At 38.4% G+C, this 72,089-nt stretch overlaps 1 protein-coding gene across 2 annotated transcripts; it reads left to right on the forward strand.

The window, feature by feature from the left end:
• The first annotated feature begins 4,164 nt into the window (after positions 1 to 4,164).
• Positions 4,165 to 53,354, forward strand: slc39a13 (solute carrier family 39 member 13). Of its 2 annotated transcripts, none has more exons than XM_039754178.1 (10): positions 4,165 to 4,293; positions 9,004 to 9,365; positions 14,490 to 14,606; positions 17,481 to 17,626; positions 40,515 to 40,649; positions 40,907 to 40,996; positions 45,297 to 45,347; positions 48,917 to 49,049; positions 49,534 to 49,633; positions 50,116 to 53,354. In XM_039754178.1, the coding sequence occupies exons 2-10, from the start codon at positions 9,047 to 9,049 to the stop codon at positions 50,189 to 50,191; spliced, it is 1,167 nt and encodes a 388-aa protein (XP_039610112.1). In that variant the 5' UTR covers positions 4,165 to 4,293; positions 9,004 to 9,046; the 3' UTR covers positions 50,192 to 53,354. The 2 variants fall into 2 exon arrangements, with proteins under 2 accessions (XP_039610112.1, XP_039610116.1); XM_039754182.1 differs by having other exon boundaries at positions 4,288 to 4,372.
• The last annotated feature ends 18,735 nt before the right edge of the window (positions 53,355 to 72,089 follow it).

A 72,089-nucleotide genomic window follows, 5' to 3' on the forward strand; every position in this document is an offset into this window, starting at 1 on the left:
AAAATGAGTGAATAGGTGAGTGTAGTTCAAAGGAAATACAGAGAGAATCTGTACCGAGGTGCTGATGTATCTTTTGGATTTTCTCATTAAAAAAGGACATAAGAGAATTACAAAAAGCAGTCAAGTAAAGGTGAGATGGTAAGGAGTCTGGAGGTTGTGCAATATTATTAAGTAATGAAAACAATGACTTGGTGTTACCTTTATTACAAGAAATTAACTTAGTATAATACATTAAGAGATGGGCTCCACTGTCCTATTTCCTTCCATAACTTTAAACACTTGAAGCATGTCATCTCTTAATAACCTGTTTTCTTAAAATAAAAAGGTTAAACTCCTTCAGTCGCTCCTCATAATTCATACTTCTCCATCCCAGAATCAACCATGTTACTCATCTATGGACTTTTTTTAGTGTTGCTATGCATTTTTTGTAATATGGAGACCAAATCTGTATGCAGTATTCCAGGTGAGGCTGTTATGTTATATAACTAGTGGTAGTGTGTTATATAACTTACATATAACCTCCTTTGACATGTACTCCACACTTCAGGATATTTAACCTAATATCCTGTTAGCGTTCTTGATCTTTTCTATAAATTGTCGTGATGTAGACAGTAAAAAGTCCACTTTAACTCCTACATACTTCTCAAAGGTGCATGTTCATTTCAGACTTCCCATTGTGTATTTAAATCTAAAATATATAATTTATAATTGTAATACCTTACATTTACATTCATTAAATTTCTTCTACTACAAATCTGCCAAATCTTGTATGCTGTTTAGGTCCCAAATGTAAAAATTTAGCAAATTGTTCATTGTCTGCTCTTCCATCTAGTTTAGTATCATATTATATTTTTGTCCAGTTTATATATGCAGTGGGTACAGAAAGTATTCAGACCCCCTTCAGTTTTTCACTCTTTGTTATATTGCAGCCATTTGCTAAAATCATTTAAATTATTTTTCCCTCATTAATGTACACACAGCACCCCATATTGACAGACAAAAAAAATAATTTTTGAAATTGTTGCAGATTTATTAAAAAAGAAAATCTGAAATATCACATGGTCCTAAGTATTCAGACCCTTTGCTCAGTATTTAGTAGAAGCACCCTTTTGAGCTAATACAGCCACGAGTCTTCTTGGGAAAGATGCAACAAGTTTTTCACACCTGGATTTGGGGATCCTCTGCCATTCCTCCTTGCAGATCCTCTCCAGTTCTGTCAGGTTGGATGATAAACGTTGGTGGACAGCCATTTTTAGGTCTCTCCAGAGATGCTCAATTGGGTTTAAGTCAGGGCTCTGGCTGGGCCATTCAAGAACAGTCACAGAGTTGTTGTGAAGCCACTCCTTCGTTATTTTAGCTGTGTGCTTAGGGTCATTGTCTTGTTGGAAGGTAAACCTTTGGCCCAGTCTGAGGTCCTTAGCACTCTGGAGAAGGTTTTTGTCCAGGATATCCCTGTACTTGGCCGCATTCGTCTTTCCCTCGATTGCAACCAGTCGTTCTGACCCTGCAGCTGACCTGACTTAAACCCAATTGAGCATCTCCGGAGAGACCTAAAAATGGCTGTCCACCAACGTTTACCATCCAACCTGACAGAACTGGAGAGGATCTGCAAGGAGGAATGGCAGAGGATCCCCAAATCCAGGTGTGAAAAACTTGTTGCATCTTTCCCAAGAAGACTCATGGCTGTATTAGCTCAAAAGGGTGCTTCTACTAAATACTGAGCAAAGGGTCTGAATACTTAGGACCATGTGATATTTCAGTTTTTATTTTTAAATAAATCTGCAACAATTTCAAAAATTTTTTTTTGTCTGTCAATATGGGGTGCTGTGTGTACATTAATGAGGGAAAAAATTAATTTAAATGATTTTAGCAAATGGCTGCAATATAACAAAGAGTGAAAAATTGAAGGGGATTTGAATACTTTCCGTACCCACTGTATATATATATATATATATATATATATATATATATATATATATATATATATATAGTGGCAGGCAGTCAGGTTCCATGCCGGGATGCCCATTCTGCTGCATATGTTCAGGGGGAGCAACCATGGGCAACTCAATACCTCCCCGGTATTGACGCTTGGTGGCAGCCCCCCTGGCTGGCAGTGATGCCAGCAGTGATGCCTCAACCTCCTGCAGGGCTCCATGGGAGATGGAATCCTCAACAGACCGGTTGGGAGTTGGGGTGGCCGCCGGGGGGGTGCTGCATGGATTCCACAGCCCGGCTGGACAACTCTACAGCCCTGCTTGGACAATTCAACAGCCCCGCGCAGAGGTTCAATCAGATGCATGTGATCAAGCACCTGGAGCACTTCCAGGTGGGCTATAAAAAGGGCCAGCAACCACCACTCAGGGCCAGAATTGGGAGGAAGAGGACGAGGTTGCCTGGGAAGAGTGGTGGTGCCAGAAGAAGGGTTGGTTGTTTGGATTAAGTGCTTGAGACTGTGTTATGCCTGTGGGGTTCACGGGGAAGATGTGCCCCACAGGTGAAGAAAAATAAAAGTCTTGTGTGTTTGACACGTGCCTCAGTGTGAATCTGTGCCAGGTTGGATGCCTATATAGCACCTTAATTCACAATATGTACAGTATACAGTATATATTAAGAAGAGCAGTGGCCCCAGCACTAATACCAGGAATTCCACTTTCACCATCACTGAATTATAAAAACGTTGCCCTCACCGTAACCTTTTGCTTCCTGTGTTCAAGTCATTTTTGCACCCACCTACATTTCATGCCTTGAATTTCCACTTCCTTTAGTTTGATCATGAATGTTTCATGTGGTACCTTTTCAAAGGCTTTCTGAAAATCATGATAAAAATATCACCTTTTTAATTGTATGCTTTTGTTGTTTCCTCATAGAATTGTTGCGTATTAGTGAAAAACCACCTTCCCCATGTGAACCCATGTTGATTATTTGCTAATACACCTGTTCTAGACATGTGCTGCTGGATAATTGCTTCTATTAATTTACCTGTGATGTATGTGAAGTTTACTGGCCTAAAATTACTTTTACCAGCCAGATTGCCCTTTTAATACAAAGGAATAATATTTGCTGGACTCTAGTCTTTAGAAATGCCCCCAGTGTACAGAGATTTTCAAAAAATATATGCCAAGGGTCTATATATGTAATTACTAACTTCTTTAGGCACTCAAGATAAAATATTACCTCATCCTAGTAATTTGTTAGGTTTTAGGGTATTTAATCCAAGCAGCACTTGACCCTCTGCAACTTGCAAATCACTCAGTACTCACTTTGTAGTCCTTGTTACTTGTGGGAGGCTACCAACTTCTTCACATATATAAACTTCAATAAAGTGCAAGTTGAAAGGATTTGCTTTTTCACTTTCTGTACTGTATATTCTAGCTCACCTTTGCTGCCTTTTAGTCTCCTTGATATCCTTTTTAATCATAGCTCTTATGTTATCATATGCCCAATAGGTAGTGATAAAGGTATTAGCCTTATATACTTTATGCAGCTGTTTTTTTTTTGTATTTGTAACTTCTTTTTGACTTCCTTAATTTTGTAATTTGTCTTTAATTTCTTACTGCCTCTAAATTTTGATATGATCTTGTCCTGCAACCAACCAACCAACCATTCTCCAACCCGCTGAATCCGAACACAGGGTCACGGGGGTCTGCTGGAGCCAATCCCAGCCAACACAGGGCACAAGGCAGGAACCAATCCCGGGCAGGGTGCCAACCCACCGCAGGTGCTTTAATATACTATGTTAAAAAAACAGTCACATCTACATCTAAAAAATCCTATTCTTTAGCCCGCTTTATATTTGGGTAATTAAACTCCCCAATGACTATAATATCTCCCTATAAACTGCGTTTTTTTTAATGCTGCTAAAGAAATGCAAATAAAAATATTGTCTTCGTTAAGAGGTGCCTAAACACACTAATATGAGGACTCGATCCCTGATGATTTCTAGTCGAATCCAAGCCTCCTTATTAACTTGTGGCTCACCATCTAAATAAAGAAGATTTGCACTCAAAAATTCAACTAGAATTGCACGGAGTGTGTTCTGTTCGCCTATTGAGATGTTGCGTCTCCGTTTCAGGCTCAGTTCGAAACATTACCGGCGGCAGGACCTTGAGCAGACCGCTAACTCGTGGGCGGAAGCGTGGCACGGTCGTGCTGTACGTGACACCGTATGCCACGCAGCGCTCCACTCCGGAATGTAGTTCGGGGAGGAGCGCGGTTCCGAAGCATCATGCGTTCCTGGAGTGTGCCGGCGACGTGGCTGCGTGAGGCTGGATGGAAGGGGCAGATCGAGGCAGGGTAACGTCTTTTTTCTTCTTGCAACAACTTTCCGTGAGAGGTAGTCCGTTGCCGGAACAGGATTTATAACTCCGATCAGGTTGTAGCTCTATTCTGTACTATTAATATGAAGTAGTGCGGGACCCCGCTTGAAGTGGGATACTGCCCAGGGACCATGCACGGTGGGCGGTGGATGACTATGAAAGGAGGTCGGTGGTGTGTACTTTCAGTGAGGCCAGGGTAGCGGTTTCTTTTCTGTGAGGATAAAATGCAAAGGAAACTTTGGGGCAAGAGCTGTTTGGTGCTTTGGCTGTCTTGTCTGCTAGTTGTCGGTGGTTGCTTGTATAACTTTTTTCCATAGTTTCGATGTAACTTTTGTGGCGAGTGTAGTGAAACGTCAAAGAGCTCAGTGTGCAGTAAGACACGAAATATTGGTAGCAAATATGAGAAACATTGAAGTACTCGATCATAACAAGATGATAAATCTCTAGAAATTAGTTTCAATTTCCAATGTATTTGTAGTCGTCTGCAGGATGAAAATAGCTCCTTTCTATTTTAAGTCCCGCTGTGCGGTTGTTTGATTGGTTTGCCTCGACGATGATCTTCTCTGGTCCTTCTCCTTCCGATTGATCTTCTTTAAGGTCGTTGTACCCCGGACTAATTAGGGAACATTTTCTGCAAGTGTTTGACATTTTTCGGTCCTGTATTTTTTTTATTTTTCCTGTCGCATTTAACTAAACCTCAGGTGGGCATACATTCCTGTTGTAATGTGTGTTATGGAAAAGTTGATGTAATGTGGCTTTGTTTGGGATGGAAAATAGACATTCCAGTTTGCTGAATTTTGTTGATTTGAGGCAGACATTTAAGTAATGTCAACGGGCACAGATCTTGAACCATTTTTTTCTGCTCCACGTTTGTCCGGAGGCAGAGCAACTCTGGCAGCATTAGATGCAAAGCAGCAGCCAGGCTGTAGTCCATCACAGGAAACACCCTTACTCGCTGCTGGCCAACTTAAAGTAATCCGTTATGTTACATGTATATCTTTGAGATGTTGATGGAAGCCAGAGTACTATGAAAAAAATCCATGCAGGCGCCACACAATTACTGAGCCAGAAATACTTACAGTACAAAGTTTTTGAAGTTGTGAGGCAGAAACACTGGTCACTAAACATTGTTAATAATTTCAAAACTCCTGTATTTTCATCAGTTATCTAGAAGTATACAGTTTCTGAGCTAATGACACAACATCATGTACTGCATATTTGTTTCTTATGGGGCTTTGCATGCATCAGTAATACTATCATGTTTCTAAAAGTTAGATAAGCATCCTACAGAGGCTGGCTGTCCACCTGAATTAAACCAGATCATCAATGCTTCCAGTGAGGACAAGTGGTTCCTAGCCAGTGATTTCTGTGTGTGGATGCTACCGTAAGTCACCAAATGCATCATGTTTGTACCTGCAAAGGCTATGGTTGCCTCCCCCTTAATTCTTTTGCTAGGTGTTGTCTCTACATGGGAAGCCTTGTCAAACAGATTCTTAAAATAATTTATTTTGCAAACATACCATGCGAGTCCATTTAAACATCATTAAAGACTACGAAAGTCAGAAATCGATTTCTGTTCACATTAAAAAGCACACAGCCTAATTACACCTTCAAATGTGTGTACCCTTAAAGCAGCTAAGGAAATAACTCGGTTCATATTTTAGATTATTCAGTGTAGGCTTTTTGTATAATATGCTTGGATATTCGCTTACAGTGCATTTACACACACATATATTGCATACCACCCTATCCTTATTTTTTAAATTTTTTGATTTATATTTGGACAGCTGTTCTCTGATTTTTTTTATGGGGCTAATTAAATTATTTTTCTTTTACTGTCCCCCTAAGTTCTTCTCTAAGGGAGTTGCTGTATTCCTTTCTGTTCTCATTTTTGAGAAGCAGGAGTGCTGATGTTTTAAGCCCTCTGTTCTGCTGACTTCTTTTTTTCATTTTCATTCCATTTCATTTCATTACTTGCCTGGTCTTTAAATGTTTTGGGTTTAACTTTTTCCCCCCACTGTATTCATGTGGATTTTCTCTGAATATTCAATTTTGCTCACACATACTTCAGAGATGGGCAGCTACATTAACTAAACACTGAACATGCATTATGGGAGCGTTTGTATTTGTCTCAATGTGCAAATTGTTGAACTAGAGTTTATTCCTGACTTGAATCCAATTTTATCATTAAGTGATTTTTTTTTTGTACTACTGTGCAGCTCGCTGATTTCTTCTTTGTTTGGAACTGGCATTATACTGATTTTGTTTTTGGGGCGAAGGATTTAGTGTCTTTTTTTCTTTTTGGAGATGATATCTCAATAATAGACTAATTAAGAAATGACATTTCATTTTGCATACATGTATAAAATAACATTCTGCAACCTACTTCATGTAATTTAGGGTGACAGAGTGGCCAGAGATAGTAACAGCAGCAACTCTGAATGAGATATAGTCCACTCCAGGGTCCAGTGGAACCCACATTCACATTGGGATAGTTTAGCATCGCCAATTATTCAATATTTTTGGGGATCTGGGAGAAAAACTGGAGTGCCTAAGGGGGAAAAAAAAACCTCGCACATTCACAAAGAGAACATTCAGACTCCACAAATGCATTGAGAAGGTACATCATTCAGGTTTAGGATTCTGGATACCACTGCTTCACCACACCCACTCTACGTATTATGTGTATGTGTGATAAAGTACAGTTGTATGATATAACTTGACCGCTGATGGCTGTTAACAGATCATAGTAATCAATAATCAATTTCTTAAACAAGAAAAGCATTTTTGCAGAAATCCTTTAGTTCACCATGTTGTTACATATGCCATTTGACAAGAAAATACATCTTCACAAAGTATAAACTGCGCCATGAAGTAGCTGACTGGCATGTTGAAAATTCACAAAAAAGTTGATTAATTGAAAATGTTCAATTTCTTGCTCTTGCTAGTATGGAATTGGCTGTTGTCATCAGTTTTTTTGGTTTTATAGATACTTACTTATGCACTAAATCTGAAAGTTGCTTGGACTCAAATATGAATGCACTTGCTTGAACTAACTGAACAGATAAAATCTTTCATTAAGCAATGTCAGTTAATTGTCAGCTTTTTATATAGTAAATGTGCAGTACGGTCCACATCATCTGCTGCTGGAACTGCCCCTAAATCGACCATACGTGTATATGTTGGGAAATCATTGTGACCCAGTCAGAGTTTTTAGCATCTCATGGATTAGTCGGTTTAGACACCCTCTGTATACAATTTGACCTCTTTTGGAGTGGGGTGTGTGTGTGAAGGTTTAGAATGTGAGTCTGTAGTCATCCAATTAAAACAGAAAATACTCAATTCAAATGAAATTTAGCGCTATTAACAGCACCGTAAAATACCAGAAGCTTATTGATTGTGAATAAGTTTGCGCCAATAGATATCTTATACATTGACCTGCAATATTTTACTGCTAAATTTATTCTTTATTAAGAAGTGAATATCATTTGCTGGACAAATAATTTTTAGTATACAACATTAAACAATCCCCTCAGTATTCTGTTTGCTTAATTTAAACAAAATAATTGTTTTTTAAGCATGGAGAATAATGTGTTCATAGTCATAGTTGTTAATGTGTGACTCATTTTTTCAAAGATTTTATTGAGCCTCCAAGCTGCTGCATTTGTGCCATTAGTTCATATTTTCCAAATGGCTGTTATGGAATATTTAGACACGTGAAGAATTTTTTTGATGATAAATAGTATTATGGTTTAGTTTTCTGGAAATATCAGTAGATTTTACAGTGGAATGTGGGTTTGTGCTAATTTTCTTTTTGTTTATGTTGAAGTGCTAAACCTCACATGAACAAGAGACCTGAAAACATGATATGCCTCATTCATTTGCAAAGGAAGAGAAGAAAAAAAAAATAGATAGATAAATACTTTATTAATCCCAAGAGGGGCCTGGGACTCCTAAAATCCACCACCAGTTCCTTGGTTTTGCTGGTGTTAAGATGTAAGTGGTTTGAGTCGCACCATTTAGTTAAGTTGATTTGAATAAACAAAGTTTGAAAGTGGATTCTTATGAAGAAGTACATTATAAGATTAGCTTGGAAAGATTTCCTTACAAGCATTCTAGACAGGACTATGTTTTCTGCTTACTGCTTTGTTTTCTGATTACACTGATCAGCCTTGTATAGATGTACAATGCGGGTGGAAAGCACATTCACCAGGGCCATGTGCGGCTTTTCTCTGAAGCTGCAGACCTAGAGGCGATGCATTTTTATGGTGAGACAGAGCTGACTTTCAAGTCATGGCTTGCTTCACCCTGACTTCTGCTTGGATTCCTGCATTACCTGGGCATAAAACTGTTGCAGGTTTCATTACTGGTTATGGGGATGTTGAGGGAAGGGAGTTGATATTATGCATCATGTTGGGAAATTTAATGCGTCACGATCAGACATAATAGTTTATGGTTGTAGTTAGTGAGACCCATGTAATGGAAGTAGATACAGTACCTGTTGTATTTACTTACTTGATATAGTCCTCCTGTGTATATTTTCCTTTTGTAACTTTAATGCAGATGCACTATTGCCAGTGTTTGCTAGCTGGCATGCCATGATTGGCTTATGATTTAATCTGTAAGCAGTGTTTGGTTATTGATGTTCCTTAGCAGTCTTAACTCTTGCCCTTTGATTTTTTTGTAGCTTTCTGGTTCTTGTCAGAATCCACGAGGCTTGAAAGGACAGAATGAGAGAACAGAAGTCATCTTTTTACCTAGTGTTGCTCCTCAGTTCCTTTATCTTCCTATTGACATTCTGGCCCACTGCTAGTCACAGATCCAGTGCCAAGAGGATGTCCCACTCCACGATGCTGCCAGCTGCTGCCAGCTCCCGCTGGTGGAGTACAGAGGAAGTCTTGAGCTTCAGAGCGCTTACTGACCTGTTTGTTTGGGAAAGAGTAGAGATCTGGATCTGCTCTCTTATGGGATCAGCAATAGTGGGTCTCAGTGGTGTGTTTCCCCTGCTAGTTATCCCCATTGAAGCTGGGGCTACCCTGAAAACAGAAGGTGAGTTGCCACTTATTTTGTTTTGTTATCTGCCTACCTCTTGAATTCTTGTCATCTCACCTTTCGATTGATCACCGGCTTCAGTCATTACAAAATATTTCTAGCCCTTTAAGATTAGATACACTGGCTTTAAAAATATTCTGGGAAATAATTTCCCGAAAACAGTGTTTGTCCATGAGTAATATGTTTCAGTACAGATGGACTAGCTTATCTTTGGAGAGAAGTAAGTAGTATGTCATTCTTCATCATTGCCATAGATTACAACCAAATCAGACCAGCTGTGTAGTAACATGGAACTTCTTTAAATTCCATCTTTTAATATTACCTGAATGGAATCTAATAACACATTTCTGAGATAACTGCAGATGTTCTATTGGAATGCAGAGTGAAACCAAAGTAGAATAGAAGAAGAGGATATCATTCATGGCTGCATTTACAGTTCAGCCTCATGTTTCATTTACTGGTAGCAATAATTGCCTATCCGTTTAACTTTCTAGTTATCATATTGCTCCTTCTGTACAAGTGTGTATGCTTGAGTATGGTCTGCACCTGGCTGTATATGGTCTTGTTGGTATTAAGTTGGGATAAATAAATAGTTTAAATAAATAGTCCAAAGTTTTAGAACACCTCCGTTTTTCCAGTTTCTCTTCAATTTTAATCCGTTGAAGTTCAGTGAATGACCTAAAATAGTGAAAAGGTAAGTGGTAAACTACCAGAGGTTTAAGTGTAAAGTTTTGGTCAGTAAAAACTGTAAAAGGAAATTTCAGAATGTTTCAAATGGGCCTTCTTTAGGGAACAACTAATAGGTTACAACTTACAGATGTTGTCTAGCAATTAAAGTAAATTAAATCTTGGAAGTTGAAGCAAACAATTTGCTCAGGTGTCCCAACCTCTGTTGATTACTTACAAACCCTCTGTCTGTCTTAAAGCAGAGTTGGAACAGACTGTGATTTTGTGCTGCAAGTTTGACAGGGCAAGTGGCAGTAAGAAAGACATTTCTTAAAGAGCAAAATAGAGCCTGGAAATACCAGTTGTGGGTTACTGCCGACTGAGAGAAAGTCTTATGGATCAACGAATCAAAATTTGAAATCTTCAGTTCGTCACGCAGGGTGTTTATACACCAACAAGTTAGAGAAAATGATGGCTCCTTAGTGTCTGCCACCAGCTGTCAAAGATGAACAAGGAATTGTGATGGTCTGGGGTTCTTTTACTGGAGGCGGAGTTGGTGACTTGCACAGAGTGACTGGCATTTTGAATCAAATGGGTTACCACAGTTTGGCTGTTGTGTCAGCAAAAGGTGGCTACTTTGATGAATCAAAAATTTGAATAAAATTTTGTACACAAGGATTAATTGATTTATTTTATTTGCCATTGTTTATTTATTCTAGGTCTTGATTTTATGAGACATTGACATTAAACTGTGTGCATTTCCATAAAAACTGAGGTGTTCAAAAACTTTTGACCAATAGTGTATACATGCAGCTGATGTGCATTTACTAGAGGACATCAAGGCGCATTTAGTATGCTTATAGAGTATAACCAAATTTTACAATCTAATAAACAATTTAATAGATCTTCATGCTTCTTAATAGCCTGTCAGTTCTGAATAGTATATAATAACTTGAGAAATCTCACTTTTTGTTCTCCTGCTACATCTGCCCTCTCTTTGCATCAAACACCATTTAAGCATTCCTGTTTGACTTCTCTGCAGGAATCTTTGTTGTTCTTACTTGCGTTTTTAATAGTATAATTCCTCCAGACAGTTTTAATCAACATTGTTCTTTGTTGTCTAATTTTGTTAATTCGTTTAATATGCATTGAATGCAGTAAGCTTTCAATGCTGCTATAACTCCCTGATCCATTGATTGGATCGTAGAATATTACTTTAATAGTTAAGCAGGTTTTTTAATGATACAAGATCTGGAGGATGACCTGGCACATTGTCCAACAATAAAAAAGCGTTATCCTCAGAATAGGTTGTTTTACAGTAATGTTTCACCAATGGGCAAAAATTATTTACAAACCAATCCACACACAACTCTTTGGTTACAGAAACTGAAGGGTTATGGCAGGAAAACCAGTTTTTGAAAACTGCTTAAGTGCTCAAGAATTTTCTGAGTGCTACACTAGTATTGGTTTCAGTTTGTAATATCTGGAAGTATTTGCTTCAAACAGCAAAATCAAGCAGTCTTTTTCAGCTTTAAATCCTGAAATCCTTTTTTCTTCATGAAATATAAACATAATGGCAGTGCCTTGTCAAAACATCACACTTTTGGACCTTATCATCACAGATTTTAATGAAACTTGGCATGCTGATTTGGTCATATGAGTAATCCATAGAACTAAAATTGCACTTTTTGGAACAACAATAAGGGAGATTTAAGCTAACAAAGTTTGAACTTATTGGTTGAGGGGGCGTAGGATTATGACTTTGAATGGCTATATTTCCCTAAATTTAAGTTGCACTGAAAAGTGTGATGATTTGACTCTTGCAAACAACCCAAAAACCTTGACGATAAAGACTAAATTTGGCAGATGTTTTTCTTGTTCAATAATTTTGAGTAATTTTGCATGAAATTCCATTGTAGTTTGGACTTTGACACATTACTCTAGCATCCTTAATTTTTCAAACCAACCACATACCGTATCAACAGTAATGGAAATAATACATCAGACATGAAATGATGAGATTGCACTGCTATTCAGACACTTTATATATCAGACCTTCCTGCTTAACTGAGCAACTGAATAAGAAAGATCCTATTAAGAGAAATAAACAACAACCTCCTCCATCCACCAGCATAACTGTAGATTTTAATGACTAAGATGAAAGAATTTTACCTGAGGGCAGGATTTTTACACCATTTTACAGATCAGCCTTATTGAACAAATGGCAGCCTGCCTTGAATTTTAGCAAGTTATTTGGCAGACTCATTAGGTGATCCCACCACAGAATTTTTGTTTCCAGAAACCAATGAGGTCCTTTATGATGTAGGTCACTTGTGGTCCATGGCCACTTTTGTGTGCTGTTTTCCCACTGTACAACAGAAACTGTAACCTTTTTGGAACATATGTAATGTGTAAAGGAGAGTGTTGCAGTGTGAATTGAGACACGTTCAAAAGGTTAATGGTAGAACGCCCAATATTGCTTAAATGTGCTGTTTGGCATAGCACTCCAGGTAAGTAGGTATGAAGAGTTACATGGTGCGCAGTGTGTCACGATTAGGAGTTTATTTTGCTTCAGTGTGATCAGAACGTCACACTGGAGATTGTTGCTTTGAGTGGTGCATAGCACAGTGCACCAGAGAGACATCTATGAAGAGTGATGTGATGCAATGTGCACCAATAATTCTCTAAAGTGAAAAAAGTAATAACAACAACAACAACATTTATTTATATAGCACATTTTCATACAAACAGTAGCTCAAAGTGCTTTACATAATAAAGAATAGAAAAATAAAAGACACAGTAAGAAAATAAAATAAGTCAACATTAATTAACATAGAATAAGTAAGGTCCAATGGCCAGAAACAAACTCCAGACGGCTTTAGAAAAAAATAAAATCTGGGCATTCTGCCTAACATAAATGAAACAGTCCTCTTTGGATTTAGGCTTCTCATGGAAGGAATTGAAAATAATGGTCACGTAGACTTCTGCCTTTTAATCCATCCATCATTGTTGGAGCATCATGATGCTTTGAGTAGGTGGTGGTGGCACAGGCCACCACCACAAAGAAACCGGAAAAAGAAACAGAAGAGAGAGTAGGGGTCAGTACGGATTTTAGAGCCACCATGAATAGTTATTATGATGAATTGAACATACAGAGTACAGTATCAGGATTAAGTTAAAGTGAAGTTATGAGAAGGCCATGTTAAAGTAATGTGTTTTCAGCAGTGTTTTAAAGTGCTCTACTGTATTAGCCTGGCAAATTCCTATTGGCAGGCTATTCCAGATTTTAGGTGCATAGTAGCAGAAGGCCACCTCACCACTTCTTTTAAGTTTTCTTCTTGGAATTCTAAGGAGACACTCATTTGAGGATCTAAGATTACAATTTGGAATATAAGGTGTCAGACATTCTGATATATAAGATGGGGTGAGATTATTTAAGGCTTTATAAACCATAAGCAGTATTTTAAAGTCAATCCTGAATGACACAGGTAACCAGTGTAGTGACATCAAAACTGGAGAGATGTGCTCAGATTTTCTTTTCCTAGTTAGGATTCTAGCAGCTGCATTCTGCACTCGTTGTCAAACGATTTATGTCTTTTTTGGGTAGTCCTGAGAGGAGTGCGTTATAGTAATCTAGTCGACTGAAAACAAACGCGTGAACTAGTTTCTCAGCATCTTTCAATGATATAAGAGGTCTAACTTTAGCTATATTTCTTAAGTGAAAAAATGGTGTCCTAGTGATTTGATTAATATGCGATTTAAAATTCAGATTACAGTCAACAGTTACCCCTAAGCTTTTTACCTCCATCTTGACTTTTAATCCTAATGTATCCAGTTTATTTCTAATAGCCTCATTGTATCCATTATTGCCAGTCACTAAGATTTCAGTTTTCTCTTTATTTAACTTGAGAAAGTTACTACTATTCATCCATTCTGAGATACAAGTCAGACATTGTGTTAGTGAATCATAACGGAACAGTGAATAACGGATTGGTAAGATCGGGCCAGTGTTTGAGGAAGACTGGTGACTGGTGCATGGTAAAGTAAAAGCAGCATTTGTTAATGAGTAAAGATTTAAGAAGGCTGGAGTTCTGATCCTCAGCCACCCCTTCCTCCCTCAATGTCTACCACCTACCCTGTGAATGATGGCATATTATCATTAAATCATATGTGTTGAAAGCATTAAATGAATGGTTTGTTGGAGTTGCAGAAACTGTTACAAAAATAAAATATTGCCTTTTTAAATCGTTGAATACATTTATAGAGTGAAAGAGGAAAGTCCATTTTGTTAAAAATTCAGGTAGCAGCACAATAGAATCCATGTTTGTTCATGCTGTTGGGTTAACAGAATTTCTGAAAACTTTGTAAAACACTTATTTAACCAGACAAAGAGACCAATGCAATAACTGTGTTTATAAAAGCTACAAGTAACCATTTATGTCTTTCTATTGATAGCTGGCTCACAGAAGCTTAAGAGACTGCTTAGTTTTGCAATTGGTGGACTTCTTGGAGACGTATTTTTGCATCTTCTGCCTGAGGCATGGGCATACTCGTGTAGTGGAATTGACAAAGGTAAGGATAAGAAAAGGGTATGTGTATTGTTGGAGTGGATACTGAGTTTCATAGCAGAAGTGAATGGAGAAATGGGTGGAAAAGTGTGAATACTTGAACTTTCTAGCATATATAACACAGTGACATTCTGGTAAGAATACAGTGTAACATGACAGAGTAAGTTCAGCCAAGGAGCAATATTGTTTGGAAAGTGCATAAATGTCTTCTCAGGTTAAGTATACTGCATATGGCTTATCCTGTATTGTAGTGGTCGGTGCATTGAAAGAACTGGTGAATTACCTGATCGCCATTAAATTTTTTTGCCAAATCAATTTTTTATAGATTTCCAGACAGACTCTAAATACTAAGAGTTGGTTTCCAGCTTGTGCTTTCAATTTTGTATGAGTCTCAGCTACAGATAATGGTGTAGCATTCCTCCATAACATATTTAAATAGCTATGATCATTTTACGGTGAATGTGATATTATAAATTTGGCAAAATGCTCTTTTCATAGATTTGGCAATATTGGATCAGTGGATAAAATTTTGGGCTTTTCTAAGGAAAATTAAAGGTTCAGTTCTCCAACAGACAAATGCACATTTCCAGTACTTCACACCTGTTAGACTTTCTGAAATATGAAATGAATATAAACGAATGTTACGTTTCACTTTAAGATCATAGGTTTGATTCCACTCTATCACTAATATCATTTCTGTTAAATCATTTTCCCAACCAAGTCAAGGTTTTTGTAATGTGCAGAGAACTGTGTGACATTAGGGTGGCCAAAAAAATGTATTTAAAAAAAACAAGATTTTTAAGTGACATGATTTTATTCAAAAATGCACTAAAAAGTAAAAAAGAAATTCTTGTGCTATGAGGTTATTTGTCATATGTGTCTAAAAATAAAATCGTGGGCTACCCATCTTCTTCTTTCAGCTGCTCCTGTTAGGGGTTTCCACTGCGGATCATATTCTTCCATATTTTTCTGTCCTCTGCATCTTGTTCTGTTACACCCATCACCTGCCTGTCCTCTCTCACCACATCCATAAACCTTCGCTTAGGCCTTCCTCTTTTCCTCTTCCCTGGCAGCTCTATCCTTAGCATCCTTCTCCCAATATATCCAGCATCTCTGCACATGTCCACACCAATGCAATCTCACCTCTCTGACTTTGTCTCCCAACCGTCCAACTTGAGCTGACCCTCTAATGTACTCATTTCTAATCCTGTCCATCCTTATCACACCCAGTACAAATCTTAGCATCTTTAACTCTCCCTCCTCCAGCTCTGTCTCCTGCTTTCTGGTCAGTGCCACCGTCTCCAACCCATATAACATAGCTGGTCTCACTACCGTCCTGTAGACCTTCCCTTTCACTCTTGCTGATACCCGTCTGTCACAAATTACTCCTGACACTCTTCTCCACCGATTTCACCCTGCCTGCACTCATTTTTTCACCTCTCTTCCACAATCCCCATTACTCTGTACTGTTGATAAGTATTTAAACTCATCCACCTTCGCCAACTCTACTCCCTGTATCCTCACCATTCCACTGACCTCCCTCTCATTCACACACATGTATTCTGTCTTGTTCTTACTGACCTTCATTCCTCTCCTCTCTAGAGCATATCTCCACCTCTCCAGGGTCTCCTCAACCTGCTCCATACTATCGCTACAGCTCACAATGTCATCAGCAAACATCATAGTCCACAGGGACTCCTGTCTAATCTCATCTGTCAACCTGTCCATCACCATTGCAAATAAGAAAGAGCTCAGAGCTGATCCCTGATGTAATCCCACCTCCACGCTGAATGCATCCGTCGCTCCTACCGCAGACCTCACCACTGTCACACTTCCCTCGTACATATCCTGTACAACTCTTACATACTTCTTTGACACTCCCGACTTCCTTATACAATACCACAGCTCCTCTCGAGGCACCCTGTCATAAGCTTTCTTCAGGTCCACAAAGACGCAATGCAACTCCTTCCGGCCTTCTCTAAACTTTTCTATCAACATCCTCAGAGCAAACATCTATTCTGTGTAGCTCTTTATTGGAATGAAACCATACTGCATTAATTTAATTCAATTAAAGTGCATAGATTCCTTAAATGATTCAAAAAAAAAACTCTAACGATTTGAAAGTTTCTCCAATTATAACCACTGTCCTACAAACTTTAAACAAATTTTATATAATATATCTGATATATATGTCATTTTCTTTCCACAGTTAAGCTGGTTAGAAATTTCATTCTAACGAATCTATGCATTTTAATTGAATTAAATTAATTCTTTTATGAGTGCCTTGCTTTTATTTTTAGTCACATATGACCAACAAAATCTTAGTACAAGGGGGGAAAAAATGACTTTTTTAGTACATTTTTGAATAAAATCATGCCAATCTTTTTTATATATTTTTTTTTTGATAAAACCCTTAAATTAAAGCTCAAAGTTTACACGTCAATTATATCATGATGCTTTATTTCAAGTCCATCGTGGTGACGTACAGAGCCAAATTAGGAAAATTATGTCACTGTCCAAATACTTACAGACCTGACTGTAGGTTCTTGAATGGTATTAACAGTTTATACAGAAGCAAGAAGTTTCATGTTCATGATTTTAAACAATGTCCTAACAAAATCACTGTTCTTTAAAATTACTTTATTATTGGTTCTGGGGAATTTTGCTTGGTCGCTTTTAATAAAATATTTTATAATTAAATTATTTTTAATGTTTGTCATTAACACGTGCTAGATTACCCTTGTTCATAGTCACATCTAGATTTTATATGACCAAAGCATGAGTCATTATTAATAATTTGGGCCAAACCCAAAAAAAGTCTTCCCATCTCTGCTCTAGATTGTATTGGTCATTTTCCTTTTCTTTTGTTCCTTTGCAGGTCAAAACCACAGTCAACAGGATCACAAGACTTTGGGTTTGTGGGTCATAGGTGGATTAATGACCTTCCTCATCCTGGAAAAAATGTTTCCAGACAGAGACCAAGAATCGGAGGACAATGAAAGGATAACACACAAGGCCACATCAGTGAGTTGGAAAACTTATGTCTGATCACGGAGTTAAGTCATCATGTTGTGCCATTTAATTCTTGTAATTGACCAATGGCAAGAGCAAATAGCCCCAATGGCTGCTGCCAAGCTGCTTTTATTAGTATTTTGTGTTTTATTATTGTTTGTTTGTCACTGTGTATTTAAATGTAAAACTGATTAATAATTTGTCACACTAATAATTATTGCCATGGAGTAGATTTTCTTTCAGTATAGTAACAAAATATATTCTTGTGTGTATGGTGCTAGGGAAGTGGCATGAGCAAACCAGAAGAGCTACAGATGCTTGAGATGAAGTCTGGCAGAAGTGGATGGGGCAGGAGCAGTTAGTGAAAGCTGTGCTGTGATTGGTCCCCAGTAACCCTTTGTTAAAGAGGGCAGTAGTATATTTGAAGTAGAGCTTTGTGTCAGCATACGTACACACTCTGAAAATGTTAATTTGTTATCTTATTATTTACTCATTCACTTTGAATTTGTCCACATCTTTTTTTGCTCCTCTGTTTAGAGCAGAACTGATTAAATGGAATGATTTGGGTTTAACTAAAATGCAAATTTACACCGTGTTCTGTGCATCTTGATAACAGCTAGTCTGTACTGTAACTTGTCTTGTCCTAGATATTTCTTAATTTTGGTGCCCTTTTTTCACAATCAAGATAATAGAACCTGCATGTCATTTAGTTTGAAATTAAATACACATTGATTTTTCACTTTTGTAATTTAGGAATTAGGAATGAGCAACAGAATCTTACGGTAGTTTTGGCGTTTTAGCACTCTGCTGCTGGGAGTGATTCTAGTATTTCTGTAAACTTTTATGTATTTCATTTTTTTCTTTTTTTAACATTTTCATTCTCTGCTTGAAAAGTTTTTTTGTTTTGTGATTTGCAAAATATTTCAAAATCTGTGACATTGTTTCAGGCACCCTCAGTAGTGAATAATGTGCTGAAGACTTTATCACATGCAGAGTGAATTTAAATGTTATATTTCACCTAATGTGACAATGTTTAGATTCATTTGTATATTTGGCTGAGATGTTCTAATGACAGGCTACTTCTCTGAAACTGTGCTGCATGGTGGTAACTGCTATATCAAAGCTGCTGACTATGCAAGTTATTTAAAGACTTTGACAGTTGACACTGGTAAAAATTGTTTATGAGGAAAGTTCATTTTTTAGTTTGGAGTTTGTGTAATGCTTTTTTTTTATTCTTCTTTGCACATAATGTCACTTTTTTCAATGTTGCTTGTGTAGTAGTAATTTTAAATAATATACTGAGTTTTTTCAGCTTTTCCACAGAAGGAAAACAGCAGCTGCAAACAGAGATTGCACTAATTTCTTTAAAAATGAAGCCATAAAATGTGTATTTTTAAAATAAATTTACAAGAGTGGGAGCATTTCCTGCTGATTCCCTCATATTTAGCACTGTAATTGAACTGAAAAGCTTTTATCTGAAGCAAGACAGGTTCTGAGATCACCCATTTAAAGGTGTTTTAAATTCTGAATAAATCATTTTGTTCCTTCTTAGATGACTAGTGAAATGTAAAGGCACTTAAATGTCAGAAATTGTACCTACAGAAAGAAGGGGAAACCTGTCAAGGTTTGTGTTCAGCAGGGGGCTGATAATTGCTAACCTGGAATAGGCTAATCCTTCCACTTTTAATAATCATTAATAGAATTGTTTCTTGCCCAGCTTGTGACACTGCTGCTTTGGGGGTCTGTTCTAGTGGGTATTGACTGAGTGGACTTGCTGTCATTGACACTCTTGACATATATATTATAGTATACTGAACTTGATTCTGTTTTTTTTTCTTTCTTTCGGAGACATGTGGGGCTTTTGCCAGTTGCTTAAATAAATGTTTGAAGACAATTTGACATTTGTTAAATATAAAGTTTGCCTTTGGTATAGGAGTTTTGGATAATCTATCAGATTAACCTTCGGAAAAATGTTATCACTAGGAATACATCTCTAGAAAATGTCTTGACAGTCAGTAAACTCAATAATGGCCCATAGCATAAGTAGTTTCCCTCAATCTGTAAAGAAAAGCCAAACAGTGCAGTACATTTTGCAACAGGAGCAGAGTAAGGGGAATCATCTATAGACTGGGTGGTCCCGAAGATGTTTAATGTAATTTCTACATTCTGACAATCTGAGCTACCATGAAGTCATTGATACATTGATGTTAGTAATTACATTAACATTTCCATTTCATTACTACTCTGTGTTAGTCATTGCTAGTTTTTAATGTCTAAAATTATAGTAGTTGATTTGCAGTATGTTTTAAAGCTACTGACATTTATTGTATGTGCTGTTAGATTTATAAATGTGTCATGATTCCTGATATTTTTATTTATAGCCTATAGCTATAATTCCTTGGAAATGATGAGTGAATAGATGTGGGAGAGGCTTTTTCGTTCACTCCCACTCTGCAATGTCTTTACTGTATCTTCTAGTCTAGTGGGATAAATAAAATATTGAGTTGTGAGAATAGTATGTGAATCCTTTAGCATTTTAACTGGAAGCTAATATACAGATTTAAGAATATGATGTGCAAGTCTGTCCAATCCTCACCATGTTATTTTGAATTAACAGCAGTCAGTTCTTTTTTGTTGTGATGAATGAAATATTTTCTGTATCAAGCATATGAAGAAACAATTTAATTTTGCTGTATTTCTGAATTGAGCGATTGTCCTTCCATCATTGACCAACCCAGATATTGCTGGAGAAAGTATGTCATAGATAATGTGGATAAAGGACGACTAAAGGTTAAATCATTATCAAATATAGCACTTACAATTTTTTGATGCATTCATCTAATCTAAAATGTAAATTATTCAAATGAAGAGCTTTCAGTGTAGACTGATAGAACTTTATTTGTCCCTGGAGAAAATTTGTCTTTTGAAAGTACCTCATTCAATAAATATATAAATAAATATATAAATACACATGCACACTATGATCTGATCACGCATTGGAACGACAGAAAAGAAGGATAAAACTTCTTACTTGGCAGTCACAGTGAGACATTATGCAGGTGCATTGCTGTTGGTAAAAAGGAGTCCCTGGCACTTTTTTGGCACATTTCTGCTGAAAATTCATTGACTGAAAGTGCCCCATGTTGGTGTGTCAAACAGAGGTTGCGCGTATTGTTCATATTGGCACTCAGTTTTGCTTTAATTCTTTCCTTTGCTATTACCACCAGGCAGGTCTAGGCTGCATTTCATAACTGAGCCTGCCTTTTTAATCAGCTTGTTGATTTGGTGGGCCTCTCTTGAACTGATGTTACCAGACCAGTACACCAGAGCTTTGGAAATCACACTGGCCATCACAGAGATAAAGAATATGTGAAGGATGTCACTACTACTACACCACTCCCTGCCCTTTCTTCTTTAGTTCCGTCCTGTCATTGATTTAGACACCCAAGTACTTGTACCTGACATAGAGGCTCTTTGGTGCAGCGAAAGTCAATAACCACTTCCTTGGTTTTATTGACAATTCTTTCTGCACCAAGAAACAAAGTTTTCCAACTGATTCCTATACTGTATATCATATCTCTTATCCATACACCCCATAAGTGCAGAATTGTCTGAGAATTTATGAAAATATGACCTGCTGTTCTGTTTATAGTCTGAGGTGTACATAGTAAAGAGAAAAGGAGACAGGACCATTCCTTGTGCTCCATTGTTGACTCAGTCCATGATTCTCACAAGCGTCAGTTTGCCAGACAGTCCATTCTCCAAGAAACCATATTCTCATCCATCTGCAGATCTCTGAGCTTACCCCTTAACAGAGATGGCTGGATGGTATTGGAGAAATCAAAATACATAATCCTCACAATGCTGCTAGCTTTGTACAGGTGAGAATAAGCCACATGGAGCAGGCTAGATAATTGCATCATTTACTCCAATGGGTCCAGCTGGTCTACCACAAGTGGACTCCAGGATCAGCCTTTCAAAGGTCTTCATGATGTGAGACATTAAGTGCTACTGGTCTTAAGTCATTAGGTGAAGAAGTGCTTGCCTTCTTTGGAACAGAAATAATGCAGTATGTTTTTCACACAAGCAGCAATTTTTGGGGCCTTAGACTGAACAGGTGACAGAGGATACTACACAGCTGGTCAGCACAGGCCTTAAGAACTCGAGAGCAAACTCCATCTGGTTCCCCCCCACACTTTCCTGTGTGTAGCCTCCTTGGTTGTCTCTTAACATAGCCATCAGTTATGGACAGCTCATACCGATGGTCAGAGGTGGACTCATCACTGGCTCTTCCTGTTAAAGTCATAGGGGTTGTTGATATAGTAGGGATAGTGTCTGGGGATTAGTCATTGGAAGAAGGTGGCAGTGGATAGGAAAGATTTTATTAAACATTGGTTCTGGGTATTAGCTTTGTCACATTCCCTTCTAGCACCTGAGCCCTGGATTGCTTATGTCTGTTAGTTATGCTGTCCATTCCAGACATTTTTCATGCTATTCCGAGCAAGTTTGTTTTCTGTTTTAACTTTCTATGCTTCCTTTTCTTCACTCAGCTTTTTCTTCAGCACACACTGGGCATCCCTTAGAGCCTCTTTGAACAGCCTGTTTTTGTCATTTTACTTTATTTAAATGTAATTTCATTCGTCTGTCATTAAATGTATCATCCTCACAAGATGTTCATTAACAATATAATAAAAGTATCATTGGGGTTTATTGATAGGCATTGTCGGGTGCCATCATCTTAGAAATGAAAATGAATATGTTTGAGAGTAACATATTCTAATAATAACATATCTAACATTGAGCTCAAAGGCACACCATATCGAACGGTAAATGGGAATGACACTTCTATTGAACAAAATTGCCTTTTAGCATAATTCTTCAAAAACTAAAACATAGTTTTCTGGGACTCCACAAAATTTTAAAGGAGCCCAGCAACTAACTTCATTTCATCCCTTTAAACAAATGACAAAACCTTCAATCTCCAGAGGCTTCATTAGTTGTAACTCGCTTCATGAATGCTGCAGATGCAGAAGTGCTTTCATAGCAGTTTAAGCACACAGGGTATGCTTTTGTCCAGGTTAAAATTTATTTTCAAGGCAGGAAAAAAAATATTAAAATTACTCCTCAAAAATGCATAAAAATAAGTTAAAATGTCACAAAGAAATAATGGAAAGAATGTAGATAATCTTAAAACCATTATATGTATGTATAAATCATATATGTTGCCCACAACTACTACTGGGATCATAAAAAATAATCTAATAATATATCAGAATAAACATTTCTAAAATTTTATTTCTAAATCCTGATATGTTTTTAAAGCATTTTTACTAAAAGGTAGTGTCACATGAAGCTGCTATTAGACACATGATTTACTTTGTTATATGGTACAAAGTGGAACCTCAGTTCACGAGTTCTCTGAACACGTACAAATCGGGTTACGACCAAAATGTTTGCCAAACTTTTGCATCTGTTCACAACCACACACTCAGTTGACGAACAAGCCAGTTTCCCTTCCGGTTCGTATGCGCCGATGATTTCTGCACGTGTTCAGTCTCTCCCTGTACTGTACATTGTTCTTGATGCATCACATAGAGGGACTCTCCCTCAAAACTGTAACCTCCTCTCATCCCAGCTTCCTCCTCAAAAAGACCAGTTTTAACAAATAATCACCGCACTCGCGGCTTAGCGAGGGGGCATGGTGGTGTGTGGCCGAAGTGGTTCCTGAGGAGTTCGTGATGTGGGCATTTCTCACCTAAGTACACAGGTAAGAAGCGGTCTGCATCCATAATTGTTCCCAGGAGCTGCTGATTGCCATGACTACCACGCCTCTTCATAAATAGAAGTGCGAGTCGACTAAAGGGAAAAAGAAGAGAACGGGAAAGAACAGGAGGTTGCAGGAGAAGGCAGGAAGCAGGAGGAGAAAGCCGGTGCAGGAGAGAGCACGAGAGAGAGAGCGAGAGCGAGCGCACGAGATTGAGAAAGCGAGTGAGAGAGAGAACGAGTGAGCGCAGGCTCGCGTGCAGCTGAGAGCAAACGAGCAAGCAGCTGAGAAGGGAGCCTGGGTGTTTGTTTCAGTGTTATTCAATGTTTTTAATCTAGTTTGCTATTACACTGTGCATTCTATGGTATGATTAACTATTTTTGTGCTTAAAAATCTTTAAAGAAAATATATTTACATACAGTTCGTATGGTCTGGAACGGATTAATTGTATTTACATACTATCCTAAGGGGGATATTACTTCAGGTTACGACTGGAGTGTTGGAATGAATTATGGTTGTGACTCGAGGTTCCACTGTATCACTTCTAGTTGCACTGTAACTTCCTTTGCACTGACTCTTGTTTACACAAAAACTCCACCCACACCAGTGGCTGCGAACAGAGAAGAGAACACAAAAGATGGTGCCAAGAATCTGTGATAAAAATTAACTCCAGCTTTGTTTTGCCATGAACATACCTCTGAAACATAAAAAGTATGTTTTCTGAAAAATGAACCTCTGGTACTTTCAGTTGAATGGATTTATTAACTGTTAAATCTGTATTTTGTTTCACATTTGTCTGGAGCCTGTTGTTAGTAAATTTAAAACTTTTTCTTATTTAATTAGAATCTAATAAATTGCCTTCATGAAAGAATCGGAGACAATGCTGGTGACACGCAATGTTTTACATTCATTACAGGCTAGGCAAACACTTCAAGGTAGTGTTTCCATTCAGGCTGGAATTGGGTCAAGAGACAGGTGGCCTATTTTTCTTTTATAAATCAATTTATAGAGTTTCCTGTTCTATTATCAGCTTATATTTATTTAAGTTTTATGCGTAGTAAGTAATATGTAGAACCACATCTTGTAGCTGGAAAATCCTGTGTTTCACTGCTACCTGTGTTAAGTTGGATTGTGAAAGATTTTTCAGGTTTATTATTTGTTAGGATGGCTATTTGTTTAAAATATGAGGGTTGTATATACATTTATAAACTTGCAGTAGTAATTGGGTAAGGCAGTGTGCACAGAAAAAAATTTTGCATTGCTTGGTAATTGAATTCCTGCTTTCTGGTAAACTTGATCCTTTGTTTTTTTTCCATTTGGACTCTAACTATAATATTAAAAGTAAAGCAAAAAGAGATTTGTTTTGAGATGAGTTGCTTTACCCCAATTAGTGTTACTAAGTACCTTGTAATTATAATAGTTTATTATTATAATTATAATATTGGTCTAGGTGTTATGTTTGTCATAATTATTATAATAGCACTACACAATTAGCAAGGACAGAAGTAGACCAAAAGTAATTAAAATATGCTGTAACAGGTGAGACAATTATACTTCAATTGTTAATATCCTGAGTGGTAGTTTAATCTGACACATGATTGCGTGAGTTCTAAAGACCTTTCACAATTAAAAAGAACCCAAAAGAATCAATTAAGAACATCTTTTTAGGGTGTCAGTTCTCACATTTTTATACATATAAAAAGGCACTCATTAAGCATACCTAATTTGTAGCTAAAACCTCCATCAGACTACACAACATTTCCAGTGATTTTCATTTTTGCCTTCATTTACATATTCGTAGCAGGTCAAGGCAACTCACACCACCTGCCCGTGAATGCCACTCATGTAGTGTGAATTGTCTTGTGACTCTGCCACTAGCCATGACAAGTTCAGTGGCAAGTCATTGAAGCAGACTCCTGTGTATGTAGGAGTTTAACAGCCAAAGAGATCTCAAGTGCACACATTGCCTACAAACAGAAAAATTAAATCAGATTTTCAAGTAAAAGAACAACAAAGAAGGTCGGTGACAGCCTCAAGAAAGGAAGTACAGGTGTTCTGGACCATGCATGTGGAAAAAAGGCTTTTGGTGCTTCGCAGCCAGCACAAATACCAGTTTTATTACTTTTCTTTGTAACATCATGCCAGAAAGGAAAAAGATCCTGCAAATTGATTGGCTGTGAAATGCATTGACCCTGTAATATATTGTGGAACAATAGGTAGTTTGAAACTTTCTGAGATGTGATATCATCAAGACCAGAGGTATCAAAATCATATCCTTGAGAGTCACAGAGATTTCTGGTTTTGGTTTCAGCCACTTCTTTTATAGTAAACAATTATTGCTGCTAATGAAACATTCTACTTTTGTCTACATTTTATGCAAATTTTGCTTGACCTGTGTAATAAGATTAGGACCTTCTATTCTTTTCCTTTTTCCTTTATCAGTAGCTGAACAATAATGATGTGATATGCAAGCTAACACGATGCTCGGCTGACTTAATCCAATTTGCCCATCATAAAAATAAAATACATTTAAAAAATGGTTTCATAAAATGTTTGAAAATAAAAAAGTAAATACCTGAGAATTAATCTGTTCTGAGCCGCAAAATATTTAGTAAAGTCTGGTGTAACAGAATGACAGCATAGATGTAATAACATTTTATATTAACAACAAGAGTTGAGCTTCTAGTTAGGAAACTGGTCAGAGAAAAGTGTTGCCCTTCTAGCAAATGGTGTTTGAGTCAGCTGGTCATCACTTTGGCAAAAAAAAAACAATTAAGGCTACGGAATCTGAAAAAGAAAGTGACAAAAGTAATGCTATACAGCAGGGACTGGCAAAGTCATTCCTGGAGGGCTGCAGTGGCTGCAGGTTTTTGTTCCAACCCAATTGCTTAATAAGAAGCACTTATTGCTCTAGAAACACTTCTGCTTCATTTTAGTTATCTCCCTCATTAAGAATTTGAACCCTTATTGCTTATTTAAGTCTTAAACAGCTGCATTCTCGGTTTTTAATTGCTCCTTATTAACAATAAGATGCAAATGACAAAAGAAACCAGCAGTTATCCATTTTGCTTGTTACCCTTTACACCTGTGTGTATTTATCGTGCACTATTTGGTTTAATTAAATACTTGGAAGGAAAGAGAAGAGAAAATGGTGAAGGATTGAGAATTAGCCATCTGTTTTACACTTCAAAGTATTTGGATGATATCCTTAGAATGGAAAAAAAAATCTAGGATATGAGAATGACTTGACATAGCAGAGTTAAAGCACTAACAAGCCATGAAATGTAATTATTGGCAAGGATTTTTTTCTAATTAAGCAACTGGGTTGGAACAAAAACCCACGGCCACTGCGGCCCTCCAGGAATGACTTTGCCCACCCCTGCTATACAGGTATATTCCATTAGTGGCAATTTGGAACAAAAACACGGCATCCGCTTTAGATCTGAGCTTAACACCTGAGGTCAGTCCTGGGTTTCCAGTGTGGTTTCACATTTTCATTCCAACAAGTTTGATAAATCGGTTGGTTAGACTTGGTTTTAATTGATATAAGTATTTAATTAGCATGTCTTTTTTCTTCTTATTTTTAATTTGAAGTGTACTAGTATTTATTTAATTTCTGGATTTAAACAAAAGCTTGAAAGTTGGAAATAACAGCTGGAGGATGGAGTCCAGTTTAAAGCAGAAGCTGGTTAGTATGAACACTTGCAGTGAAACTTCCACATCTGGCACCAACAATACTATGGTCAAAGTCACTTAGGTGACACATTGTATCCATTAAAATGTCTGAACAACAGTTAAACTTCTCGGCCATGTCTGTATGCTATATTTATCTATACTAATTAAAGGCAAAGCCCTCACTGACTGACTGACTCACTCACTCACTCACTCACTCACTCATCACTCATCACTAATTCTCCAACTTCCCGTGTAGGTAGAAGGCTGAAATTTGGCAGGCTTATTCCTTACAGCTTACTTACAAACGTTAAGCAGGTTTCATTTCGAAATTCTACACGTAACGGTCGATAACGGTCGACAACGTCTGCCATGTTGAACTTTCTTATTTATGGCCCCATCTTCACGAAATTTGGTAGGTGGCTTCCCTGCGCTAACCGAAACCGATGTACGTACTTATTTCGATTGTATGACGCCACTGTCGGCCGCCATATTGAACTTTCCAACGTCACTAATTTTCCAACTTCCCGTGTAGGTAGAAGGCTGACCCAATCTTCACGAAATTTGATAGGTGGCTTCCCTGCGCTAACCAAAACCGATGCACGTACTTATTTCGGTGGTATGACGCCACTGTTGGCCGCCATATTGAATTTTCTAAACGTCACTAATTCTCCAACATCCCGTGTAGGTAGAAGGCTGAAATTTGGCAGGCTTATTCCTTACAGCATACTTACAAAAGTTAAACAGGTCTCATTTCAAAATTCTACGCATAATGGTCATAACGGTCAACAACGTCCGCCATGTTGAACTTTCTTATTCATGACCCCATCTTCACGAAATTTGGTAGGCGTCTTCCCTGCGCTAACTGAAACCAATGTACATACTTATTTCGGTGGTATGATGCCACTGTCAGCCGCCATATTGAACTTTCCAACGTCACTAATTCTCCAACTTCCCGTGTAGGTAGAAGGCTGAAATTGGGCATGCTCATTCCTTACAGCTTACTTACAAAAGTTAAGCAGGTTTCATTTTGAAATTCTATGGGTAACGGTCATAACAGTCAACAACGTCCGCCATGTTGAACTTTCTTATTTATGGCCCCATCTTCACGAAATTTGGTAGGCGGCTTCCCTGCGCTAACCAAAACCAATGTATGTACTTATTTCGGTGGTATGACGCCACTGTCAGCCGCCATATTGAACTTTCCAATGTCACTAATTCTACAAATTCTCGTGTAGGTAGAAGGCTGAAATTTGGTACTTATTTCGTTGGTATGATGCCACTGTCGGCGGCCATTTTTAACTTTTCAACAGTCTTTGTTACTTATGGGCCCATTTTCAAGAAATTTGGTATGCGCGTTCCCAACGCTAACTGAATCCTACTTATGTACATATATACGTCCATAGCCTGCAGCTCAGTCACGTGTGAGGCGGCATTGGGTCCCCCATCCCAACGCCTCCCACGTTGTTGGCTGCCTGCCTATATAAGGCCGTCCGTCGCTCCAGTCTCTACATTCCCTTCCTTGCTTCGCCACGGGATTCATGTCTCCCTGCTGATAACTACAGCCTTTTTATTTAATCCACGGCTTCTCCGCTGTTTTATTGTTCATTTATTACGATTAAAGTTATTGTGTAGGTATTTTAGACTTACTTTACATTGTTCAGGTACCCATTTCCTTTATCATTCCAACCGTACCCGCATTAACATGTCTATCGAGGTGATCACCATCGATCAAAGAACTGTCACTTACTGAGTGGTTTCCATGCCTGGAGATGGCACCTATCTTTTCCATTCTCTTTGTTACATATTGCACGGCCATATCAGGCTCACTCTTGATATCTGGAGAAACATTGTGTCTTATGTATTGAATGACTGGGACGGGTTCAAGGTGTGGACTGATGACGGTACAGGAGATAATTATTCTACACAGGAGCACTATAAGAGTGAAATGCTTAAGCCCTTCACCTATGCATCTGCATGTGAGTTGATGGCTGCCGTTGAATTGTTCGGTTGTCGCTTTCAAGTGTACCAAAATGGCCAAATATTTTACACCGTTGGACAACCGCCAATGCCTCTTAAACATCTTAGATTCACAGGTGACGATTTCAGTAGTGAACACTTTGATGTTTATGAATGTTTAAACTCTCAAAAGCTGGATGTGATTTTATCGATGAAACCGGTTGTATACTTACAACGCTTGACAGATGACGAATGTCACTTCAAGACAAGTCCTACAAATACTGTCGTATTACTATTACTACTCGTAATTGAAACAAACCATGAAACTCAAACCGATTATGATAGCAGCAATCCAAGCTGTGAGATTTGAAACAAGATTACTGTTCACATGGCCAACTGTACGTTGCATGCTCAAGAGTAAGCTCAGTGCACAGCTTGGTCATATTACAACCGGAGGTCCGAACTCACAATGTGGTATACAAAGAGATCCTTAACAAATAATTATTGGTATATTTTCCCTCAGTTTAAAAGGTTTAATTTTCTTCTTAATAAAACTTTTAAGGCAGTACTTTGCCGCTGCGAAGCGCGGGTATTTTGCTATATATATATATAGATGTATGGATATAATATATATATAGATATATAGATATACAAATACATAGATAGATATAGATATATATATATATATATATTGTGTGTGTGTATGTATGTACAGTATGTATGTGTATATAGATATATATTAATAAATATATAGATATTGGATATAGATATAGATATATATACTGTATATATAATGTGTGTGTGTATGTATGTATATATGTATATGTGTGTGTATATATATATATATGTATATATATATATATATATATATATATATATGACAGCAACACTCATAACAGTGACAAAACAATTACATTGATGATCATGTTACGTTATTTTCAAGATGTTTCCTTTTCTTTTTCATTACTTCTTTAACACACTACTTCTCCGCTGCGAAGCGTGGGTATTTTGCTAGTATACTATATATATATATATATAGGGGGGAAAAATAAAATGTAGTATTTTAACAGTAAGGGGGAAAAAATAAAATGTAGTATTTTAACAGTAAAACATTAACATGTAAGAAGTAAAGATACATTGAGCAGTACTGGAGTGCTTTCGGGTAAAGTACATTTTAAAACCGCTGTAACACAACAGGTAAGTAGCACTAACAGCAGCTTAAATGTATTTGGATCATCTCTCGGTAGCTGATCCCTTGCGAAAGGCGCTACACGACCACTGTGGTATAGAAATTACATTTTCTATGTGATCCTGGAAATTTCTGCCTGACAACCTTGCACTACGTGCCTGTGGTTTAAGGGAAAAATTATTCTGAGAAATGTGGACGCTACCCTTTTGTGCTTAATGTGCAGAAGGTCCAAGCAATTCCCAAGTCCAAAACTTAACATGAAAAGGTCGGTACATCTTCTTAGATGTAAACCCTCCATCTTCTTAAAAGAATTTATCACAAAAGCAACCTTGAATGTTGCGGGGTTTTAGTGCCCTGAACTCACCTTAAGTAGTAAGTAGTCGTGAAGCGCAATTTACAAAGAGAGTTTTGCTTTGATGGTTCCGATCACACTCATTCGCAGTGATTTCCACTCTCTCAGGAGCCGACAGGGCACTTGAAGTGTCACAAACAGTGCGAGAAGAGAGGACACCGGCCGAAACTGCAAAGCTCTCGACCCAGCAGAGCAGCCCGACATTCCGCGCCTCCGAGTGTCCACTTTGTTCTCCCGACCCCTCGCCACTGAAGGAGATGTCATCTTCACATTGTTTACAGCTCGGCGCAGTTAAAAAGTAGAAAGACGCAAAGCTGTTTTCCTCATCTCTTCTACTATCAAGTACTGCCAATTAAAAAAAAAAGTTATAATGTGGCAGTTTCCGTAACAGTCACGTGGACGAATAAATAAAACTCTGTAAGAATGCGCCTGCCGGCAAACGGCCCAGCACTGGAGTCCAGAGAGGAGGGCTAAGAGAGGGCAACGCGGGGTGCACTTCTATGGGATAGATCGGCGTGTTTGTGTTTACCTCTTTTCAATATCAGTAAAGTAACTCTCACACAAATAATAATTCATAAAGACGATATAAAAATGGCGTCCACAAACGAAATGATTAGTTGCTGTATTATAATATGTTCTTTAGAGGTCATATGTAATTTCCGTTTTGCATGGTCATGCGTAATTTCCGTTTCAAACGCGAAAAGAATTTTATATATATAGATAGGTGTGTGTGTGTACGTGTACAAGCTAAAGTTAGAAAATGGGATTTATAAAAAAAAAATTGAACAAACCTTAACAAAACTGACAATGTCATTTCTCAATGTAGTCTCCACCCTTCTCAATGCACTTGCGCCACCTGCCTGGAAGTGCCTGGATTACAGCAAAATAAAAGGTTTTGTCTTGTCCTCTCAACCACTCGTGCACCCGAGTTACTGTCAAACACTACATGCCGAGGGATACTACAGTCACTAGTGCAAGTTATTGTGACTTGCTGGAGACCAATGTGAAGCCTGCTATTCGATCCAAGCAGTGGGGACTGCTGTTTTAAGGAATCCTTTTGCTGCAAGACAAGGGCCACCCGCACACTGCTAAGAACAACAAGGCTTGTCTGAAGAAACTGAAGTTTGAGGTATTGCCACATCCTCCTTATTCGCCAGATTTGCACCGTGATTTCCACCTTTTTGGACCGCTAAAAAAAAAAACATATGGGTGTTCGTCTGTTCAAGACAGATGACGACGTGAAGAATGTGTATATATAGTATGAGTAGAAAAAATATATATACCATATATATAGTATGAGTAGAAAAAGACAACATGAATCTATTTGTTTGTTCTTTTTAATTAAATTATAACTAGCATGTTTAATTATTTGCATTGGTATTTTAGACTATGGCTAAACTTTTATTTTACTTTACTTCTACTGTCAAAAAATGTTAAGCTTTTTTCCACTGTACGATGAATCCTCTCTACAATATATATTTATTTCTTCTCTAACACCAATGCATATTAGAAACTGGTGTTTGAAAAGTGATTTTGGGAGTACTCCAAGTATGTAAGAAAAATCAAATAATATCTGTGTATTCCATAAAATAAGTGCTTTTTTGGTTTCCATCCTTGGTTTACTATAGTATATTGAATTAATGAAATTATTCCAAAGTGCCAGTGCCTAGTTGTCACTTTGGTTTTTTTCCTTACAGACCATCTGTTTTTTTATATTTTTGTAAATTCTAAAATAGAAGGAAAGAGAAGTTCATGCTTTACATTAAAGGACCGTAACTCCCCTCAGTCTAAAGCAAAGGTGTGGACAAGTTTCCCTTGAACCACCAGGCATTCACCAGTGAGCCATTTTTCCAGCCCTAACTCCAGAAGTAACTCCCAGTATTTTTTTTCAAGAAAGGTACACATAAGTTTATTTAGAACATTAATGAGCATCAAATAGTTCTTTGCCTTGGTCCTCCTCTTAGGGTTACATATAGCAAATTGTTTAATCAAAAGCATTTATAACCAGACATTATAGGTGAGACGATTGTAAATTCACACAAGAACGTACTGTTTGGACCATGGAGTAGAATCACTGTTTCTCCAGATAGGAAAAGGAGCACTTTTGGTGGTTTGGGCATGTAGCTAAGATGTCTACAGATGCCTTCCTCCAGAGGTGCATACGACTTAGTCAACTGATGGAAACCCAAGGTGATACACTGGAGGGTTTATGCATTTCTTACTATCCTGGAAGTGTCTGGATGGTCCTCTTGTAGGGCTGGAGGAAACATTAGGAGACAGGCAGGGCTAGTCAGCCCTAATCAGTATGTTACTAACATAAACCTTATGAGGAAAAATGGAAAGAAAATAAGGACGATAATAAATATGCCATGTTTTCAATACCAGTAAGAAAGGTGTAAGCTACAGGTATCTTGAATGTGTTTGAGAAGATGTAAATTATTTACCAGTAGAATATAATTCTGAGTTACACAGATTGGTTCATGTTCAACTAAATAAAAAATTCAGAAGTGCTGCTTCCACAAGACTGTGAAATACATTTTCTTCCTATGGAGTAGCAGACTAAGCCCTTTGAATAACTCAGGGAAGCACTTGAGTGCAGCATGTGTGTCTTCAAAAAAATTAATTGATGGAAAAGAAATTCAGCAGCTGCTGAACTGTTAAAAACAGCAAGTTGAAATCCCCAGGATTGACTTAATGGTGCACTTGGACAAAAATGCGGAAGGCTTTTGTGAAGGAAGTTCCCTTTCTAAAACCACCTACCTTCAAGCTGTTAAAGGCTTATACTATGAGCTCCCTAGAAACATTTATGTTTAAAGTAGTGTCTATTAGCCTAATGAGTTACACACTAAATAACATAACACGTTGATTTGCTTACCTCATTCCTGCTCTGCTCTAATGTAGTACAGCAGTGGTCAATCCCCACTTCAGGGAGTTATTTTAGCAGTGTCTGTACCTCTGAAACAATCTGCACTGCTACTGTTTGCTGATTATTTTTGTTGTTGTTTTTTGCAGCAAGGCCTCTTTGACTGGTCACATTATATTATTTCTCAGTCACTTCAGGTGGCTGAAGCTTTGATCACTGCAACTTGCATGCTCTTTGGTCAGCAATAAAGTGACAGCAGTCAAAAATGCATCCCACCTCTCCATCTAGTCTGTGTCATTAACAGCCAGTATAGTCTAACTGCTGCATTGCATATATTTATGAGTATGAGAACAGACCAGTACAAAAGCACAAATACAGTACAGTAATCCCTCCTCGATCGCGGGGATTGCGTTCCAGAACCCCCTGCGATAGGTAAAATCTGCGAAGTAGAAACCATATGTTTGTATGGTTATTTTTATATATTTTAAGCCCTTATAAACTCTCCCACACTGTTAACATTATTAGAGCCCTCTAGACATGAAATAACACCCTTTAGTCAAAAGTTTAAACTGTGCTCCATGACAAGACAGAGATGACAGTTCTTTCTTACAATTAAAAGAATGCAAACATATCTTCTCTTCAAAGGAGCGCAGTCAGGAGCAGAGAATGTCAGAGAGAGAGAAGCGTGACAGAAAAGCAAACAATCAAAAAATCAATACGTGCTGTTGGGCTTTTAAGTATGCGCACCGCGATAAAGCAGCCGCAAAGAAGGGAGCAATGTGAAGATAGTCTTTCAGCATTTTTTACAGGAGCGTCCGTATCTTCTAGACAAACAGCCTCTGTGCAAACAGCCCCTCTGCTCACACCCCCTCCATCAGGCGCAGAGAATGTCAGATAGCGTGAGAGAGACCAAGAAAGGCAAACAATCAAGCACCGATCGGGAGGCACATTATATATCATTGAGGAGTTTTATTTAATACTTAATACATGCTCTGATTGGGTAGCTTCTAAGCCATCCGCCAATAGTGTCCCTTGTATGAAATCAACTGGGCAAACAAACTGAGGAGGCATGTACTTTAAATTAAAAGACCCATTGTCCAGAAATCCGCGAACCAGCAAAAAATCTGTGATATATATTTAGATATGCTTACATTTAAAATCCGCGATGGAGTGAAGCCGCGAAAGTTGAAGCGCGATATAGCGAGGGATCACTGTAGACATGATTTGTTTTGGCATTAAATGCTACAAAAATGCCAAGCAGACATTTAAGGAGATTAAGCCGTGTGAATGAATATATACAGTATGAAATCACAGCCAACAAATGAAATGAGTAAACAACGTTTGAGAACTCTCAGAGCCAATTGTTTGTTTAAATTGAGTGAAAAGTCTAAGAACCCTACCTTCAGAGTAGTGCACTGAGTGTGAAATGCAGTAGAGTCTCACTTATCCAACATTCCATATTATCCGACGTCCCACCGCAAAAAAAAAAAAAATACATCAATCGGTAACAAGAACTGCAAGTTGCGAGCGTGAGCGTAGTCTATTTTTTGTTTCTCCAGACTCTACCGCAGCTAATTACAGTGGAACCTCGGTTTGCGAGCATAATTCGTTCTGGAAATGTGCTCGCAGCCCAAAGCTCTCGTACAGTATATCAATGCGAATTTCCCCATAAGAAATAATGGAAACTCAGATGATTTATTCCACAACCAAAAACTATTCATATAAAAATGATTAATATATAATATAAAATAAAAATAAATAAAGCAAATTAACCTGCACTTACCTTTTAAAAGAATCATGGCTGGTGTGAGTGAGTTTCTAAACTCTTGTGGGATTCCACCCAATGGGATAACACGCGGAAGAGTGTCCCAAAGCAATCGCAGTCTCCCAGCGCTGTAGGATTTCGCCATAGAGGCCAATCCGAAAAGATTGCGGACATGCTATAAGCGCCTGCCATCAATGGATGATACAAGGAACAAGGAACATTATAAATGTGCAGGGCACAGTATTACTTTCCCCCCGACGTCACAGCACAAACACACACGAAGTCACAATGCTGTAGTAAACAGTATACACTCGTACGGATGTTGACTATATGAGTGACGGAGTTAAGGCTCTAGAAACTGCAATTACATTGAGCAACAAGAAGAAGCTACAGGAATCAACATAATGATGCTGCAAAGATGGCGACACTTGACAGTGAAGAAACGGCACTCGTCAGGAAAGCAGACTACGATCAGAAATGTCTTTAAATCATCACAGGACTGAACTTTTTAAGTACAGTACATACTGTATTTAACTCCAGACAATTCTGTAACTAGGTTCATTTTTTCAGTTAATTTATTCTGTTGTTTTGTTGTAAAACATGATTATTAGGTTCATAATTTGTAAAATTATAACATAGTTTAATGTTTAATAGGCTTTTTCTTAACACCTGCCATTATCCAACATTTTCGCTTATCCGACATTCTGCCAGCCCGTTTATGTCGGATAAGCGAGACTCTACTGTAAAGTACAAAATCCCCAGAAAAATCTACAAAGCACTATATACTTAAAAGCTCATGTTCTCTTAAATATGTCCCTTGTATTTTATAAATTTAAAAGTGAACAGTGTTACTTTTAATAATTACACTCAACTTCTTCACCTTATTTATAAAATTAATGTTAAAGCAGTGCAATGGATTTGTGATGTTATGAAGCCGGAGAAGCAATCCTTGACATAGTTAATGTAAGCATTAAAAAAAAAAAGAGAGTTTTAAGACAAAAATACAAAAGTAACAATGGTGTTTCTAGAAGATGCCAAAAACTAAACTTTGACCAGGCTGAATTTAGAGCTGATACAATTTTATTATTATCATTTGTTGAGTGTAGTCGTTAGTAAGACCAGCTATGTTATATGGTTTGGAGATGGTGGCAGTAACGAAAAGTCAGGAGACAGCTGGAGATGAAAGAGTTAAAGATGTTAAGATTTGCAGAGGATGGACAGGATTAGAAATGAGTACATTAGAGAGAGACAAAGCCAGAGAGATGAGATTGCTATGGTTTGGACATGTGCAGAGGAGAGATGCTGAGTATATTGGGAGAAGGATGCGAAGGATAGAGCTGCCAGGGAAGAGGAAAAGAGGAAGGCCTAAAAGAAGGTTTATGGATGTGGTGAGAGAGGACATGCAGGTGATGGGTGTAACAGAGCAAAATGTAGAGGACAGAAAGATATGGAAAAAGATGATCTGTTATGGCGACCCCAAACGGGAGCAGCCAAAAGAGGAAAAAGAATTGTTAAGGGTCTGATGCAAGACTGAATTCTTCTGCACCGTCAAAAAAATATTTTTGTGTCAAATTATTATAAAAATGACACCATAAAAAATGTCTGCAGTTTAAGTAAGTTTAACTTTTTCTAAGCCACTACCATTTACCACACTTTGTTTTTAAAACGAAATATAATAGTGATTCAACTGAAGTATGAAAAATCTTATCTGTCGTATCCATGAAAATTCCTGAATCCAAGATTCAGCAGCTCCCAGCCCATTCAAACACCTTTCCTGCTTGAGCCAACCTGTTTACTTCGTATTCTTCTGAGAATTGTTCACTGCTGCATAATAGTTATGAGTGATGCTCATTTTCATCTACTCTTGAGACCTGTGAGCTTTAACACATTCATACTTTTTTGAAAAACTTTGCTTCCTAATTTAGGAAAGTAGATTTTTTTTCTTTTGCATATGTTGGAATGTTTTCACACAAAAATGTTCATAAGTCAGTGAGGACCAATTTTGATTTAACTTGGAAATAATGTATTGGTTTTCTTTAAGCTAAGTGTGTATTAAAGATGTCATTGTCGATGTACTGGACACTCTGTAATTCAGTTTAATCACTTGCAGCAAGAAAGAGTTAAATAAAAGTTGAGTGTGCTTCCTTAGTTAAACTCTATTAAAGGCTTTGATGCTAGTAAGTATTATGAGCACTAATTAATTTACATATGTGGAGGAAAAAATAATATATATATATATATATATATATATAAATATACTGTAAAAGGTGGATGCTGTAGTAATTTTTTATGGGTAATTGTCACAGAAGGTACAAAATAAAGTTTTGAAGTTAGACCTGTTTCATCTGTGTATAAACTTGAGAAATATAGTAAGAGGTTTAATTCATATTTGTTTATAGACATACAGTGGGTACGGAAAGTATTCAGACCCCCTTCAATTTTTCACTCTTTGTTATATTGCAGCCATTTGCTAAAATCATTTAAATTAATTTTTTCCTCATTAATGTACACACAGCACCCCATATTGACAGACAAAAAAAAAGAATTTTTGAAATTGTTGCAGATTTATTAAAAAGAAAACTGAAATATCACATGGTCCTAAGTATTCAGACCCTTTGCTGTGACACTCATATATTTAACTCAGGTGCTTTCCATTTCTTCTGATCATCCTTGAGATCACCTTCATTTGAGTCCAGCTGTGTTTGATTATACTGATTGGACTTGATTAGGAAAGCCACACACCTGTCTATATAAGACCTTACAGCTCACAATGCATGTCAGAGCAAATGAGAATCATGAGGTCAAAGGAACTGCCTGAAGAGCTCAGAGACAGAATTGTGGCAAGGCACAGATCTGGCCAAGGTTACAAAAAAATTTCTGCTGCACTTAAGGTTCCCAAGAGCACAGTGGCCTCCATAATCCTTAAATGGAAGACGTTTGGGACGACCAGAACCCTTCCTAGTGCTGGCCATCTGGCCAAGCCAGGGGAGAAGAGCCTTGGTGAGAGAGGTAAAGAAGAACCCAAAGATCACTTTGGCTGAGCTCCAGAGATGCAGTCAGGAGATGGGAGAAAGTTGTAGAAAGTCAACCATCACTGCAGCTCTCCACTAGTCAGGGCTTTATGGCAGAGTGGCCTGTCGGAAGCCTCTCCTCAGTGCAAGACACATGACAGCCCGCATGGAGTTTGCTAAAAGACACCTGAAGGACTCTGAGATGGTGAGAAATAAGATTCTCTGGTCTGATGAGACCAAGATAGAACTTTTTGGCCTTAATTCTAAGCAACAACCAGGCACTGCTCATCACTTGTCCAATACAGTCCCCACAGTGAAGCATGGCGGTGGCAGCATCATGCTGTGGGGGTGTTTTTCAGCTGCAGGGACAGGACGACTGGTTGCAATCGAGGGAAAGATGAATGCGGCCAAGTACAGGGATATCCTGGACAAAAACCTTCTCCAGAGTGCTAAGGACCTCAGACTGGGCCAAGGTTTACCTTCCAACAAGACAATGACCCTAAGCACACAGCTAAAATAACGAAGGAGTGGCTTCACAACAACTCTGTGACTGTTCTTGAATGGCCCAGCCAGAGCCCTGACTTAAACCCAGTTGAGCATCTCTGAAGAGACCTAAAAATGGCTGTCCACCAACGCTTACCATCCAACCTGACAGAACTGGAGAGGATCTGCAAGGAGGAATGGCAGAGGATCCCCAAATCCAGGTGTGAAAAACTTGTTGCATCTTTCCCAAGAAGACTCATGGCTGTATTAGCTCAAAAGGGTGCTTCTACTAAATACTGAGCAAAGGGTCTGAATACTTAGGACCATGTGATATTTCAGTTTTTCTTTTTTAATAAATCTGCAACAATTTCAAAAATTCTTTTTTTGTCTGTCAATATGGGGTGCTGTGTGTACATTAATGAGGAAAAAAATTAATTTAAATGATTTTAGCAAATGGCTGCAATATAACAAAGAGTGAAAAATTGAAGGGGGTCTGAATACTTTCCGTACCCACTGTAAATTGGGCTTTCCTGTTTTCTGACACAGCGAGTCAAACCAGCTTGCATCTTTTTAGCAAATCACTTAAGGACATCACTGGAACTTAAGGGGAAGTGTATTTAAGACTTCTGCACAAAAAGAGTTTTGGGAACAATCTACCAAGTCGTTTAGTTCAAGTGGAAACCTTGAGAAAATTTAAACGGCATCTGAATAAGATATTAGGACAGCTAGGTATTGGCTAACCAAATGAGCTTGGTGTGAATGCTTATCTCCTTTCGTTGATCACACTTCTTATGTTCTTTTGGTTAATGTGTACAGTTTCTTGGATATATATATATATTACAGCATGTACTGTAGTAGAACAAGTGGCATTATATTTCTAAATATCTGTCAATAAATGTGAAAGAGGTGCACCACTGATCTATATTTTGGCCTGGCTTCTTCTTGCAGCAGTTTTTCATATAACTAGTAATGTATTTTTGTCTTTTGACATCCTTTTTGTCCTTATTGTTAAGATTTCATTTTTTGTCCTTATTGTTAAGATTATCACATCTACAGAGCTGTCTTTTAAAAGGCTACTTGATCTGTTGGCCAGCTAGCTTCTCCTACCTTTTTGACACAAGTTCATAAGAAATTAAAAACCTACCATTCACATGTCTCTGCCACAGGTTTGCGTTTTTTGAGGAAGCTGTGCCCTTGAGGCTTTGGTTTTCTTCAAGATTAATTACATTCCTGTAGCTTTTGCTTTCATATTTTCACTGTTATTGGGTTTTTGGTGTATTCTGTGGAAAGGCTTGGTGACACAGTTGTTTGTAGATCCAGATCATTAATTTTGCACCATGTGATTATCTATGTAGATGTCTGCTTACCTTGTTACTATGTGTGGTTTTTCTTCCACATCCACAAAAATGTGTGCATAACAACTTAGCCTTATTACTAGCATTTGCAAAACATTTTAATCACAACTGGTACATGCTTATGGTTTGGGGAGTATCCAGCTGGATGTCATGATGTGAAACTAGTCTCACTAACCCTAGTTATAACTTAAATTATAGAGGCACATGTCAAGATCCCAAGTAATATCTGGAGAAAAAAAAGTTGTCAAAGGACTTCACTAATTTTGAGGACTTCACTAATTCACATTCAGATTAATAGCATCTAAATTAAATACATGAACTGATATTTAGCAAAAATGTAGATTTTATGTGGTTCTCTTTCTGATCATCTGATCTTTTGTAAAGTGAAAGCAAAAAAAGAATATTTTTTTCTTCAAAAAGAACAAATGTATTATTTCATTTTTAAAGTATTTTAATGTGAAAGATCATAATTTTTCTTTTATTTTAGAGTTCTTTGGTTCATGAGAACAAGCTTGGTAATGGAATGTACCCAAGGACTGCTGTTCGGTACAATGGAGTCTGTGACAGCTCCACTGTAAAAGTAAAAAACATGAACCTTCAGCAACCGGCAATTAAAATAAAGGTGAGTTGCTTATACCTGAATCTGCTGTAGATGTGCTGATAGTTACACCAATGTGCATGCCACACATTAATGATGATGCCTTCAGTTATATTGCCTTCTGCTCTCTCAGTGTCTCGGAGCCAAGTAGGTAAAATGCTACCAAACGCATTGGTAATTTTCTTGGTGCAGCATGCATTACCTTGCCATTTCATTTTACTGCCTCTGGTTATGGTATTCCTTTCTGATCTTTAAATGATGTCCTCATTGTGACTCCACAGACAAGTGGCTACTTGAACCTTCTGGCCAATTGCATCGATAACTTCACACATGGCCTGGCTGTTGCAGGAAGCTTTCTTGTAAGCAGAAAGGTGAGTCTGGTAACTAATACCCTCCAAAGTGTTTACACCGCCCATTTTCTGTATGCCCCTCTCCGCACTAGTGATGAGCAAACCCTGTTCACTTCACTATGAGTTCAGCGAAATCACAGAAATGTTTAGAAACTTTGTTGGGTTCAGCAAAATGCATTGAAGTTGGTGTGGAAGGAGGAACTGAACTACTTCTGAGTAGATTATAATTTTTTTTTATCTTCAGTATTTGTGGAGATGTTTTGCGCTTTTTTCTTCCATCAAAAAAATAGAAAAGCCTTGTAAATAGTAATAAATATATTGTTATTATTTCACAGGGTCTCGTGTTTTCAAAATCTGGGATTTGAAATGCAAAATCTATCAAAACTAAATTCAATCGTTAGTGTTTATTTTTGTAAGAATTTATTGGCTTGACTTGGTACTGTGTAGAGTGGCTAATTTTCCTTATATGGATCTGGTACATTTCTGGCAGCACTTGCAGATCAGTTCGCGCTATTCTCTACCAGCACTTCTCTGTTTGAATTTTGGAGCACCAGCAGACAATGTATTGTGACACTAGGGGTTGCTGTTGCCCCGTGTAACCCGCAGACAACACGTCCAGACACCAGGTAAAAGTACAATAAATAATATTAATTTCTTCAATAATGTGCACAAAGCACCTCCACCTCCACAATACACAATAAATCCTCCTCTCCACCCAGCAGCTCTGTCGCACTTCCTCCCAACTCCGGCTCAGTCTGCTGGGTTTCCCACATTCCTTTAAATAGTCCTTGACCCGGAAGTGCTTCTGTCCTTCAGTCCATGTGATTCCATAGCACTTTCGGGTCAGATGAAAACTCTTCTTTTTCTTCAGCCCGGAAGTACTTCAGTTCTTCCTTCCCCATGACTAGGGAGTACTTCCAGGCTATAGGAAAATAGAAATTCCTGTGCTTGCCTGCAGCATCACCCAATGGCACCCATGGCACCCAGTGGGGCTTTGAAGTAGAACTCAATTTCCCACTATGCCCTGCGGGAATCTGGGGCACCTCCATGCTGCAGGGAGTACTCCATCTAGCGGCCTGGGGGTGCTGGCCAGGATAAACTGCTGGCCACTTCTCACAGTATGTATATTTGTGCATACCAACCCGTACTGGCACACCCAGAGAGCCTGTGATACGAGGAATCTGCATTATGTATTTGGAGGCCTGTGCCTGATCTGTGCTACATTGTGAAGAGCATAACATGCTAATCCAGCAGTGATGATACAAAATACAATGAATCTATGTAGAGCAACCAAGTATTTTCATAATATTCTCAATATGGTCAGCTGATGTTCCCCTAAAATGAAAATACTGCTAGATTTATTTTTTTTAAATGCATGCAGGTTGTGACATCTTACAGAACTAGTGACGTCATGTATGCATGAAGCTTATCGTGCAACAATGTAAATGTGACATGGAGTACGCTTATAATACCCATGCATGAAAGTTCTGCACATGGCTGCTACAGCTCTTTGATGTCATTCTGACCTGACAAAGCATCATGGGGCACTGGTGAAAAAATGTTTGTTTAAGCCAGCTGCACTGCAAATTTGCAAACAAAGTCACTAGTCAACACCATGTATTTGCTGCGAGAAACGTTTTGGCAAATTTCACTGATCAACACTACTCCACTCTTTATCAGAAAAATACATATTAGAAATAATTGACTTGGATCAAATTTGATAAGTGGCAATTGTAGCAGATAATATGTGAATAGGATGGTAGCAGGCTTTTGCACACAGTTGTTCAAGCCCCATGAGTGTATTGAGCTGTGGTGATGAACAGAAGTCTTGAAGTTATATCACAGACATTTTCACATTGGTCCTCCGTCTTCTTTGTGTTTCTGGTTGTTGCAATCTAAAGGTGAATTCTGTATGATTTCTTGCATTTTTATAGTTTGAAGAACTTCTTTGTTTTTTAATTTTCCCTTTTGTGTGGAAAAAGTGCTACTTCCCGAATTAATCAAAACCTTGTCCATGACATTAGCTGCCACAACAATCTTACTTTGCAGTAGGAATTGTATAGTAAATGTGCACTAAAAAATGTTCAGTTTTAGTTCATTTAGTTAACTTTTGATTTAGTTTAGTTGGAATTCCTTTCAATTCAGTTCATTTCCACTTAAAATCCCAGTGTGCTGTCTGGCAATTACACATACATAATTCTAATACAGTTTTAAATTATATACGAGAATAACATAAGGCAGTGTTTCCTAACCTCGGTCCGGGGGGCACACTGTGGCTGCAGGTTTTTGTTCCAAGCAGCTTCTGTTTTTAATTGGACTCCTGGGCTAATTAAGTGAACTGTTATTTCCCAAGTTCTGTGTTTTGGGAGCAATATAGAAATTAGAAAACTAAGTTTGGTTAAAAAATATATATACATATATATTAAATTAAAATGTACCAAGCAATTATATGAGAATAATGTATTTTTTTCTTTTTAACAATATTTTCATCTTGATTTTCATTCTACTTTTCCAGGTGTTCTAATTGTTTAATTAATCCATTATTTACTAATTAGTGGGTCTGATGCTAAAGTAGTTGCAGCCTTTAATTATTTGGTGGTGTTTGCTAGCGTGTCTGCTCTGCTTTTTTTTAATTGTCATTAATAAGATACAACAAAGGGGAAAAACTGCACAGAGAAATGGCAAAAGATAATGAAATCAACAAAAGAAAGTTAAGCATTTAAATCTATAGCAAAAGCAGAAATATTTCTAAATGTCTTATAAATGTAAAAATCATGCTGTTGTGCTTTTCTGAATGTAGATAAAAGAAAAATAATCCCAGCTAATTAAATGAGATCAGTGTTATCAAGTGTTGTCACTGATTAGGAATCTAAAAAACCTGCAGCCACAGTGGGGTCCACAGGATGGAGTTTGGGAAACCCTTACATAAGATAATATTGAAACTCTGGAATGTGAAAACAGCATGCAACAAATAAAAATGTATATAAAATATAATAAATATTTTTAAATACCAATGAAAGTTTTCAAGAAAAACTTTAGAGTGGTAGGTTGAGTTCCCAGGTCTAACTGGAAATACTTTGCTAACATAAAAGACAACCATTTATAACTTTAAGTTCATTGGGTGTTTTCCAGTAGCTTCTCTGATCAATCAGGCTGTCAATTCCAAAGGACATCTTAATCTAGATAGAGTCTGGTGCCATTTATCTTTTACTAATGAATAATTCTCTTAACTGTACTTGAAATAATATTTTATATATTTATATACCTCTAACCCATGCCTTTGCACATCCCTCCCCCTCAATGTTTAATGCTGTAACTTTATTACTGCGTTGACTTATGATACCCAGCAGATGGAACCTACAGGAACTGCAGAAATTATCCTCAAATTATGTAAATCACCTCAATTTGCCACAGGTCGGCAATTAATGTGGTGTGTGATTTTTTGAAAGTGATTAGTTATATCTGGACTAATTTGGTATTGCTATAACAGGAATATTTTTCCACTTGGAAATTGTAAAGAAGGGTGTGTAGATTCATTGCAAAATATGTTTCAGCGCATTTTAATTTTAAGCAAATTTCATGTCTTGTTCAGCCCTAACGCATTCCTGTAAATCACAGCAAATATAAACTTTTGAATCAATCACTGCATTTTTAGCACTGCATAATCACATTTTGAAAGCAAATTTAGTTGGGTCAAACACCTCACTTAAAATAATTAATTGAAATCTAGCTCCACAGAAATTTTGCTTATTTTGGATTTTGTTTATATTGCTTCTTTATGCCAGTCATTTTGTTCTCAAATATGATTTGACCATTATGTGATAAATAATATAATTATCTGATCTTTGGGGAAAAAAATAACGAAAACACAGGCATAAACACCAAAGCAGGAAAGCTTTTACTGCCTCATTATAATATGTATCTATCTGTCTATCTACAGTATATATCTGTGAAACTAACGATCTGAGTGACCATTTTTGTTTTTGAAATCCAGTGTTTTTTCTAGTGCTTCCCTCCCCAGTCTTTTGTAACATAACTATTCAAAAGCATCCCATACAATTTAGTAGTCCCTTACTACTACTTATTATGTTAAACTCCACTGTGGCATGCTTCAACCATGTAAGGTGATTATTACAGGATAATGGAGAGAACAGTTCTGCTCTTAAAGCATTGTTACAATGGTAATGGGGATGGGGGGTTCCTGACAAGACCCAGTGGTTTAATCATTTTCTGAAAGCAGGCACTTGAAGTTAAATAATGTGACCATAAATTCTGTGTCATACACAGTACTCTCATAAGAATAATCTTGTTGTTTTTTCAGGTTGGCTTTCTGACAACATTTGCAATTCTCCTTCATGAAATACCCCATGAGGTAAGTGTATTTCTTTATTTTCCTTCTGCGTGAGTCATCTGCAGTGTAGTACATCACCAGTGCCTCTAGTTGCTCAGACATCTGAGGAAAGTTTGCATTTCTGTATCTGTTGCCACAAATGTGGACAGTAAGAGACTATTTTCACTGGCTGCATCATATCCTGGTATGGCACCTGTTCAGCTCAAGATCGTCATCATCATCATCAAAGCTGCAGAGGGTGGTGAAGGTGACACAGGGTATTACCAGCACTGACTACTTTCTATTCAGAACCTACAACACACTTTGCTTTAGAAAGGCAAATAGTATAATTGAAGAAGTTCGCCATCCTGCACAGCCGTTTTTCTCACACCTTTTTTTTCAGAAAAGGATGCACTGGCACTCACACGAGTAGATCCTGAGACTGTTTCTATCCACAGATTGTAAAGGTACTGAATAGCCAATCCTATTAACAAATATTGTAACATAACAAGCACTTCATATTATGGGAGCACTGGTACCATTTTCACCGCTGATGTGAAATAATTAATGAATGCAGTAAACTGATACCGAATACTGAACATAACCTTCTTTTAGAAAGAAAAGAATACTGCATTTTCAAAGTCAAATATATGAGAACAATATCATTTTATTTCATATGCCAAAATGAATTAAACCTATGGCTGTTAGGTGGTAAAGGGGGCCAGCATGACTAGGCTGTGGTGGGCAATTTAGCCTGGACATCTGGATACACCCTACTCTTTACTAAGGATGCCTGGGGATCTTTTATGACCAGGTACTTGGTTTTATGCCTCATCTGAAGGATGGGACCATTTTTACCAGCACAGTGTCCCCGTCACTGCACTGAGATCCACATTCAAATCACAGTGTAAGTGCCCCCTGCAGGCCTCACCAACTCCTCGGCCAGCAGCAACCCAAGCTTTTCCTAGATGGTCTCCCATCCAAGTATTGGCCGGGCCCAAACATGCTTAGCTTTAGGTGGATGACCTGTTCTGAAGTGCATGTAATTTGGCTGCTGTCTTTGCTAAAATGCAATAACAATTCAGCTCTGTCACAGTTCAAACTGTTTCTGCTCTTAGCTATAACTCATGAAGCTGCACTAAAAAGCTCTTTGTTGACCTCACTTGTACACAGTTCTGACAGAATCTGTCCTGCTAAAGTAGGCAAGGACCAGTCATGGTCTATCTGAAGTGCAACTGGTAGAGAAGTAAAGGATTTGAAACACCATTGGGTGGTATGTGCAAAATTAAAGCTAGCAGAAATTGGCACATTGCAATTAAATTAATTGCTCTACATTTATTTTTATATTAAATTACTTTTTTTTGTTAATTGGCTTCACAATGTAGTGCCTGCTCAGTCATTAGTGGCATCTCCACATGTCGTTTTTCTGTATTCAAAATATTAGTATTCATTTTGCTGCACTAAGTGTACCTTTAGCAAATGACAGTGTCAACTACAATTACATAAAGCTGATTAGAGAGATTTGGAACTTTTTAATTTAATTTTAATTTTATTTCAAATACTAAAGTGGTGTGTGAAATAAGTTCAGATATGCAGCAACTTCAAATTAGTATGTCACAGCTCTGCTGAAAATAAACTTTGTACTCCGATCAACCCAGCACAAAGACAATACACATAAAGAAAACTCACCGGTATGTGACCACTCACCGGTATGGGGATTGTTTTGTTCTGTCTTAAGCTGTTCCACGACTATAAAATTTCACCGTTTTTCATATGTGAAGTAGACTCTGGTCACTTACTTCTTTAATTTAAGCTATCTTACAGTTTCTACTTTATATGTTTTGCAACCAGTTGTAGCTGACTGACCTTCAAGGCCAATTTGTTTTTAGTGCTCAAAAATAGCCATGTAATGGAGTTTTACGTAGGTGGTAATATCGGACTAATACAAGTACTGACGAGAGTATTAGTGAATCTAATTTGTCTGTTTATATATATATATATAGAGAGAGAGAGAGAGAGAGAGAGAGAGAGAGAGAGAGAGAGAGAGAGAGAGAGAGAGAGAGAGAGAGAGAGAGAGAGAGAGAGAGAGAGAGAGAGAGAGAGAGAGAGATATTTATATATACATACATACGCACACACACAGGGTGGTCCAGATCTAATTATGCAGATCCAGATTGTATATCTTATTGTATATATATCGTATATATATGTGTGTGTGTGTATGTGTGTGTATATATATATCCTTCTATATAAAAGCGGTCGGGATTGTCCTTCCGTCCCGTGAGTGGAAAGCGTAGCAGTATTCCGCTTATCACAGACTTACTACTTGCAGCTTGAGGTACGAAGCGACATGATGTGAGCAGAGTTCTGGTGCTCCCATCGTTCCCTTGCTTTTGTGCGCGATGCGCTGGAAAAATAGACAAAATTATGTCTCTAGAAATAATTCATGTTGATGGAGTACAAATGCCTCACCGCGTAGTAAATATCGGGGGGTTCAAAAGGGCGACCTCAATATAGAAAAAAAGTTTAAATTTCATCACAAAAATAACAGAAACTACGAATATTAAAGTAATACCGCTCAAATGCAATATAACAAATTAATGAGTTTGTATAAAATACCAAATTGATCTACATATTGAATTGTCTTAAGAAGTGGTCAACTTAAAAGTCGGTCGCCTTAAAAGGCGGGTCAGCCTAGTATATATATAAAAATGTGTGTGTGTGTTTTATGTATGTACATAAAACAAATAAATACATTTAATATAAATATATATTATGTGTATAAAACCAAATTCCTTTAAAAAAAAAATATATATATATATATATACACATAACTTGCATGCTATGTATACCTTTATGTGCGTCTGTGTGCATCTTTCTTGGAATTGTATTATTGGCAGCTATTCTGAGGACACATACAAGTAAGAATTTCATTGTGCTTGTAGACTATTATATGTACACCAGGGAAGCAAGCCTCCCTGACCCCTTGACCTTCAGCTAACTAAATCACCTAAATACAAACATTGCTGTTATGAATAGGTAATTTTTTTAATAGTTTTCTCTTGTGAAAGAAAGTTTACTCGATCAAAAATCAAAAACATGACTTTCTTGATATTAAAAGCCATGACTTTCTTGATATTTTAGTTTATAACTTAAAAACGGAATAAGAATCTTAAAATCTAACAACATCACATTAAAGTTTGATAAATTCTGAAAAGAATGATACCAAACATATACTGTATATGTAGGACTTAAAGTAAGCTCGATTTAAAGTGTGACAAAAAATGTGTCATAAAAACATCACATAAAATCGTTGCACTTTTAGGCTTAGGATATTATATAGAGAGAGAGAATAGATAGGACACTAAACCAGAACTTAACTGTAATCCATGTGGAATGCCAAATTGACTACAAGACAGAAATGACCCTGGTGTGAGAACCAGTTCATTTCAGAGAACAGAAAACATTAAAATATTCAGAGAATTGCTTTGTGAGTATTGTGATCCATGTCTGGTGATTTTATGATTACACCAAATGTTGTTTTTTCCCTGCTTTGACGCATACATTTTAGTGTTGGCTGTACAGTCTGATTTTTTTTTTTTTTTTTTTAGGTGGGAGACTTTGCCATTCTTCTGAGGGCAGGATTTGATCGTTGGAGTGCTGCAAAGATGCAGCTTTCTACAGCTTTTGGAGGCTTGTTGGGAGCTTGCTTTGCTCTGTGTGCTCAGTCTCCCAAAGGAGCAGGTATGGAGGCACATTTGTTAGTTACTGGGTAGAGGGGGTGTTTTATTATAGGAGTCCTACTTTTCTGCAGATTTTCATGCAGAAGGATGTTTGTATATCATGTCATGGAACTTCGTGCCCAGTCCATTAATACACTGAGGTCCCACATGTCTTCTCATGTTAAGTTTTATGTATAGGAAAGTTGCAGTTTGAGATTTAGAGCTGGGAATAAAACACTTGGGAATAAAAATGTTTTTTCTTTTTGTTATTGGTGACAAAACAGCCAGTCAAGCAGGTAAAATGTGTACAATCATTTTGTTCTCCATATTAAACGGGAGGATAAAAGGTATTTTCTAAAGGGCACAGGTCAAATCAGCAAATGGATAAGAGGAAGATTGTAATGGATATTAATAAAACATTTATGAAACGTAGGGGCTACACTCTGCTGCATGGTCTGTTCTTGTAAGGGTGTTTTATTGTTATGTTTGTTTTTTTCTTCCCCCAGAGAACAGCACAGCTTGGATTCTTCCCTTTACATCTGGTGGCTTTCTTTACATTGCTTTGGTTAATGTGGTACCTGAGCTACTTGAGGAATCCAATCCCAGGTGAGTGTCTGGTCAGTGGCTTTCCACTATTCGTAGGGTTTCTGGCTCTGACTCTCATGAGTTGAAGCAGTCAGGTGAATATTTAGCACATCTCCTGTTTATTTAGTCTTTGGTGCATTGGCTCGGAATCGGCAGTTAACCAATGCCACACTGTGTGCTTTACAGATGGGAAATCATGCAATAAACGTTCAGGATGGAGATATGTCACATTCAGTCTGTGAGACTGTTGCCAGGATGAGGGTTTTGCTAGTCAAATATTAAATGCAAATGAATAAGAGGACAGTAGGTTTTACCTGCTGGAGGTTACGGCAGCTCTAATTGTTTGATAATGCAAATTTTACATTGGTATCTTGTGCATTTTTGTGGTGTCACTGCTTGCATGGATATTCCCAGACAATGGTGTGTTTTTTTGGTGTGGATTAGGTTACTGGAGGCCGTGGTGATTGATAACCCCCCATTATTTGGTTGTCTCTCCCCAACAGGAGTTCTCTACAGCAGGTGCTGCTGATGTGCAGTGGAATAGCTGTCATGATTCTGATGTCTGCAGTAGTTGAGTGACCTTCTTTGCCCGGCCACTTTTCCATTCAGTGATCAGAGCCTAGCCTGGTTGGAAGAGAGGGCTACATATTGTGTAACTGAAACTGTGACCAAGAAAGGTACAGAAGGCTTCCAGTGCCAAAGAAAGTGTTAGTCGGATCCCGAAATGGAGCGGCTGATGCAGCTGCTTGATATTTATTTATAAAATACTGTAGCCTCTTTGTTTGAGAAGGTTTCATGGCAGAAGCAAACAACGGTTCTTCCCCAGCTCACGTAAACACATCAAGGTCATTGGAATTCTGTCATTCAGAATGTCATGCTCAAAACAATCCAACTCCTGCATTAGTCGGAAGAATTTCCTTGACATCAGCCATGAATGTGGCAACCTACTTTCCAAAATCAAATGACTAGTAGTGGTGCACATAAATGAACATATATGCAGTATCTGTAGTGAACTATTCATGACATTACAGTTATATTTTTCTTTCTTTTTAATGTAATTTTATCTCGCGCTTCTGTTAAATGTCCAGAAAGCTGCTTCTCAGAATGCTTGTCCGTAAGTACAGCAGAGCAGTTGTTTGGGTTTCCACTGACTTGTTTGAAGTTTCATTTTGCATTTACATTTTATACAGCTTTAGAATCGTGGCTATAAGTGCAGTAGTTTTCACCCTAGCACTTTGTCCTAGCTGTTTATTGTGTAAATTTCTTTGTCGAGGTTTAGCATTTCAAATTTCACACGTTTACTCACCACTACAACATGCAGTGCTTAGCAGGGCTGTACATTTCACTGGCTCCCACTCACATTCTCGCTGCAGCTGTCTCTCTTTTGTCCCAAATTCAAATGTGCTTTATAGACGGACAGACATTATTGTGGACAATGACATCAAAGCATTAATACTTTAATATCCACAGGAATATTTGCATATAGTGTCTACCTTGCACTCTCTTATCTTGTAATTTATAGCTCTCATCCCCCTTTTTTTTTGCTGCTTTTTTTTTTTTTTTTTTACTCAAAAAGTCTTATTAGAATAAAGAGATCGGTTAACACTTAGTATTTCCAAAGACTTGTGCACTAAGACAATGTAGTTTTTACATATAGTACAGAACAATTTGTATCAATAAAAATGCCTTATGTTTATAGCAATAAATCCGTATGTCAAATTAAAGTTCAGGCCCTCACGCTGAGCTCTTGCTAGCTTCTCTTTTTTGACATGTAGCTGCCCATCCGGTCGCCTCGAGCCATGTGTGATTTTTTTTTCTCCCATTAACACCTGCTTCTCGATGACTGTGATGCCTCCTTTCCAGATATCTAGAATATTCTTTGTTAGCTCATTTCAGAAATTAAGCTACTCAAACTGATAGTCTTTTTTTTTTCTTTCCAGTACTAACTCATTAAACTGGACATTTATTTCAGCTCAAATGGATGCTACCAGCATTTTAAAATATGAGTGACATGACCCGATTATAATGCAGGCCAGGCTGTATCTGCAGATTGGCAAAATCAAGTCCTGCCTGCACCACATAGCCCTTGCTACCCGAGTGGATCCCATACAGTCCTTCCTAGCAGTGGACACTGGAAAGCAGATGTCCTTTTTAACTGAAACTGCTACTACCAAGGTTAAACAGAAACCTGCAGACAATATGAACTTCACACCAAAGAGGCCTTTTTTTGCCAAACAGTAGCTGCGCTTCTAAAACTGGTCCTTTTCTATTTGGTGCGTTCCCATCATATATCAGTGCTAATGTGGTAATGAAAGCATTGCTTCAGTCTGTTCATTTTCTGGTGCAATCTAGGACAATCGAAACTCTGCTATTAGCTCTACCTTTTTTAAAGTACATGTCACTTTAAATTCGGAAAACTCATTTGGAAGACACAAGGTCCATGAAAGCGTAAGTGACATCTTCTGTTCTTTGTCATAGTAGCTTTAGTAGCCATACCTTTCCTGACTATAATAATCTTTGTGCCAGCTATTTACAGGAGTATACCACAGCAGCGAATTAATGGACTTTATGTGGTGGAAAATGTCCGAACGCACAGTTACCCTTGAAAGTCTTTGTGGCACTATTGTGTGGCTGCTAGAGATTATTTTAATAGTTACTGGGTTGTTTCATTATTATAAGATCTGCATCAGACTTTAGCAGCCTTCTCCTCCTCGATGGTGTGTTATTTTCGTCAAAGGCCTTGTCCTCAATCTGACAGAGGGTTGAGTATATGCTGACAAAAGGCTGCATGCCAATCAGAAAAGAAAGAACCTGCACACTACACTAAATTGAAATATATTTATTTTATTACCAAAGATAGCATATATTTTGAAAAGGTAAAGAAGTATTATTTATTTTTAATATTCCAAGCTGAATCATGACAGGTATCAAGTGAAAAGTGGACCTTCCACCTCTTCACTCCACCTCTTGTACCCTGCTGTGTCTACTGGAAAGTCTTGTTTTGGGATCCTGAAGACATACCAGCCTCTCATACCGTAGGTAGAACCCACTTTCAGGTCAGCTCTATGAGGGAGATTATTGCAAAAGTACATTTAAAATTCTCCATGCTCAGTATCTGAGAGATTCCCACTTGTATATCTTCACTACATGTTGGCTCTGTCAGGCACCTGCTTCAGGGCAGTGGTGACCTGTTGGGTATCAAAGGGTCTGTGACTTACTGGCACCACAGCTGCTACCCTAGCTGCAGCATGGCTTCTGTATATTTGCCTCTGCCTCTCCCAGTTTCTGACATTTGGGTCTTCTTTAACATACAACTTTGCTCTTGTAGCAATAACTCTGCATGACCTGTTACACTGTGTGAGGACACTTGGCCCTCATTTTTGGATAGATTGTGCGCCTCTTGGCTGATTGTGAGGAAAGCTGTGCAGAAGGACATTCTTGGATGGTGTTGCAGTGATGTGAAAATGAGACATTCAAGCTTCTCATGCATTGGGTCTTGAAACATGTTATTCAAATTGCTCACTTTTTTTTTCTTTTCAATTTTATGGGTGATCTTGAATAAATGCAGAATGTCCAGTTGCACAATATTCCACCAAACAGTCACCAGTAGCACAGTCTTCATTTTCTGCACTTTCTAGAGGTCCTATTTTACATATAAGATATTTTGAAAGCTCTTGTATGTATGCTGCCTTTGTAAATATTTTGCATGGCGTATATTTCAATAAAATAAGCATATGTATTACTTGTCAGGTATCTTTTTTTCATTGTGACTATTGATATGTGTAAAAATATTGACCTTGCCCTTGAAAGTGAGTGTTTTTGCATCTTGGGTAGTGCAGTCTCCTTCTGGACTTTTATGAGATGTGGCGGGTAAGATGTGCATGACTTTCTGTTTCATACCCAAGGCATCCTTGAGCAGAGCATACTTCAAATGGTGTAAAGCAGATTATGACGGACGTCTAGTCTCCCTCATCAGAGCTGTTGACACAGAGACGGAGAAAGTAAGAGAGTTACAGAAATGTCTCCATCATTAATGATGCTTAAATACGACCTTACTACTTACCCTATGGAGGCCGGTGATCATTTGTGGGAAAAGTCTGCTGGAACAACTGGGATTTGCACATTGTGTTTTTTTTCCAAACAGATACCCAAGATTGTCATTTCTGTGTTTAGCTGATATTAAGGTAACTGCAGAAGGTGATTTTGATAACGGCTGTATGACTGGATTGCCAAAACAGGACCCCTTAGCTTATATGGAGGTGCCATTTTCGGTAAATTCTTTTACAAAAACAGGGGCTCCATTTTGCCTTCCATCACTGCCTGTCAGATGTTTATTGGCCATTGCTTTTTCCTGAACTTTTGAAATTTTGGAGCAGTCGGTCTAACCTTACCTCCACAGAGTCTTAGTGCTGCTGCCTTGCTGGTCAATCCTATTAGAACATTAGAACAATCTAGACGAGAACAGGCCATTCAGCCCAACAAAGCTCGCCAGTCCTATCCACTTAATTCTTCCAAAACACCATCAAGTCGAGTTTTGAAAGTCCCCAAAGTCTTACTGTCTACCACACTACTTGGTAGCTTATTCCAAGTGTCTATCGTTCTCAGTGTAAATAAAAAGTTCCTAATGCTTGTGCATAATTTACCCTTAACAAGTTTCCAACTGTGTTCCCGTGTCCTTGATGAACTCATTTTAAAATAACAGTCTCGATCAGCTGTACTAATTTCCTTCATAATTTTAAACACTTCAATCATGTCACCTCTTTATCTTCTTGTGGTTAAACTGAAAAGGCTCAGCTCTTTTAATCTTTCCTCATAATTCAACCCCTGTAGACCTGGAATCAGCCTAGTCACTCTTCTCTGGACCTTTTCTAGTGCTGCTATGTCCTTTTTGTAGCCTGGAGACCAAAACTGCACACATTACTCAAGATGAGGCCTCACCAGTGCGTTATAAGGGTTGAGCATAACCTCCTTGGACTTGTACTCCGCACATCATGTTATATAACCTAACATTCTTTTACCCTTTTTAATGGCTTCTGAACACTGTCAAGAAGTTGAAAACATGGAGTACACTATGTCGCCTAAATCCTTCTCATAAGGTGTACGTTTGATTTTCAGACTTCCCATTGTGTATTCAAACCTAACATTTTTACTTCCTATGTGTAATACTTTACATTTACTGACATTAAATTTCATCTGCCCAAGCCTGTATGCTGTCCAAGTCCTTCTATAATGATTTAGCAGATTCCAGATTATCTGACAATCCTCCAATCTTGGCATTATCTTCAGACTAAACCAGCTTGTTACTTATATTCCTATCTAAATCATTATATATATATATATATATATATATATATATATATATATATATATATATATATATATATATATATATATATATATACACACACACACACACAGTGGGATGCAAAAGTTTGGCCAACCTTGTTAATAGTCATTATTTTCCTGTATAAATCGTTGGTTGTTACGATAAAAAATGTCAGTTAAATATATCATATAGGAGACACACACAGTGATATTTGAGAAGTTTATTGGATTTACAGAAAGTGTGCAATAATTGTTCAAACAAAATCAGGCAGGTGCATAAATTTGGGCACCACAAAAAAGAAATGAAATCAATATTTAGTAGATCCGCCTTTTGCAGAAATTACAGCCTCTAAACGCTTCCTGTAGGTTCCAATGAGAGTCTGGATTGTGGTTGAAGGTATTTTGGACCATTCCTCTTTACAAAACATCTCTAGTTCATTCAGGTTTGATGGCTTCCGAGCATGGACAGCTCTCTTTAACTCACACCACAGATTTTCAATTATATTCAGGTCTGGGGACTGAGATGGCCATTCCAGAACGTTGTACTTGTTCCTCTGCATGAATGCCTTAGTGGATTTTGAGCAGTGTTTGGTCGTTGTCTTGTTGAAAGATCCAGCCCGGCGCAGCTTCAGCTTTGTCACTGATTCCTGGACATTGGTCTCCAGAATCTGCTGATACTGAGTGGAATCCATGCGTCCCTCAACTTTGACAAGATTCCCAGTCCCTTCACTGGCCACCCAGCCCACAGCATGATGGAACCCCCCCCATATTTTACTGTAGGTAGCAGGTGTTTTTCTTGGAATGCTGTGTTCTTTTTCCTCCATGCATAACGCCCTTGTTATGCCCAAATAACTCAATTTTAGTTTCATCAGTCCACAGCACCTTATTCCAAAATGAAGCTGGCTTGTCCAAATGTGCTTGAGCATACCTCAAGCGGCTCTGTTTGTGCTGTGGGCGGAGAAAAGGCTTCCTCTGCATCACTCTCGCATACAGCATCTCCTTGTGTAAAGTGCGAATGGTTGAGCGATGCACAGTGACTCCATCTGCTGCAAGATGATGTTGTAGGTCTTTGGTGCTGGTCTGTGGGTTGACTCTGACTGTTCTCACCATTCGTTGCTTCTGTCTATCCGAAATCTTTCTTGGTCTGCCACTTGAGCCTTAACTTGAACTGAGCCTGTGGTCTTCCATTTCCTCAATATGTTCCTAACTGTGGAAACAGACAGCTTAAATCTCTGGGACAGCTTTCTGTATCCTTCCCTAAACCATGATGGTGAACAATCTTTGTCTTCAGGTCATTTGAGAGTTGTTTTGTGACCCCATGTTGCTACTCTTCAGAGAAAATTAAAGGAGGAGGGAAACTTACAATTGACCCCTTAAATACTCTTTCTCATTATAGGATTCACCTGTGTATGTAGGTCAGGGGTCACTGAGCTTACCAAGCCAATTTGAGTTCCAATAATTAGTTCTAAAAGTTTTGGAATCAATAAAATGACAACGGTGCCCAAATTTATGCACCTGCCTGATTTTGTTTGAACAATTATTGCACACTTTCTGTAAATCCAATAAACTTCTCAAATATCACTGTGTGTGTCTCCTATATGATATATTTAACTGACATTTTTTATCGTAACAACCAACGATTTATACAGGAAAATAATGACTATTAACAAGGTTGCCCAAACTTTTGCATCCCACTGTATATATATATATATATATATATATATATATATATATATATAATTGCACTGAGCCCTGTGGAACACCACTCTTAACATCAGCTAATTCTGAATAAGGTTCCCCGGTGGTGCAGTGGTAGTGCTGCAGCTTTGCAGTAAGAAGACTGTGGAAGATTGTGGGTTCGCTTCCCGGTTCCTCCCTGTGTGGATAGTGCTTTGAGTACTGAGAAAAGCGCTATATAAATGTAATTAATTATTATTATTATTAAACCATCACCCTCTGCTTCCTGTGTCTGAGCCAATTCTGCACCCATCTACAAACATCACCCTGAACTCCCACTTCTTTTATTTTGACACCCAACCTCTCATGTGGCACCTTATCAAATGCTTTCTGAAAGTCCAGATAAATAATATTATAAGCTCCACTTTGATCGTATCCTTTTGTTGCCTCCTCATAGAATTCCAGCATGTTAGTAAAACACGACCTCCATCTTCTGAACCCATGCTGACTGTTCAGAATAACTCCTGTCCTTGCCATGTGTTGCTCAATCTTATCCTTAATAATCCTTCCATTAATTTTCCTGTGATGCATGTTAAGCTTACTGGCTTATAGTTGCTTGAATCTGCCCGGTCAACCTTTTTATATAATGGGATGATACTTGCCATTTTCCAGTCCTTCATAATTTCTCCATTGTGCAGTGACTTCCCAAACATATGTGTCAAGCATTTATATACAGTATGTACTCTCTAGCCTCCTTAAGAACTCGAGGGTAACTATTATCTGGTCCTGGTGATTTGTTTGATTTCAGCCTATTTAATCTGAGCAGCACTTCTCCCTCTACACATCCCTCAGTACCTCCTTAGTAGTCCTGTTTACCACTGGGAGGCTATCCACTTACTCACTTGTGAAGACCTCAGGAAAATGCAAGTTTACAGTGCCTGTTATTTCATTGTCTGTATCTTAAAATTCTCCTTTACTATTCCTGATACATTTCACCTCCTCCTTGACTGTTCTTTTACTACTAAAATCCTGAAAGAATCTCTTAGGGTCGTCTTTCGCCTTATCTACTATATTCCTCTCCAGATGTCTTTTAGCCTCCCTGATATCCTTCTTAATGGTTGCCCTCATGTTCTCATGTGCCCTTCTACTCATTTTGGAGTTGTTAGTCTTATACGCCTTAAGTGAATCTTCTTTTTCCTTTGCAGCTTCCTTTTTAACTCTGTTAACCCACTGCAGAGTTTGTTTTTGTAAATTTCCTATTAATTCCAAATTTACGTATGTACCTGTCCTGCATTCCATGTAAAACTGTGTGTGTACATGGCTGTGTGGAATGTGGATGTTGTCCTGCTTTTCTCCAGATACTCCAGTTGTATTCTGTGTTTGTGAATGAGTGTGCTCCACTGTAAAGTTACTTCCCTTCCAGGGTTGGTTCCTGACTTGCTCCTGAAGATTCCAGAAGAGGCTCCAGACCCCCCTTACCCTTATTTGGATTAAATAGGTCAAACGATTAAGAGGTGGCCATTGAACGCAGTAAAAATACTTTATAAAGAAAAGCAAGCAGTTTAGACAGTAAGAAAAGCAACTCGATCGAAATGAGAACATGGAAACCTGAGTGTAGTAAAACCAACCTTTTGGAATATTTTGAAAAAGAAAACACTGGTGTATGTGGCAACTGGGTCACATAAGAAAAACAATGTGAAAAATGATTAGAGCTGTGAATAAGAACTGTAAAACAACTGTCACTGAAATCAGCAGCAACAGCCACAGCACAGGGGTGACAAGATCACAATCTGCAGTTCACAGAAGGCTTCAGCAGCACAATTGTAAAGGCAGCATTGCATGGTGGAAGCCTCTCATCAGCACTAAAAACAGTAAAGTCAGATTCGAATTTGTCAAAGCACAGAATGAATCTGTCAAGAGGAAAGCTGAGGTAGAGATGAATGCGAGAGGTCAAAGTAGCAGGACTGAGTGCACTGCAGGAGAGGGGCATAGCTTTGGAAAGCTACTCGGAACTTTAACAAATTCCTTAATTTACTGAATAACAAATCTTTTTTAAATTAATTTTATTGTAATCATTCCATACAAATCGATCACTTTTTACAAAAAATAGGATTGAGAATAAATCGGAATTTTTTTTTCTGTAAGAGAAAAATCTTAAGACAGAGGAAATCTTTTGTTTGCAGACATATTCGGTCTGTTTCATTCTGATGCTCAAAGTTTACATCGGTGAAGAACAGGAGCCTTACAATTGGCCTCCACCAGTGAATCATTCAAGTCACTGATGCATTTTGGGGATAAAACTCCTATAGTTAGTGGAGCATTGTGGATCCGAAGGAAGGCTATGAAAGTGAAGACTCCAGAGCACGCCAAAGAAGTTAAAAACAGGGACATAAATTAAGAGAAAGATACAAAACTACTGTACATCCAAGTGTTTGGATATCCCAGTGGTTCACTTCATGGCCGTTAATGTTGGCACCAGGTCAAACCAACCTCAAAACTGTCTGAGCAAACATTGGAACAATCTAGACGAGAACAGGCCATTCCGCCCAACAAAGCTCACCAGTCCTATCCACTTAATTCTTCTAAAAAACATCAAGTTGAGCTTTGAACATCCTTAAAGTCTTACTGTCTACCACACTACTTGGTAGCTTATTCCATGTAACTGTGGTTCTCTTTGGAAAGAAAAAATTCCTAATGTTTGTGTGAAATTTTCCCTTAACAAGTTTCCAACTGTGTCCCATGTTCTCGATCCACTGTACTAATTCCCTTCAGAATTTTAAACGCTTCAATCTTGTCACCTCTTAAACAAGCAGGAGACCAGTGAGAGAAGCCACAGAGAGGCCAACAAGCACTTTAAAGGAGTTCAGTTGCTGAGACTGGAGAATAGGAGCATCAGGAAAACCATATCAACAGCTCTGCGTCACACGGACCTGTATTAAAGGGGAATAAAAAAGAAGCCTTGAATAAAATAAAAATAAGACATGTGAAGGTCCATCTGAATGTCCTGAAAAGCATGAGAGTGAACCATTTGTGTTGTGACAAAAGGGTTTGTGGATCAGATGAGATCAAGATAGACCTTTATTGCCAAATTTCATAGAGGTACAGTATGTGTGCAACAAACAAAAGAAGAAAAATGAAGAATCAATAGTGGAAAGTACAAGCAGAGCCCACTTGGAATCCTCTAAAAAACGTGAACTTGTGCAAACATTTATCCTCCAGCCTGACACTGACACCAAACAGAAGGTCTCTAGGATAGACAGATGAATGCCGCACAATGGCCAGTCCAAACCCTCCTTTCAATCCAAATGAGAATCTGTGTGACTGTTTGAAAATTGTAGTGCAAAAGTGTCATCAAACTAACTTGGACGACTTGGAGGAAATGTACCTAGATGGATGTGCCAAAAATCACTTGAGAACAGTGGGCAAGGTCAAGACATGCTTGGCCCAAAACACTTCAAGCTGGTATGGTATCAAAAGGTGGCTGTACAGAATATTAAAATGTGGGGACTGCGTACTTATCCAGACATAATATTTCCTTTTTAATAACATGTCAGATTAACAAAATTAGAGTTTCTGTCCTTTATTCTAAATATGTCACAGAGAAGAAAGGCTTAGTGTAGGATGTAGGATATTCAGTAAAATCTGACAGTTGGTCAATTGAATACTTGTGTAAGGCACTATATACAGCCTGTCTGGCTCACTCTCTGAAGTTCAGGCAGTGAGTGACTTTCATTGAACACCTGCCATGGAGGAGAAACTCCAGGGTTTGCCAAGCCAACCTCCTTGGTTTAAATGCGTGGATTTCATGCAGTGAGTTGAGACCAGACAACTGCTGAATACGACTGCAGCAAATGCAGGGCAATGGCTGCCATTTGCATGTAAATGCAGCTCTGAGCCTTCCTAGTGACAAGGGTGCTTTTTAGATAGATAGATACTTTATTAACAACGACAACAATATTTATTTATATAGTACGTTTTCATACAAATGATGTAGCTCAAAGTGCTTTACAGGATGAAGAAAGAGAAAAAAGACAAAATAGATAAAAAATAATAAAAAAACTCCAGACAGCTGGAGAAAAAAAAAACAACAAAATCAGCAGGGGTTCAGTGGCCACGAGACCACCCAGCTCCCTCTAGACATTCTACCTGACATAAATGATCTCAATCAATCCTCGTGGTTTTCAGGCTCCATTTAGAAGAATTAGACGTTGATGGTCATGTGGACCCTCGATGTAGGGGCAGCAGGGTGCTTTGATTGGGCGGTGGTGATGCAGATCGCCACCACAGAAAACCAGAAGAAGAACAATAGCGAAAGTAGGGGTTAGTATGGAATTCAGAATACATTTCACTTCCAAAAGATTTAGCAGGCTGGCTGTAGCATTTGATTGGGTCAAGGAAAGTTACAAAGCTGTAATATTTCACTTCGGCAGACAGAAGTATTTAAAATGATGAAGTTAGTGAGTCCTGGCTCAAACAGCATCTGACCAGCATTTGTTCAAATAAATATTTAAAACCAGTAATTTACTTAAAAGCAATTTTACAAATGTAATTATAGACCTGAATTTGACCACATTAAGTGCATAAGAAGCTTACCTCATTTCTCCAGGTACCCGGTTTTGAGTCTGGACCTGTTCACTATCGGTGTGGACCATGCATGTTCTTCCTATGTCCCCAGGTACCCCAGCTTCCTTCAACAACCCAAAAACTTGCATGTTAGGTTGATGGCCTCCACTAGGTGAGTGTTTCCTGTCAGAGATGGCTGCCAAACTGAGTCCCAGTGTGGCTAAGACGTTCAAACACTTCACACGCTCCAGAAATGGAACTGGGTAAGCAAATGAATGAATGGACAGGAACTCCATTGGGTTAAAAGGTCTTTGCCTTTTCAGAACTGAATTTATTTTTGGGGCTCCTTTAATAATAATTAACTGTGCTAACTATCTAATATGAATTAAAAACTAAAGTTAACAATGCAGTAATTTATTTGGCTGACACCGTTATCCAAGGCACCTTACAACTTTTAAAATACAATTGGTTACATTTCTTTTGGGTTCTCCAATTGGAGCGCAGGCAGTTCATGTGACTTGCTCAGGGTCACATTGTGTCAGTAGCGGGATCTGAACGCCCAACCTCAGGGTCTGAAGTCCAAAGCTTAAACCTCTACACCACACTACAGACCTCAGTGTTAATGTTTGTAGTGCTTCATCTATTGGAATGTATTTTTAATGTGTGTGGTAATAACAGGCACTTCATTTGCCATTCCAACAGATGGCACATCAAAAACATTTGTTAAAAAAATGCATTTGTCATTCCAATTGATGGCACACTACTTTTACAATTCTCATACAAAATGGCATAAAACAGAGACATACCAACCACACTGAAATACAGACGATTGTCCTTTTATTAATGGTAGAAAAGCCGGCTTGTGTCTGACTGGCAGTTACTGTTTATTTGATGTGTTCAGCGTTAATGTCTGCAGAGCAGTGTGTCTGTCTGGTTGCTGTGTCTGGGTTATGTGCCATTTGGTATGTGATTCGTAAAAGCAGTGCTAATGTTAGTGATGCACCATCTGTTGGATAACAGCAACCAGACAGACACACAGATACACGGACATTTCCCTTTTAATTAAGGTGGATGGTAAATATGATGGATTGGGTGAAGTTTGTAAACTTTATGTTTTGGCATAGAAAGAGATTCACCCTGATTGGATCTTCCACCTCGATCATTAGTTGTGTTTAAAGATACTAGGCCTCTGTCGGGGTTGCCTTGATTTGGAGTCGCTTAAATGGTCGTCTCAGTAAAACATGTCTTGGCTGTCTAGAATTAATGTTTGTTCATATGTATGTTTTTGTCTCCATCCATTTCTGACATTTTAACTTTTTGCCTTAAAAGATAATATTGGCTACCATCTTGTTTTCCTGTGTTTACATGACGCTTTGGAAATGCTCACATGACCAAGTCCATGTTGATGTCACCAGCTGTTTAACAACAACAACAACATTTATTTATATAGCACATTTTCATACAAACAGTAGCTCAAAGTACTTTACATAATAAAGAATAGAAAAATAAAAGACACAATAAGAAAACAAAATAAATCAACATTAATTAACATCGAATAAGAGTAAGGTTCCAATGGCCATTTATTTAATATAAATATGTCAACAATGGAGGACAACCTTCAAACATTGGGAGTTGCAAAACCTCTCTTGATCTTCTTCATGATAATTAGCTTTATTACAAGTTGTCCCTAGCAGTAGGATTTTGTGTGTCTGGTTACAATCCCATTCCTGAATCTGACCTTCGATTTCCTCTTGCCCTTTGAATACTGTTAAATCATCCCTTCTTGTTTGGCTCCTCCAGTTTTTTGACACGTGCTTCTCATTTCTGAATCATCTCCTGGTTTTTGTGTTAATCCTTTTGTTCCCAGTGTGTCCACAACAGATTTGCTATTTTTTACTTCATTACACCCCTGCAATTATTAAGGAGGCCTGGACTAGACCTCCTGCTCTGACAGTGACTTGTTATTACTGTAAGTCATTATAAAATCATCACTGACGCGTATACAGGGGATGGTGAAATTCTCACTTTCATTTGCTAATCGTGTTAAACTTTGTCACTTTCTGATTAGCGATGCCCTGCGCTGGGTTGGCGTCCTGCCCGGGGTTTTTCCTGCCTTGCACCCTGTGTTGGCTGGGATTGGCTCCAGTAAGACCCCCGTGACTGATTAGCGAGTATAAATACCATATGTCAAAACGTCTGTCTTGTTTACCTGACAAATCTCAGAAGTTAATTTTGCCTTAACTGCATGACAACTTTACTGAATCAGTGTGACAGCCCTAAAAAAAAAGCATATAAAAGTTGAAAAGACAATCACCTCATGGCCAAATATGGCTTCTGTGCTACAGATCCTGGAACTGATTTTTTAAGAGAGGCATTTGGCTAAGATGATCTGCTCTGGTACCTTTAAGAGCTCCTTTGTTAAAATTTTGTGTAAGTTTTTTATTTTGCTATTAAGACACCAGTCAACCACTCAATTCCAATGGTAATGACGGGTGCTTTTCAGAACAAACAAAAAGTTAACTCTTTCAGTTGCATTTTGCATTTCCATTCAAAAAGTAATGTTACATGTCTGTAGTTATTCGTGTAGACGTGAAATCAGTAGGTGGATGTTGTGCAGCCTCCTCCGTGCTGTACTGAAATCTGCATCTCCCGGAGCTCCTCGTTATCACCTCTCTTAACAACAGTTTTTTTGAGGGTGTGTGTCACACCGTTAACTTTAAATACATACTGTATTTTTCAGTTAATGTTTTCAAAAGCATAGCTGCCAGTTCTTTCAAACTTGTACTCATTATAACTGATCAAGAGAGCACACAGAGCTCCTACAACAACGTAACATTTACGTTTGCCACTCGTCCATTAATATAAATTGATGCTACAGAAAAGGGTTCCCCTTGCATCAGGGTTCATTTATTTTAAAACGTGCAATGTGCTCTCTGCATACGCGATACACATACTGTATGTCTAATAGGTTTTTTCTGATTTTTTTGACTGTAGACGGGTCATCGCAATGCGAGGCTTGCTGTCTGTTGTATGGAGGAATATTTCGGACAAAATGAAATAAATAAATAAATGCGTAAATAAATAAAAGTACTGTGAAATGTGAGCATAAATAAATAAATGTGTCATGAAATGAGAGCCTTAATAAATAAATATGTCATGAAATGAGAGCATAAATAAATAAATGTGTCACGAAATATGTTTTTCGTTGCTTATTTATTTATTTATTTATTTATTTCATTTTGTCCGTAACATTCCTGCAAACCGTCATGAAATACGACTTGAAATAAAACTGTCACTTTCACTCGTCAAAGTTGAGAGGGTAGGCTCTAACACGCCCTCTAGTTACTGATTGGTGAATCGATAGCACAAGAATTAATTAGAAAAATACATACTACTGCCGATGAAATTGATTCTGCCGAAGATATTACGTATTTCAGAGAGAGAATTGAAGATTTATCGGAAGAAATTACAATGTTGGCGGCCCTTTTAGAACCGAGTATTTGACCCTTGTTTTATGAGTATAAAGTCCGTTGCATATTCGGAGCTACTTTTTCAAACAACTGTACAGCTCTGATCAGTGGTAAAGTTGTTCAGTTCAAAATATTAGTTGGAGTTGCTTTGGGCATTCCATGTCAAAGTACCTAAACTAATACAGCCGTTGCAGCTTACCGTATATCAAACTGGCTCATTCGCCTTGTGATCGTTTTCTCCGATACACCATATAGATCTGCAATCTGTCGTACTTTTAAACCGCATAACAGAAGGTGTTCTATTGACTCAGCTGGAAAGTCAAAGGATGGACGTCCAGAGCAGGGAACTGCATCACCTGAACTGGAGTGTAGTCGAGTCCGTTCCACCTGTTCTTCGATAATTTCAAAAACAGTTTCATCTATATCGGAGCCTAAAAGGGCCGCCAACATTGTAATTTCTTCCGATAAATCTTCAATTCTCTCTCTAAAATACGTAATATCTTCGGCAGAATCCATTTCATCGGCAGTAGTAAGCATTTTTCTAATTAATTATTGTGCTATCGATTCACCAATCAGTAACTAGAGGGCGTGTTAGAGCCCACCCTCTCAACTTTGACGAGTGAAAGTGACAGTTTTATTTCAAGCCGTATTTCATGATGGTTTGCAGGAATGTTACGGACAAAATGAAATAAATAAATAAGCAACGAAAAACATATTTCGTGATACATTTATTTATTTATGCTCTCATTTCATGACATTCATTTATTAAGGCTCTCATTTCATGACACATTTATTTATTTATGCTCACATTTCACAGTACTTTTATTTATTTACGCATTTATTTATTTATTTCATTTTGTCCGAAATATTCCTCCATATCTGTTGGGCCAGGTTAGCGCGAGCACCTCTGATCTTTGCAGTTCGAAATCACTGCCCCTTTTTGGAGCCTTGCCTCTATGCGGCGTTGGATTGGTTAGAAAATGTGGCACTCAGTGAGCCGTCGAATTGTTCCCGCCCACTTTTAAGCATAGTTCGCCCGTGATTCTCTCCAGGCGTATTTCTTATACTTATGGCTTCAGCGAGACTACAGGTGTGGAACTTTCCAAAGATTACAGCTTGCCTTTTGCGGTTCTTCAAATCTTTTTTTCTTTGATTTTAAAAGTACGCTGGGGTAATCAAACTCAGATCCTGGATTGCTGCTGCAACTAAAGGTTTTTCTTCCATGCCATTTTCTTCGCTGCTAGTGCTAACCACTTACCAGTTCTCCAATTTGCTGGGAAAACGCGGAGATTGGTGGCAGGATTGGCACTCCGGCCACTGAGGTTAGGAGCACACACTGATACAGCGCATTGCCGCACCCACCACATGACGAACCAACTCAGGATCCCAGATTAGGACCCGAGTGCAGCCATGTAACGGGTGACACCTCAGCACCACGCCAGTTCAGATGGAATGGAACCAGTATGAAGTTTTTTTTTTTTGTTTTTTTTATGGTGGCCACTGTAAAAAATGGAAAAAATCCTTCCCACTGTTGTACTCCATTCGCAGTAGTGTGGTACTGAGATGTCACCCGTTGCACGGCTGCACTCGGGTCCTCACTTGGGATCCTGAGGTGGTTTGTGGTGTGGAGGGTGTATCAGTGCGCGCTCCCATCCTCTAACAAGTTACGGCTACCTATAGAAATCCATCCATCCATTTTCCAACCCGTTGAATCCGAACACAGGGTCACGGGGGTCTGCTGGAGCCAATCCCAGCCAACACAGGGCGCAAGGCAGGAACCAATACCGGGCAGGGCGCCAACCCACCGCAGCCTATAGAAATCTTTTGCTGTAATTTTAACTGACTTGATTTTTTTAAGTTTCAGAAACCTTAATCTTTTTGCTTTAACAATATGATGTAAATCAAGGAAACAGCTGACCAGGTCCCATTTTTTTCCCCAAGTGTCCACCATGCAATATCTGTTTAAAAGAATATTTGAAAGGAAACCTGCTCTGGGCCAGCCAACATTTTCATATTACATGCAGGAAAAAGCAAATGAGCTGTTTTGGAAATGTCTAGTATCACAGAATGAGAGTTCTAAGAAGCCACCAAATTAAATAATGTGTTTAACAGCAAAAAGTGGCTCCTAATTAGGAAACTTGGTTGAACGGAGTGAGACCCCTGAGTGAGCTGGTCATGAGTTGGCTCACTTTGCACCCCATTAGTGTTTGACTGCAGGTTAAGAAAAAGTAAAAATGAAATGTTTTGAATCACATGAAGCAAGGCAATTAATATGAAGGCAAAAGAAGTCCTCAGCAACTGTAACTGACTACAATTTAAAGTGGCTGGAATGAATTCTCATCAGTCCAATACCACACTGTGGTAGCCATTGCAATCTGCCCAGATAATACTAATAGATAGAAACATGAAGTCTGATGGAGAAAACGGGGGTGTAGCAGGTGTGTCTCAGTGGGGGACGAATCCCTAATGCAATGGTGAAACCCATCGTGTGCTCTAGGAGGTAATAAGAACAAAAAAAAAATCAAAGCCATCAGCAAGTCCTTAGCTGTTAGTCAAATCATGTGGCCCTTTCTTTGCAGTAAATGACCTTCTGAGTGACAGGACATCCATCAAAATTGTAGGATTTAAGCCATTAATCAAGAGGCTTTACCACATCCATGAGGCCCAGGTGGGTGCAATTTTGCTCATTTACATCTTAATGGTGCTTTGTTCTGGGCCTGGGCGACTATGTAGGATAGGAGCACAAATAATTCTGTAGGGGTCTGCCCAGCTATCACTATTGAAAATAACTCTCAAAACGCTATCTCAGCTTTAACGGGCTGCTCTCATCTTTTTCAGTCTTATCGATTTTGTGTTTTAGTTCTAACCCTATGGCTGGAGTTTGGCTGTGGGTGCACAATGTTATTGTTTATTTTGTTATATTTCATTCATTGAATTAGTTATATTTTTATTGCACCTTTGCTCCCTTGTTTTGTCAGGTGCCAGGCCAGTCTTGACATCTAGTGCTAGTCTGCCCGCCTGCCCATTAACAGCTCGTACTTCAGAAGACACTTTGACGGGATGCAGATTGTCCATGACAGCTCCAGAAGTTCACTGGACTCCAGTTACGTTTAGTATAAAGAGTAAGGTGAACCTCATCAGTGTTGGTTGGTGGCATCTAGACTGAAATGCAAAACACCTGATGCCTGTCTGCTTTTTGAACCTCATTAAAATGGGCAAGAATGGTACATCATCCGAAAATGTTTCTGCGGGTAGAAGCAATTGTAATATCTGGCCATGGAGAATCCCCTACCTTTGGACTTCTGCTCCTATTTTGTGTCCTTTTGAACTCCATATCACTTAATAGGGCTGATGATTACTGTGACAGCAGGATCTCATACTCCAGAATGTACCTGACTCACCACGATGATATTCTCTCACTTTACCTCAGTGTCCACCAAGAGTGGTCCAGTCTGTTGTCTCCATGTCCAGGCCAACTGTTGCTTCTACACATTGACTCTGCGTATGGCTCCTGTGTTCCACTGTTATAACCGCTCTGACCAGAAGGTCACTCACTCTCTGCGGAGTTTGATCTCATTAATAATGAAGCTGAGCAGTTCACTCACAGGTTGTGTCCATTTGACTGATGCTTTGCAATGGCCTGGAACATCTCATTTCAAACCAAGGCCAGCAGCAGGGATGGTGCGGTGCTGTGAGATGGCTTTGAATCAGTCATAAATGAATTAAGCAGAGCAGGCTGGTATGGAGAGCACTCCAAGTTTATTGCCAGTTTGTTCACACCTACAACACCCTGTTACAAGAGATCTGGGTACAAAATGGAGACACCCTCCTTTTCTATAGCATCCCTGAGGGGACAAAATACTGTCAATCGGCAGCCACATTAGATAACCCCATTAAAGAAAAGTTAATTGTAGGTGGCCATGTTACACTATAAATTTGCTACCCAAGCTCACATACATGTTGTGAAGAGCCACCACAACTCCAGCAACTTTCCAGCAAGTAATGCCACATTTCTCTCTCAGGCTCTTTACCTCCCACCCGAAATGGCTTCACTACTTTGATTCTTTACTAATGCAGCTTGGTACCTTGTACTGGGATTCCTTCTCCTGTCTGGAGGCTTGGAGGAGTCGTGTAGCCCCTCACAACTCTCCCTGGACTGCCATTTCCTTCACCGGAGCTCTCATTGGCACCACTTTCTAACTCCTGAAGGTAAGCCCCTTTCATAACTGTTTAATCAAAATGAAACATCTATACACCAACATGAAATAACACCAATGTCATAGTGTGATTCACCGCACTGAGTTTATGAGAAGTTATGATTTGTGAAACGCTAAAATTAATAAAATGAAGTCTGATACACTAACAGCCATTGGCCTAAAGTACAAGGCGCCATATTAGGACAACTGTGGCATCAATGGTAAGAGGGACTTTTTCACAATCTCAAAACTCTCACATGGCTCTTAAGATTTGGAGTCCAAACAGCAAGTGTGTTCCACTTGGATACCTCCATCCTTCTCAATTTTCAGGAAAGATGTTGATAAGGTCCCCCCTTAGATTTTATGGTTGAATGTGAGCATGATGTTAATTTTTGGTTTAGTTCTGGGAGGCCATTGTTACTGAAGACATACCAGTGATCCTCCTAATTGACAGCCCCAAAATGGACACTGCTGGCCATGCCAGGAATGTGAGCTTGGCAAAACCCAATGTGCTTTGTGCTCTGATGGCGTCCTTTCCCAAATCCTACATACTAGCCCCAATATGTCCTGGGCTGTACTAAACATGTGTCCCTATCAGCATCAATGCTGGGCTTTTTTTAAAATCGAAGATTTTACCCCCAAGCAGGCTGCTTTTGATTCCTGAAACTGGCACCACACTCATTGATGAAGACAGCAGGCTGCTTTTGATTCCTGAGATTTACACCTGGAGGTGGCAGACTTCATGGATTCCTGAGGTTGGCTCCTTAAATCACTGATTAGAAAAACAGGACACTTCTGATCTTCAAGATGTGTGCCTCAATCACTGTAGGAGATGGCAGGCTGTTTTTCAAATTTCTAAGGCTGGCATCCTAATTACTGATAAATCCAACAGACGGCTCCTGCTTTCTGAGACAGAGACAGCAGATCTGTGATTTCTGAGATTTGTGCTTCAGTTGTTGATACAGACTGCCGGCTTCTTACAGTTTCAGAGGTGCCAATCCCAATCATTGATGGAGGCAGCAGGCTGCTTTGGCTTCCAAAGACTGGCACCCTAGTCATTAGTGAAGACAACAGATTGCTTCTTATTTCTGAGATTCATGTAGCTATTGAGGAGGAGAATGTAGGTTGCTTTGCATTCACAAAACGATTTTCAGTGATGAGACCTGATTGTCTTGGGCTCTTTGGGTTGAGGATGTCCAGCGGCGCGGACTCCTAAGTCAAGTCAAGTGGCTTTATTGTCATACCGTCCATACAGCGTATTGCAGCATACAGGGGAAAAAAATAATGTACCCCAGGACTGGAGTGCTTCATATGCATAAACACAGGACAAGTGAAGAACTGTACAGTAAATACATAAATAAATAAAAGTAATAAAGAGTAGATATTAATAAACTGATATAAATAGTCTCTATTATATAAAAAAAAAAATCCTGGGATGAGACAAGACTTTGGCCATGAGATTTTTTCAAGTCATGCCCTCCTCTCAACCATATTCAATCACGTACACGGTCCTCTCACCTCTCATTCTTGTGAATGCTTTTGACAGACAACAGTCCCTGCTCTCTCAGCTCTTGGAAATTTTTACGTTTTCCTCACTTTAAGTTTCCAATAAACGAAGACTTGTTATGTCCAAATCTTTATTCCGAAGGGTTATCAACAGAAGAAATGAGTACATGTGCAATCCTAGCAATGAGAAACAAGGAAGTCAAACGAATTAACGGCAGAAATGTTGATTGGATACACGGCAAATTGGTTAAATGCGTATTAATAGACTATGCTGAAACAGATGTAGACTCCTAAGTCACTGTCACTAAGATCAATTTCTTCCTCTTTAGAAAACAGTTTGCTGCACCTTTATTCTCGGTTTTGTTTCTGCACACGCAGGCGCAATGACTTGTTTTAGAGCAGGAGAAGCACTTTTCGTTTTTGAACTTACACGTCTGAGCATCATGCTTGCCCCCACAGCGATAACATTTGTTGTCCTTATTAAAGTCCTCTCCTCCCCTTCCATAGAAACTTGATGCCGTTTTCTTTTTAAATGACATAGGGCGATATTCTTTTTGAAAAGACTGTTCTCCCGAGCGATACACTTTCCGCACCAACTCCGTTTGCAAAGTGGATTTGCAAGCCAGTTCCTTCGAGTTTTTAGCAGCAAGTTCCATAGCCAGCGCCGTTTTACAAGCCTTATGACAAGTCAAGTCTACTTATGACAAAAGTTCTTTCTGTATTTCTTCACAGTGTATGCCACATATTAACTTATCTCGCAGCGCTTCTTCCAGAAAAGTCCCGAAATTACAACTCGCTGACAACTGTTTCAAGGCCACAACATATTCAGCGATACTTTCCTCTTCCCACTGGTTTCGTTTATGAAAAAGGAACCGCTCCGCTATAATCAAAGGCTGCGGTTTGTAATGTGCTAACAGCGCTTCTTTCAGCTCCGCGTACGTCTTTGTACTTGGGGTAGCTGGCACGACTAAATTCTTTAACAAGCTGTAGGTCTTTGCGCCTATAATACATAAAAGCACAGACCTTCTTATCCTCTGGCATGTCTTTTGCTGTCATCCAGAGCTCCAACCGTTCCAGGTAACAACTGAAGTCCTCCTTGGATTCTTCGTATTCTGATATTTTTCCTATCTGAGCCATTGTTGCTTTTGCGTTGAGTTCGCTGATCCCATCCTCGTCGCCAATTTGTTATATATTCATATTTTCTGTATATGTTTTAACACAAACAAATTCCACAGGGTGATGAACAACAGGAACACTTTATTTTACAAAACTGAACCAACCGCAAACGCTATTATCCTTCTCACACACGTGCCTCTCTATTGCTTCTTTCACACAACTGCTCTAAACTCCACACCCCCTTATTTATATTACACATGCGCACATAACCATTTCCTTTACCATTTACAAATGAATATGTATACATAACAGGATGTATCCAAGAAAGGTAATGTAATAACTCTTCTGCAGATAACATTAGACAACAAAGGAGATCTTGATATGTTTCCCATTAGAATAGCTTTTGCTATGACAATTAACAAATCACAGAGACAAACATTTGAAAAAGTCGTTTTATTTAATAGAAAGAAACAAAATTCAATCACGAGCAGTAATATGTTGCGTTGTCACAATGAAAGTCCAAAAACAGAATCAAAATTGAATGCGATATTGACGAAAATTTAATTTAAAAAAATTGTTTTTACAATTTAAGTTTTACAGTAAGAGTGTAAGTTTAAAAAGTAT

The sequence above is a fragment of the Polypterus senegalus genome, chromosome 1, assembly GCF_016835505.1.
Source record: "Polypterus senegalus isolate Bchr_013 chromosome 1, ASM1683550v1, whole genome shotgun sequence".
In the NCBI taxonomy this organism is placed as follows: Eukaryota; Metazoa; Chordata; class Cladistia; order Polypteriformes; family Polypteridae; genus Polypterus; species Polypterus senegalus.

Excerpts from the sequence above, each read along its gene's own strand:
- slc39a13 (XM_039754178.1), top strand. The coding sequence starts at position 9,047 with ATGAGAGAACAGAAGTCATCTTTTTACCTAGTGTTGCTCCTCAGTTCC. Across the intron at positions 17,627-40,514 it reads TAACACACAAGGCCACATCA|AGTTCTTTGGTTCATGAGAA; the intron begins GTGAGTTGGAAA and ends CTTTTATTTTAG. Across the intron at positions 45,348-48,916 it reads TTCATGAAATACCCCATGAG|GTGGGAGACTTTGCCATTCT; the intron begins GTAAGTGTATTT and ends TTTTTTTTTTAG.